This window comes from Strongylocentrotus purpuratus, unplaced genomic scaffold (genome assembly GCF_000002235.5).
Source record: "Strongylocentrotus purpuratus isolate Spur 01 unplaced genomic scaffold, Spur_5.0 spur5_scaffold_16, whole genome shotgun sequence".
Taxonomy (NCBI): Eukaryota; Metazoa; Echinodermata; class Echinoidea; order Camarodonta; family Strongylocentrotidae; genus Strongylocentrotus; species Strongylocentrotus purpuratus.
Window position 1 is genome coordinate 117,360 of NW_022145601.1, and position 52,714 is coordinate 170,073.

The 52,714-nt window shown below is 38.1% G+C and overlaps 1 protein-coding gene across 2 annotated transcripts; it reads left to right on the plus strand.

Moving 5' to 3' along the window:
• Positions 1 to 33,903: 33,903 nt before the first annotated feature.
• LOC100890439 (lysosomal amino acid transporter 1) lies at positions 33,904 to 45,449 on the plus strand. 2 transcript variants are annotated; one of them, XM_003729140.3, is made up of 11 exons: positions 33,904 to 34,038; positions 34,865 to 35,302; positions 36,203 to 36,329; positions 37,883 to 37,991; positions 38,572 to 38,774; positions 39,339 to 39,425; positions 40,313 to 40,455; positions 42,590 to 42,617; positions 43,462 to 43,680; positions 44,098 to 44,289; positions 44,704 to 45,449. In XM_003729140.3, exons 2-11 carry the CDS (start codon positions 35,022 to 35,024, stop codon positions 44,998 to 45,000), a joined length of 1,686 nt encoding a protein of 561 aa, XP_003729188.1. In that variant the 5' UTR covers positions 33,904 to 34,038; positions 34,865 to 35,021; the 3' UTR covers positions 45,001 to 45,449. The 2 variants fall into 2 exon arrangements, with proteins under 2 accessions (XP_003729188.1, XP_011663403.1); XM_011665101.2 differs by having other exon boundaries at positions 34,976 to 35,302.
• Positions 45,450 to 52,714: the final 7,265 nt, after the last annotated feature.

The following is a 52,714-nucleotide window of genomic DNA, read 5'->3' on the forward strand; positions in this document are numbered from 1 at the left end:
ATTTTGATATCTTTTCATCTCTAGAAGGATGGTGTATGATGTCTGTCTATCCAAACTATGTAATTGCAGATCATTTCATGAGATGTTAAGAACGAGACAAATGCCAATGGTCCCCCTTGCCATTTCATAGTTTTGCAACTGGCCCATTTTGATATCTTTTCATCTCTAGAAGGAGTGTAAGATCTCTGTATATCCAAACTATGTAATTGCAGATCATTTCATGAGATGTTAAGAACGACACAAATGCGAATGGTCCCCCCTTGCCATTTCATAGTTTTGCAACTGGCCCATTTTGATATCATTTCATCTCAAGAAGGAGTGTATGATCTCTGTCTATCCAAACTATGTAATTGCAGATCATTTCATGAGATGTTAAGAACGACACAAATGCCAATGGTCCCCCTTGCCATTTCATAGTTTTGCAACTGGCCCATTTTGATATCTTTTCATCTCTAGAAGGAGTGTAAGATCTCTGTATATCACAACTATGTAATTGCAGATCATTTCATGAGATGTTAAAAACAACACAAATGGCAAGGGTCCCCCTTGCTATTTCATAGTTTTGCAACTGGCCCATTTTGATATCATTTCATCTCTAGAAGAAGTGTATGATCTCTGTCTATCCAAACTATGTAATTGCAGATCATGTCATGAGATGTTAAAAACCACACAAATGGCAAGGGTCCCCCCTTTGCCATTTCATAGTTTTGCAACTGGCCCATTTTTATATCTTTTCATCTCTAGAAGGAGTGTAAGATCTCTGTATATCCAAACTATGTAATTGCAGATCATTTCATGAGATGTTAAGAACGACACAAATGCCAATGGTCCCGCCTGCCATTTCATAGTTTTGCAACTGGCCCATTTTGATATCATTTCATCTCTAGAAGGAGTGTATGATCTCTGTCTATCCAAACTATTTAATTGCAGATCATTTCATGCGATGTTAAGAACGACACAAATGCCAATGGTCCCGCCTGCCATTTCATAGTTTTGCAACTGGCCCATTTTGATATCATTTCATCTCTAGAAGGAGTGTATGATCTCTGTCTATCCAAACTATGTAATTGCAGATCATTTTATGAGATGTTAAGAACTACACAAATGCCAATGGTTCCCCCCCCCCCTTGCCACTTCAGGGTTTTGCAACTGGCCCATTTTGATATCTTTTATCTCTAGAAGGAGTGTATGATCTCTGTGTGGCTGCAGCGAGGTCGTTAACAAATCAAAGTCTAAACAAAGGCTTCTACGGGAATTCATAGCTTTAATCGGAGTATTCATTTCGTTCCGATTCGTTCCGTACCAGTACATTCCTTTCCGTTTCATTCCGTACCAGTATATTCCGTGAAAACTCTTTGCCTGACATAAAGACAAACTTATGACTGAAATCTCCTTCATGCTCTGGCAAAAAGGGGATTCTTGTACCTCAACACAACCATGTCTAGGTAGCCTTCTGGGTGTTTAATTTCAAGTGAATATCAATAGATGGCGCTATACTAGGCACCTTACCTGAGGAAGTGCTATTAAAAACATATGTGTATTCATGTCATGCATTAATAGTACAAAAAAACAAATGACTTGGGTGATAACTTAATTTCAAGTGCAACTGTCACAACACTCTGTCTATCTAACCTATGTAATTGCAGATCATTTCATGAGATGTTAAGAACGACACAAATGCCAATGGTCCCCCCTTGCCATTTCATAGTTTTGCAACTGGCCCATTTTGATATCTTTTCATCTCTAGAAGGAGTGTATGATCTCTGCCTATCCAAACTATGTAATTGCAGATCATGTCGTGAGATGTTAAGAACGACACAGAATGCAAGGGTCCCCCTTGCCATTTCATAGTTTTGCAACTGGCCCATTTTGATATCTTTTCATCTCTAGAAGGAGTGTATGATCTCTGTCTATCTAACCTATGTAATTGCAGATCATTTCATGAGATGTTAAGAACGACACAAATAGCAAGGGTCCCCCTTGCCATTTCATAGTTTTGCAACTGGCCCATTTTGATATCTTTTGATCTCTAGAAGGAGTGCATGATCTCTGTCGATCCAAACTATGTAATTGCAGATCATGTCATGAGATGTTAAAAACCACACAAATGGCAAGGGTCCCCCTCCCCCTTGCCATTTCATAGTTTTGCAACTGGCCCATTTTGATATCTTTTCATCTCTAGAAGGATGGTGTATGATGTCTGTCTATCCAAACTATGTAATTGCAGATCATTTCATGAGATGTTAAGAACGACACAAATGCCAATGGTCCCCCTTGCCATTTCATAGTTTTGCAACTGGCCCATTTTGATATCTTTTCATCTCTAGAAGGAGTGTAAGATCTCTGTATATCCAAACTATGTAATTGCAGATCATTTCATGAGATGTTAAGAACGACACAAATGCGAATGGTCCCCCCTTGCCATTTCATAGTTTTGCAACTGGCCCATTTTGATATCATTTCATCTCAAGAAGGAGTGTATGATCTCTGTCTATCCAAACTATGTAATTGCAGATCATTTCATGCGATGTTAAGAACGACACAAATGCCAATGGTCCCCCCTTGCCATTTCATAGTTTTGCAACTGGCCCATTTTCATATCTTTTCATCTCTAGAAGGAGTGTATGATCTCTGTGTGGCTGCAGCGAGGTCGTTAACAAATCAAAGTCTACACATAGGCTTCTACGGGAATTCATAGCTTTAATCGGAGTTTTCATTTCGTTCCGATTCGTTCCGTACCAGTACATTCCATTCCGTTTCATTCCGTACCAGTATATTCCGTGAAAACTCTTTGCCTGACATAATGACAAACTTATGACTGAAATCTCCTTCATGCTCTGGCAAAAGGGGGATTCTTGTACCTCAACACAACCATGTCTAGGTAGCCTTCTGGGTGTTTAATTTCAAGTGAATATCAATAGATGGCGCTATACTAGGCACCTTACCTGAGGAAGTATTATTAAAAACATATGTGTATTCATGTCATGCATCAATAGTACAAGAAACAAATGACTTGGGTGATAACTTAATTTCATGTGCAACTGTCACAACACTCTGTCTATCTAACCTATGTAATTGCAGATCATTTCATGAGATGTTAAGAACGACACAAATGCCAATGGTCCCCCCTTGCCATTTCATAGTTTTGCAACTGGCCCATTTTGATATCAGTTCATCTCTAGAAGGGGTGTATGATGTCTGTCTATCCAAACTATGTAATTGCAGATCATTTAATGAGATGTTAAAAACAACACAAATAGCAAGGGTCCCCCTTGCCATTTCATAGGTTTGCAACTGGCCCATTTTGATATCTTTTCATCTCTAGAAGGAATGCATGATCTCTGTCTATCCAAACTATGTAATTGCAGATCATGTCATGAGATGTTAAAAACCACACAAATGGCAAGGGTCCCCTCCTTGCCATTTCATAGTTTTGCAACTGGCCCATTTTGATATCATTTCATCTCAAGAAGGAGTGTATGATCTCTGTCTATCCAAACTATGTAATTGCAGATCATTTCATGCGATGTTAAGAACGACACAAATGCCAATGGTCCCCCCTTGCCATTTCATAGTTTTGCAACTGGCCCATTTTCATATCTTTTCATCTCTAGAAGGAGTGTATGATCTCTGTGTGGCTGCAGCGAGGTCGTTAACAAATCAAAGTCTACACATAGGCTTCTACGGGAATTCATAGCTTTAATCGGAGTATTCATTTCGTTCCGATTCGTTCCGTACCAGTACATTCCATTCCGTTTCATTCCGTACCAGTATATTCCGTGAAAACTCTTTGCCTGACATAATGACAAACTTATGACTGAAATCTCCTTCATGCTCTGGCAAAAGGGGGATTCTTGTACCTCAACACAACCATGTCTAGGTAGCCTTCTGGGTGTTTAATTTCAAGTGAATATCAATAGATGGCGCTATACTAAGCACCTTACCTGAGGAAGTATTATTAAAAACATATGTGTATTCATGTCATGCATCAATAGTACAAGAAACAAATGACTTGGGTGATAACTTAATTTCATGTGCAACTGTCACAACACTCTGTCTATCTAACCTATGTAATTGCAGATCATTTCATGAGATGTTAAGAACGACACAAATGCCAATGGTCCCCCCTTGCCATTTCATAGTTTTGCAACTGGCCCATTTTGATATCAATTCATCTCTAGAAGGGGTGTATGATGTCTGTCTATCCAAACTATGTAATTGCAGATCATTTAATGAGATGTTAAAAACAACACAAATAGCAAGGGTCCCCCTTGCCATTTCATAGTTTTGCAACTGGCCCATTTTGATATCTTTTCATCTCTAGAAGGAGTGCATGATCTCTGTCTATCCAAACTATGTAATTGCAGATCATGTCATGAGATGTTAAAAACCACACAAATGGCAAGGGTCCCCTCCTTGCCATTTCATAGTTTTGCAACTGGCCCATTTTGATATCATTTCATCTCAAGAAGGAGTGTATGATCTCTGTCTATCCAAACTATGTAATTGCAGATCATTTCATGCGATGTTAAGAACGACACAAATGCCAATGGTCCCCCCTTGCCATTTCATAGTTTTGCAACTGGCCCATTTTCATATCTTTTCATCTCTAGAAGGAGTGTATGATCTCTGTGTGGCTGCAGCGAGGTCGTTAACAAATCAAAGTCTACACATAGGCTTCTACGGGAATTTATAGCTTTAATCGGAGTATTCATTTCGTTCCGATTCGTTCCGTACCAGTACATTCCATTCCGTTTCATTCCGTACCAGTATATTCCGTGAAAACTCTTTGCCTGACATAATGACAAACTTATGACTGAAATCTCCTTCATGCTCTGGCAAAAGGGGGATTCTTGTACCTCAACACAACCATGTCTAGGTAGCCTTCTGGGTGTTTAATTTCAAGTGAATATCAATTGATGGCGCTATACTAGGAACCTTACCTGAGGAAGTATTATTAAAAACATATGTGTATTCATGTCATGCATCAATAGTACAAGAAACAAATGACTTGGGTGATAACTTAATTTCATGTGCAACTGTCACAACACTCTGTCTATCTAACCTATGTAATTGCAGATCATTTCATGAGATGTTAAGAACGACACAAATGCCAATGGTCCCCCCTTGCCATTTCATAGTTTTGCAACTGGCCCATTTTGATATCATTTCATCTCTAGAAGGGGTGTATGATGTCTGTCTATCCAAACTATGTAATTGCAGATCATGTCGTGAGATGTTAAGAACGACACAAATGGCAAGAATCCCCCCTTGCCATTTCATAGTTTTGCAACTGGCCCATTTTGATATCATTTCATCCTTAGAAGGAGTGTATGATCTCTGTCTATCTAACCTATGTAATTGCAGATCATTTCATGAGATGTTAAGAACGACACAAATGCCAATGGTCCCCCCTTGCCATTTCATAGTTTTGCAACTGGCCCATTTTGATATCATTTCATCTCTAGAAGGGGTGAATGATGTCTGTCTATCCAAACTATGTAATTGCAGATCATTTAATGAGATGTTAAAAACAACACAAATGGCAAGGGTCCCCCTTGCTATTTTATAGTTTTGCAACTGGCCCATTTTGATATCATTTCATCTCTAGAAGGAGTGTATGATCTCTGTCTATCCAGACTATGTAATTGCAGATCATTTCATGAGATGTTAAGAACGACATAAATAGCAAGGGTCCCCTTTGCCATTTCATAGTTTTGCAACTGGCCCATTTTGATATCTTTTCATCTCTAGAAGGGGTGTATGATGTCTGTCTATCCAAACTATGTAATTGCAGATCATTTAATGAGATGTTAAAAACAACACAAATGGCAAGGGTCCCCCTTGCTATTTCATAGTTTTGCAACTGGCCCATTTTGATATCATTTCATCTCTAGAAGGAGTGTATGATCTCTGTCTATCCAAACTATGTAATTGCAGATCATGTCATGAGATGTTAAAAACCACACAAATGGCAAGGGTCCCCCCTTTGCCATTTCATAGTTTTGCAACTGGCCCATTTTTATATCTTTTCATCTCTAGAAGGAGTGTAAGATCTCTGTATATCCAAACTATGTAATTGCAGATCATTTCATGAGATGTTAAGAACGACACAAATGCCAATGGTCCCGCCTGCCATTTCATAGTTTTGCAACTGGCCCATTTTGATATCATTTCATCTCTAGAAGGAGTGTATGATCTCTGTCTATCCAAACTATTTAATTGCAGATCATTTCATGCGATGTTAAGAACGACACAAATGCCAATGGTCCCGCCTGCCATTTCATAGTTTTGCAACTGGCCCATTTTGATATCATTTCATCTCTAGAAGGAGTGTATGATCTCTGTCTATCCAAACTATGTAATTGCAGATCATTTCATGCGATGTTAAGAACGACACAAATGCCAATGGTCCCCCCTTGCCATTTCATAGTTTTGCAACTGGCCCATTTTCATATCTTTTCATCTCTAGAAGGAGTGTATGATCTCTGTGTGGCTGCAGCGAGGTCGTTAACAAATCAAAGTCTACACATATGCTGCTACGGGAATTCATAACTTTAATCGGAGTATTCATTTCGTTCCGATTCGTTCCGTACCAGTACATTCCTTTCCGTTTTATTGCGTACCAGTATATTCCGTGAAAACTCTTTGCCTGACATAATGACAAACTTATAACTGAAATCTCCTTGATGCTCTGGCAAAAGGGGGATTCTTGTACCTCAACACAACCATGTCTAGGTAGCCTTCTGGGTGTTTATTTTCAAGTGAATATCAATAGATGGCGCTATACTAGGCACCTTACCTGAGGAAGTGCTATTAAAAACATATGTGTATTCATGTCATGCATCAATAGTACAACAAACAAATGACTTGGGTGATAATTTAATTTCATGTGCAACTGTCACAACACTCTGTCTATCTAACCTATGTAATTGCAGAGCATTTCATGAGATGTTAAGAACGACACAAATGCCAATGGTCCCCCCTTGCCATTTCATAGTTTTGCAACTGGCCCATTTTGATATCATTTCATCTCTAGAAGGGGTGAATGATGTCTGTCTATCCAAACTATGTAATTGCAGATCATTTAATGAGATGTTAAAAACAACACAAATGGCAAGGGTCCCCCTTGCTATTTTATAGTTTTGCAACTGGCCCATTTTGATATCATTTCATCTCTAGAAGGAGTGTATGATCTCTGTCTATCCAAACTATGTAATTGCAGATCATTTCATGAGATGTTAAGAACGACATAAATAGCAAGGGTCCCCTTTGCCATTTCATAGTTTTGCAACTGGCCCATTTTGATATCTTTTCATCTCTAGAAGGGGTGTATGATGTCTGTCTATCCAAACTATGTAATTGCAGATCATTTAATGAGATGTTAAAAACAACACAAATGGCAAGGGTCCCCCTTGCTATTTCATAGTTTTGCAACTGGCCCATTTTGATATCATTTCATCTCTAGAAGGAGTGTATGATCTCTGTCTATCCAAACTATGTAATTGCAGATCATGTCATGAGATGTTAAAAACCACACAAATGGCAAGGGTCCCCCCTTTGCCATTTCATAGTTTTGCAACTGGCCCATTTTTATATCTTTTCATCTCTAGAAGGAGTGTAAGATCTCTGTATATCCAAACTATGTAATTGCAGATCATTTCATGAGATGTTAAGAACGACACAAATGCCAATGGTCCCGCCTGCCATTTCATAGTTTTGCAACTGGCCCATTTTGATATCATTTCATCTCTAGAAGGAGTGTATGATCTCTGTCTATCCAAACTATTTAATTGCAGATCATTTCATGCGATGTTAAGAACGACACAAATGCCAATGGTCCCGCCTGCCATTTCATAGTTTTGCAACTGGCCCATTTTGATATCATTTCATCTCTAGAAGGAGTGTATGATCTCTGTCTATCCAAACTATGTAATTGCAGATCATTTCATGCGATGTTAAGAACGACACAAATGCCAATGGTCCCCCCTTGCCATTTCATAGTTTTGCAACTGGCCCATTTTCATATCTTTTCATCTCTAGAAGGAGTGTATGATCTCTGTGTGGCTGCAGCGAGGTCGTTAACAAATCAAAGTCTACACATAGGCTTCTACGGGAATTCATAGCTTTAATCGGAGTATTCATTTCGTTCCGATTCGTTCCGTACCAGTACATTCCATTCCGTTTCATTCCGTACCAGTATATTCCGTGAAAACTCTTTGCCTGACATAATGACAAACTTATGACTGAGATCTCCTTGATGCTCTTGCAAAAGGGGGATTCTTGTACCTCAACACAACCATGTCTATGTAGCCTTCTGGGTGTTTAATTTCAAGTGAATATCAATAGATGGCGCTATACTAGGCACCTTACCTGAGGAAGTGCTATTAAAAACATATGTGTATTCATCTCATGCATCAATAGTACAAGAAACAAATGACTTGGGTGATAACTTAATTTCATGTGCAACTGTCACAACACTCTGTCTATCTAACCTATGTAATTGCAGATCATTTCATGAGATATTAAGAACGACACAAATGCCAATGGTCCCCCTTGCCATTTCATAGTTTTGCAACTGGCCCATTTTGATATCATTTCATCTCTAGAAGGGGTGTATGATGTTTGTCTATCCAAACTATGTAATTGCAGATCATATAATGAGATGTTAAAAACAACACAAATGGCAAGGGTCCCCCCTTGCTATTTCATAGTTTTGCAACTGGCCCATTTTGATATCATTTCATCTCTAGAAGGAGTGATTGATCTCTGTCTATCCAAACTATGTAATTGCAGATCATGTCATGAGATGTTAAAAACCACACAAATGGCAAGGGTCCCCCCTTTGCCATTTCATAGTTTTGCAACTGGCCCATTTTTATATCTTTTCATCTCTAGAAGGAGTGTAAGATCTCTGTATATCCAAACTATGTAATTGCAGATCATTTCATGAGATGTTAAGAACGACACAAATGCCAATGGTCCCGCCTGCCATTTCATAGTTTTGCAACTGGCCCATTTTGATATCATTTCATCTCTAGAAGGAGTGTATGATCTCTGTCTATCCAAACTATTTAATTGCAGATCATTTCATGCGATGTTAAGAATGACACAAATGCCAATGGTCCCCCCTTGCCATTTCATAGTTTTGCAACTGGCCCATTTTCATATCTTTTCATCTCTAGAAGGAGTGTATGATCTCTGTGTGGCTGCAGCGAGGTCGTTAACAAATCAAAGTCTACACATTGGCTTCTACGGGAATTCATAGCTTTAATCGGAGTATTCATTTCGTTCCGATTCGTTCCGTACCAGTACATTCCATTCCGTTTCATTCCGTACCAGTATATTCCGTGAAAACTCTTTGCCTGACATATTGACAAACTTATGACTGAAATCTCCTTGATGCTCTGTCAAAAGGGGGATTCTTGTACCTCAACACAACCATGTCTAGGTAGCCTTCTGGGTGTTTAATTTCAAGTGAATTTGTCCCACCCTTAACATCTCCTGGAATGATCTGCGATTACATTGTTTGGATAGACAGAGATCTACACTCCTATATAGAGATGAAATGAGATCATTTCATGACATGTTAAGGGCGACACAGAATGCAAGGGTCCCCCCTTGCCATTTTGGGCGACTCAGAATGCAAGGATCCCCCCTTGCAATTTGTCCCGCCCTTAACATCTCATGGAATGATCTGCGATTACATTGTTTGGATAGACAGAGATCTACACTCCTATATAAAGATGAAAGAGATCATTTCATGACACGTTAAGGGCAACACAGAATGCAAGGGTCCCCCTTGCCATTTCATAGTTTTGCAACTGGCCCATTTTGATATCTTTTCATCTCTAGAAGGAGTGTATGATCTCTGTCTATCCAAACTATGTAATTGCAGATCATGTCATGAGATGTTAAAAACCACACAAATGGCAAGGGTCCCCCCTTGCCATTTCATAGTTTTGCAACTGGCCCATTTTGATATCATTTCATCTCTAGAAGGAGTGTATGATCTCTGTCTATCCAAACTATTTAATTGCAGATCATTTCATGAGATGTTAAGAACGACACAAATGTCAATGGTCCCCCCCCCTTGCCACTTCAGGGTTTTGCAACTGGCCCATTTTTGATATCTTTCATCTCTAGAAGGAGTGTATGATCTCTGTGTGGCTGCAGCGAGGTCGTTAATAAATCAAAGTCTAAACAAAGGCTTCTACGGGAATTCATAGCTTTAATCAGAGTATTCATTTCGTTCCGATTCGTTCCGTACCAGTACATTCCATTCCGTTTCATTCCGTACCAGTATATTCCGTGAAAACTCTTTGCCTGACATAATGACAAACTTATGACTGAAATCTCCTTGATGCTCTGGCAAAAGGGGGATTCTTGTACCTCAACACAACCATGTCTAGGTATCCTTCTGGGTGTTTAATTTCAAGTGAATATCAATAGATGGCGCTATACTAGGCACCTTACCTGAGGAAGTGCTATTAGAAACATATGTGTATTCATGTCATGCATCAATAGTACAAGAAACAAATGACTTGGGTGATAACTTAATTTCATGTGCAACTGTCACAACACTCTGTCTATCTAACCTATGTAATTGCAGATCATTTCATGAGATATTAAGAACGACACAAATGCCAATGGTCCCCCTTGCCATGTCATAGTTTTGCAACTGGCCCATTTTGATATCATTTCATCTCTAGAAGGGGTGTATGATGTTTGTCTATCCAAACTATGTAATTGCAGATCATATAATGAGATGTTAAAAACAACACAAATGGCAAGGGTCCCCCCTTGCTATTTCATAGTTTTGCAACTGGCCCATTTTGATATCATTTCATCTCTAGAAGGAGTGATTGATCTCTGTCTATCCAAACTATGTAATTCCAGATCATGTCATGAGATGTTAAAAACCACACAAATGGCAAGGGTCCCCCCTTTGCCATTTCATAGTTTTGCAACTGGCCCATTTTTATATCTTTTCATCTCTAGAAGGAGTGTAAGATCTCTGTATATTCAAACTATGTAATTGCAGATCATTTCATGAGATGTTAAGAACGACACAAATGCCAATGGTCCCGCCTGTCATTTCATAGTTTTGCAACTGGCCCATTTTGATATCATTTCATCTCTAGAAGGAGTGTATGATCTCTGTCTATCCAAACTATTTAATTGCAGATCATTTCATGCGATGTTAAGAACGACACAAATGCCAATGGTCCCCCTTGCCATTTCATAGTTTTGCAACTGGCCCATTTTCATATCTTTTCATCTCTAGAAGGAGTGTATGATCTCTGTGTGGCTGCAGCGAGGTCGTTAACATATCAAAGTCTACACATTGGCTTTTACGGGAATTCATAGCTTTAATCGGAGTATTCATTTCGTTCCGATTCGTTCCGTACCAGTACATTCCATTCCGTTTCATTCCGTACCAGTATATTCCGTGAAAACTCTTTGCCTGACATATTGACCAACTTATGACTGAAATCTCCTTGATGCTCTGGCAAAAGGGGGATTCTTGTACCTCAACACAACCATGTCTAGGTAGCCTTCTGGGTGTTTAATTTCAAGTGAATTTGTCCCACCCTTAACATCTCCTGGAATGATCTGCGATTACGTTGTTTGGATAGACAGAGATCTACACTCCTATATAGAGATGAAATGAGTTCATTTCATGACACGTTAAGGGCGACACAGAATGCAAGGGTCCCCCTTGCCATTTTGGGCGACTCAGAATGCAAGGCTCCCCCCTTGCAATTTGTCCCGCCCTTAACATCTCATGGAATGATCTGCGATTACATTGTTTGGATAGACAGAGATCTACACTCCTATATAAAGATGAAAGAGATCATTTCATGACACGTTAAGGGCGACACAGAATGCAAGGGTCCCCCTTGCCATTTCATAGTTTTGCAACTGGCCCATTTTGATATCTTTTCAGCTCTAGAAGGAGTGTATGATCTCTGTCTATCCAAACTATGTAATAATAATAATAATAATAATAATGTAACTTATATCGCGCCAAATCCACTCTATGGAGTGCTCAAGGCGCGTGTAAACAGGAAAAAAGATCAAGACTTGAAAAGAAATGTTTTGAGATGAGTTTTGAAAGAATCAGAGGATAAACATTTTTTGATGTCTTCAGGAAGGCCATTCCATAATTTAGGACTACAGTATGCAAAAGATCTTTCCCCCCACGTTTTGGTAATTTTGGGGGTTACAAGAAAATTGGAAGTGGATGAGCGTAGAGGTCTTGCAGGAGTGTAGTTTTGGATTAGAGAGATAAGGTATTGAGGAGCAGAGCCGTGAACGCAATGAAAGGTAAGCAACAAAATTTTGAAAACAATGCGATCTTTTACTGGGAGCCAGTGTAGCGACTGCAAAACTGGGGAAATGTGGGTACGCTTGGTGGTCAGAGAAACAATACGAGCTGCAGCGTTTTGAAGCTTCTGAAGCTTGGACACTAGATTCTGGGGTAGATTGATTAGGAGGGCATTGGCAAAATCAAGACGGGAGGAAATCAGAGCATGAACTAATTGCAGATCATGTCATGAGATGTTAAAAACCACACAAATGGCAAGGGTCCCCCCTTGCCATTTCATAGTTTTGCAACTGGCCCATTTTGATATCATTTCATCTCTAGAAGGAGTGTATGATCTCTGTCTATCCAAACTATTTAATTGCAGATCATTTCATGAGATGTTAAGAACGACACAAATGTCAATGGTCCCCCCCCCCCCCTTGCCACTTCAAGGTTTTGCAACTGGCCCATTTTTGATATCTTTCATCTCTAGAAGGAGTGTATGATCTCTGTGTGGCTGCAGCGAGGTCGTTAACAAATCAAAGTCTAAACAAAGGCTTCTACGGGAATTCATAGCTTTAATCAGAGTATTCATTTCGTTCCGATTCGTTCCGTACCAGTACATTCCATTCCGTTTCATTCCGTACCAGTATATTCCGTGAAAACTCTTTGCCTGACATAATGACAAACTTATGACTGAAATCTCCTTGATGCTCTGGCAAAAGGGGGATTCTTGTACCTCAACACAACCATGTCTAGGTATCCTTCTGGGTGTTTAATTTCAAGTGAATATCAATAGATGGCGCTATACTAGGCACCTTACCTGAGGAAGTGCTATTAGAAACATATGTGTATTCATGTCATGCATCAATAGTACAAGAAACAAATGACTTGGGTGATAACTTAATTTCATGTGCAACTGTCACAACACTCTGTCTATCTAACCTATGTAATTGCAGATCATTTCATGAGATATTAAGAACGACACAAATGCCAATGGTCCCCCTTGCCATTTCATAGTTTTGCAACTGGCCCATTTTGATATCATTTCATCTCTAGAAGGGGTGTATGATGTTTGTCTATCCAAACTATGTAATTGCAGATCATATAATGAGATGTTAAAAACAACACAAATGGCAAGGGTCCCCCCTTGCTATTTCATAGTTTTGCAACTGGCCCATTTTGATATCATTTCATCTCTAGAAGGAGTGATTGATCTCTGTCTATCCAAACTATGTAATTGCAGATCATGTCATGAGATGTTAAAAACCACACAAATGGCAAGGGTCCCCCCTTTGCCATTTCATAGTTTTGCAACTGGCCCATTTTTATATCTTTTCATCTCTAGAAGGAGTGTAAGATCTCTGTATATTCAAACTATGTAATTGCAGATCATTTCATGAGATGTTAAGAACGACACAAATGCCAATGGTCCCGCCTGTCATTTCATAGTTTTGCAACTGGCCCATTTTTATATCATTTCATCTCTAGAAGGAGTGTATGATCTCTGTCTATCCAAACTATTTAATTGCAGATCATTTCATGCGATGTTAAGAACGACACAAATGCCAATGGTCCCCCTTGCCATTTCATAGTTTTGCAACTGGCCCATTTTCATATCTTTTCATCTCTAGAAGGAGTGTATGATCTCTGTGTGGCTGCAGCGAGGTCGTTAACAAATCAAAGTCTACACATTGGCTTTTACGGGAATTCATAGCTTTAATCGGAGTATTCATTTCGTTCCGATTCGTTCCGTACCAGTACATTCCATTCCGTTTCATTCCGTACCAGTATATTCCGTGAAAACTCTTTGCCTGACATATTGACAAACTTATGACTGAAATCTCCTTGATGCTCTGGCAAAAGGGGGATTCTTGTACCTCAACACAACCATGTCTAGGTAGCCTTCTGGGTGTTTAATTTCAAGTGAATTTGTCCCACCCTTAACATCTCCTGGAATGATCTGCGATTACGTTGTTTGGATAGACAGAGATCTACACTCCTATATAGAGATGAAATGAGTTCATTTCATGACACGTTAAGGGCGACACAGAATGCAAGGGTCCCCCTTGCCATTTTGGGCGACTCAGAATGCAAGGCTCCCCCCTTGCAATTTGTCCCGCCCTTAACATCTCATGGAATGATCTGCGATTACATTGTTTGGATAGACAGAGATCTACACTCCTATATAAAGATGAAAGAGATCATTTCATGACACGTTAAGGGCGACACAGAATGCAAGGGTCCCCCTTGCCATTTCATAGTTTTGCAACTGGCCCATTTTGATATCTTTTCATCTCTAGAAGGAGTGTATGATCTCTGTCTATCCAAACTATGTAATAATAGTAATAATAATAATAATGTAACTTATATCGCGCCAAATCCACTCTATGGAGTGCTCAAGGCGCGTGTAAACAGGAAAAAATATCAAGACTTGAAAAGAAATGTTTTGAGATGAGTTTTGAAAGAATCAGAGGATAAACATTTTTTGATGTCTTCAGGAAGGCCGTTCCATAATTTAGGACTACAGTATGCAAAAGATCTTTCCCCCCACGTTTTGGTAATTTTGGGGGTTACAAGAAAATTGGAAGTGGATGAGCGTAGAGGTCTTGCAGGAGTGTAGTTTTGGATTAGAGAGATAAGGTATTGAGGAGCAGAGCCGTGAACGCAATGAAAGATACGCAACAAAATTTTGAAAACAATGCGATCTTTTACTGGGAGCCAGTGTAGCGACTGCAAAACTGGGGAAATGTGGGTACGCTTGGTGGTAAGAGAAACAATACGAGCTGCAGCGTTTTGAAGCTTCTGAAGCTTGGACACTAGATTCTGGGGTAGATTGATTAGGAGGGCATTGGCAAAATCAAGACGGGAGGAAATCAGAGCATGAACTAATTGCAGATCATGTCATGAGATGTTAAAAACCACACAAATGGCAAGGGTCCCCCCTTGCCATTTCATAGTTTTGCAACTGGCCCATTTTGATATCATTTCATCTCTAGAAGGAGTGTATGATCTCTGTCTATCCAAACTATTTAATTGCAGATCATTTCATGAGATGTTAAGAACGACACATATGTCAATGGTCCCCCCCCCCTTGCCACTTCAGGGTTTTGCAACTGGCCCATTTTTGATATCTTTCATCTCTAGAAGGAGTGTATGATCTCTGTGTGGCTGCAGCGAGGTCGTTAACAAATCAAAGTCTAAACAAAGGCTTCTACGGGAATTCATAGCTTTAATCAGAGTATTCATTTCGTTCCGATTCGTTCCGTACCAGTAGATTCAATTCCGTTTCATTCCGTACCAGTATATTCCGTGAAAACTCTTTGCCTGACATAATGACAAACTTATGACTGAAATCTCCTTCATGCTCTGGCAAAAGGGGGATTCTTGTACCTCAACACAACCATGTCTAGGTATCCTTCTGGGTGTTTAATTTCAAGTGAATATCAATAGATGGCGCTATACTAGGCACCTTACCTGAGGAAGTGCTATTAAAAACATATGTGTATTCATGTCATGCATCAATAGTACAAGAAACAAATGACTTGGGTGATAACTTAATTTCATGTGCAACTGTCACAACACTCTGTCTATCTAACCTATGTAATTGCAGATCATTTCATGAGATGTTAAGAACGACACAAATCCCAATGGTCCCCCCTTGCCATTTCATAGTTTTGCAACTGGCCCATTTTGATATCATTTCATCTCTAGAAGGGGTGTATGATGTTTGTCTATCCAAACTATGTAATTGCAGATCATTTAATGAGATGTTAAAAACAACACAAATGGCAAGGGTCCCCCCTTGCTATTTCATAGTTTTGCAACTGGCCCATTTTGATATCATTTCATCTCTAGAAGGAGTGATTGATCTCTGTCAATCCAAACTATGTAATTGCAGATCATGTCATGAGATGTTAAAAACCACACAAATGGCAAGGGTCCCCCCTTGCCATTTCATAGTTTTGCAACTGGCCCATTTTTATATCTTTTCATCTCTAGAAGGAGTGTAAGATCTCTGTATATCCAAACTATGTAATTGCAGATCATTTCATGAGATGTTAAGAACGACACAAATGCCAATGGTCCCGCCTGCCATTTCATAGTTTTGCAACTGGCCCATTTTCATATCTTTTCATCTCTAGAAGGAGTGTATGATCTCTGTGTGGCTGCAGCGACGTCGTTAACAAATCAAAGTCTACACATTGGCTTCTACGGGAATTCATAGCTTTAATCGGAGTATTCATTTCGTTCCGATTCGTTTCGTACCAGTACATTCCATTCCGTTTCATTCCGTACCAGTATATTCCGTGAAAACTCTTTGCCTGACATATTGACAAACTTATGACTGAAATCTCCTTGATGCTCTGGCAAAAGGGGGATTCTTGTACCTCAACACAACCATGTCTAGGTAGCCGTCTGGGTGTTTAATTTCAAGTGAATTTGTCCCACCCTTAACATCTCCTGGAATGATCTGCGATTACATTGTTTGGATAGACAGAGATCTACACTCCTATATAGAGATGAAATGAGATCATTTCATGACATGTTAAGGGCGACACAGAATGCAAGGGTCCCCCCTTGCCATTTTGGGCGACTCAGAATGCAAGGATCCCCCCTTGCAATTTGTCCCGCCCTTAACATCTCATGGAATGATCTGCGATTACATTGTTTGGATAGACAGAGATCTACACTCCTATATAGAGATGAAAGAGATCATTTCATGACACGTTAAGGGCGACACAGAATGCAAGGGTCCCCCTTGCCATTTCATAGTTTTGCAACTGGCCCATTTTGATATCTTTTCATCTCTAGAAGGAGTGTATGATCTCTGTCTATCCAAACTATGTAATTGCAGATCATGTCATGAGATGTTAAAAACCACACAAATGGCAAGGGTCCCCCCTTGCCATTTCATAGTTTTGCAACTGGCCCATTTTGATATCATTTCATCTCTAGAAGGAGTGTATGATCTCTGTCTATCCAAACTATTTAATTGCAGATCATTTCATGAGATGTTAAGAACGACACAAATGCCAATGGTCCCCCCCCCCCCCCCTTGCCACTTCAGGGTTTTGCAACTGGCCCATTTTTGATATCTTTCATCTCTAGAAAGAGTGTATGATCTCTGTGTGGCTGCAGCGAGGTCGTTAACAAATCAAAGTCTAAACAAAGGCTTCTACGGGAATTCATAGCTTTAATCGGAGTTTTCATTTCGTTCCGATTCGTTCCGTACCAGTACATTCCTTTCCGTTTCATTCCGTACCAGTATATTCCGTGAAAACTCTTTGCCTGACATAATGACAAACTTATGACTGAAATCTCCTTCATGCTCTGGCAAAAAGGGGATTCTTGTACCTCAACACAACCATGTCTAGGTAGCCTTCTGGGTGTTTAATTTCAAGTGAATATCAATAGATGGCGCTATACTAGGCACCTTACCTGAGGAAGTGCTATTAAAAACATATGTGTATTCATGTCATGCATCAATAGTACAAGAAACAAATGACTTGGGTGATAACTTAATTTCAAGTGCAACTGTCACAACACTCTGTCTATCTAACCTATGTAATTGCAGATCATTTCATGAGATGTTAAGAACGACACAAATGCCAATAGTCCCCCCTTGCCATTTCATAGTTTTGCAACTGGCCCATTTTGATATCTTTTCATCTCTAGAAGGAGTGTATGATCTCTGCCTATCCAAACTATGTAATTGCAGATCATGTCGTGAGATGTTAAGAACGACACAAATGGCAAGGGTCCCCCTTGCCATTTCATAGTTTTGCAACTAGCCCATTTTGATATCTTTTCATCTCTAGAAGGATGGTGTATGATGTCTGTCTATCCAAACTATGTAATTGCAGATCATTTCATGAGATGTTAAGAACGACACAAATGCCACTGGTCCCCCCTTGTCATTTCATAGTTTTGCAACTGGCCCATTTCGATATCATTTCATCTCTAGAAGGAGTGTATGATCTCTGTCTATCCAAACTATGTAATTGCAGATCATTTCATGAGATGTTAAGAACGACAGAAATGCCAATGGTCCCGCTTGCCATTTCATAGTTTTGCAACTGGCCCATTTTGATATCATTTCATCTCTAGAAGGAGTGTATGATCTCTGTCTATCCAAACTATTTAATTGCAGATCATTTCATGAGATCTTAAGAACGACACAAATGCCAATGGTCCCCCCCCCCCCCTTGCCATTTCATAGTTTTGCAACTGGCCCATTTTCATATCTTTTCATCTCTAGAAGGAGTGTATGATCTCTGCGTGGCTGCAGCGAGGTCGTTAACAAATCAAAGTCTACACATAGGCTTCTACGGGAATTCATAGCTTTAATCGGAGTATTCATTTCGTTCCGATTCGTTCCGTACCAGTACATTCCTTTCTGTTTCATTCCGTACCAGTATATTCCGTGAAAACTCTTTGCCTGACATAATGACAAACTTATGACTGAAATCTCCTTCATGCTCTGGCAAAAAGGGGATTCTTGTACCTCAACACAACCATGTCTAGGTATCCTTCTGGGTGTTTAATTTCAAGTGAATATCAATAGATGGCGCTATACTAGGCACCTTACCTGAGGAAGTGCTATTAAAAACATATGTGTTTTCATGTCATGCATCAATAGTACAAGAAACAAATGACTTGGGTGATAACTTAATTTCATGTGCAACTGTCACAACACTCTGTCTATCTAACCTATGTAATTGCAGATCATTTCATGAGATGTTTAAGAACGACACAAATGCCAATGGTCCCCCTTGCCATTTCATAGTTTTGCAACTGGCCCATTTTGATATCATTTCATCTCTAGAAGGGGTGTATGATGTTTGTCTATCCAAACTATGTAATTGCAGATCATGTCATGAGATATTAAAAACCACACAAATGGCATGGGTCCCCCCTTGCCATTTCATAGTTTTGCAACTGGCCCATTTTGATATCATTTCATCTCTAGAAGGAGTGTATGATCTCTGTCTATCCAAACTATTTAATTGCAGATCATTTCATGAGATGTTAAGAACGACACAAATGTCAATGGTCCCCCCCCCCTTGCCACTTCAGGGTTTTGCAACTGGCCCATTTTTTATATCTTTCATCTCTAGAAGGAGTGTATGATCTCTGTGTGGCTGCAGCGAGGTCGTTAACAAATCAAAGTCTAAACAAAGGCTTCTACGGGAATTCATAGCTTTAATCAGAGTATTCATTTCGTTCCGATTCGTTCCGTACCAGTACATTCCATTCCGTTTCATTCCGTACCAGTATATTCCGTGAAAACTCTTTGCCTGACATAATGACAAACTTATGACTGAAGTCTCCTTCATGCTCTGGCAAAAAGGGGATTCTTGTACCTCAACACAACCATGTCTAGGTAGCCTTCTGGGTGTTTAATTTCAAGTGAATAATAATAGATGGCGCTATACTAGGCACCTTACCTGAGGAAGTGCTATTAAAAACATATGTGTATTCATGTCATGCATCAATAGTACAAGAAACAAATGACTTGGGTGATAACTTAATTTCAAGTGCAACTGTCACAACACTCTGTCTATCTAACCTATGTAATTGCAGATCATTTCATGAGATGTTAAGAACGACAAAAATGCCAGTGGTTCCCCCTTGCCATTTCATAGTTTTGCAACTGGCCCATTTTGATATCATTTCATCTCTAGAAGGGGTGTATGATGTTTGTCTATCCAAACTATTTAATTGCAGATCATTTAATGAGATGTTAAAAACAACACAAATGGCAAGGGTCCCCCCTTGCCATTTCATAGTTTTGCAACTGGCCCATTTTTATATCTTTTCATCTCTAGAAGGAGTGTAAGATCTCTGTATATCCTAACTATGTAATTGCAGATCATTTCATGAGATGTTAAGAACGACACAAATGCCAATGGTCCCGCCTGCCATTTCATAGTTTTGCAACTGGCCCATTTTGATATCATTTCATCTCTAGAAGGAGTGTATGATCTCTGTCTATCCAAACTATTTAATTGCAGATCATTTCATGCGATGTTAAGAACGATACAAATGCCAATGGTCCCCCCTTGCCATTTCATAGTTTTGCAACTGGCCCATTTTGATATCATTTTATCTCTAGAAGGAGTGTATGATCTCTGTCGATCCAAACTATTTAATTGCAGATCATTTCATGAGATGTTAAGAACGACACAAATGTCAATGGTCCCCCCCCCCTTGCCACTTCAGGGTTTTGCAACTGGCCCATTTTTGATATCTTTCATCTCTAGAAGGAGTGTATGATCTCTGTGTGGCTGCAGCGAGGTCGTTAACAAATCAAAGTCTAAACAAAGGCTTCTACGGGAATTCATAGCTTTAATCAGAGTATTCATTTCGTTCCGATTCGTTCCGTACCAGTACATTCCATTCCGTTTCATTCCGTACCAGTATATTCCGTGAAAACTCTTTGCCTGACATAATGACAAACTTATGACTGAAATCTCCTTCATGCTCTGGCAAAAAGGGGATTCTTGTACCTCAACACAACCATGTCTAGGTAGCCTTCTGGGTGTTTAATTTCAAGTGAATAATAATAGATGGCGCTATACTAGGCACCTTACCTGAGGAAGTGCTATTAAAAACATATGTGTATTCATGTCATGCATCAATAGTACAAGAAACAAATGACTTGGGTGATAACTTAATTTCAAGTGCAACTGTCACAACACTCTGTCTATCTAACCTATGTAATTGCAGATCATTTCATGAGATGTTAAGAACGACAAAAATGCCAGTGGTTCCCCCTTGCCATTTCATAGTTTTGCAACTGGCCCATTTTGATATCATTTCATCTCTAGAAGGGGTGTATGATGTTTGTCTATCCAAACTATTTAATTGCAGATCATTTAATGAGATGTTAAAAACAACACAAATGGCAAGGGTCCCCCCTTGCTAATTCATAGTTTTGCAACTGGCCCATTTTGATATCATTTCATCTCTAGAAGGAGTGATTGATTTCTGTCTATCCAAACTATGTAATTGCAGATCATGTCATGAGATGTTAAAAACCACACAAATGGCAAGGGTCCCTCCTTGCCATTTCATAGTTTTGCAACTGGCCCATTTTTATATCTTTTCATCTCTAGAAGGAGTGTAAGATCTCTGTATATCCAAACTATGTAATTGCAGATCATTTCATGAGATGTTAAGAACGACACAAATGCCAATGGTCCCGCCTGCCATTTCATAGTTTTGCAACTGGCCCATTTTGATATCATTTCATCTCTAGAAGGAGTGTATGATCTCTGTCTATCCAAACTATTTAATTGCAGATCATTTCATGCGATGTTAAGAACGACACAATCGCCAATGGTCCCCCCTTGCCATTTCATAGTTTTGCAACTGGCCCATTTTGATATCATTTCATCTCTAGAAGGAGTGTATGATCTCTGTCTATCCAAACTATTTAATTGCAGATCATTTCATGAGATGTTAAGAACGACACAAATGTCAATGGTCCCCCCCCCCCTTGCCACTTCAGGGTTTTGCAACTGGCCCATTTTTGATATCTTTCATCTCTAGAAGGAGTGTATGATCTCTGTGTGGCTGCAGCGAGGTCGTTAACAAATCAAAGTCTAAACAAAGGCTTCTACGGGAATTCATAGCTTTAATCAGAGTATTCATTTCGTTCCGATTCGTTCCGTACCAGTACATTCCATTCCGTTTCATTCCGTACCAGTATATTCCGTGAAAACTCTTTGCCTGACATAATGACAAACTTATGACTGAAATCTCCTTGATGCTCATTTCATCTCTAGAAGGAGTGTATGGTCTCTGTCTATCCAAACGATGTAATTGCAGATCATTTCATGAGATCTTAAGAACGACACAAATGGCAAGGGTCCCCCCTTGCCATTTCATAGTTTTGCAACTGGCCCATTTTGATTTCTTTTCATCTCTAGAAGGAGTGTATGATCTCTGTCTATCCAAACTATGTAATTGCAGATCATGTCTCGAGATGTTAAAAACCACACAAATGGCAAGGGTCCCCCTTGCCATTTCATAGTTTTGCAACTGGCCCATTTTGATATCATTTCATCTCTAGAAGGAGTGTATGATCTCTGTCTATCCAAACTATGTAATTGCAGATCATTTCATGCGATGTTAAGAACGACACAAATGCCAATGGTCCCCCCTTGCCATTTCATAGTTTTGCAACTGGCCCATTTTCATATCTTTTCATCTCTAGAAGGAGTGTATGATCTCTGCGTGGCTGCAGCGAGGTCGTTAACAAATCAAAGTCTACACATAGGCTTCTACGGGAATTCATAGCTTTAATCGGAGTATTCATTTCGTTCCGATTCGTTCCGTACCAGTACATTCCTTTCCGTTTCATTCCGTACCAGTATATTCCGTGAAAACTCTTTGCCTGACATAATGACAAACTTATGACTGAAATCTCCTTCATGCTCTGGCAAAAAGGGGATTCTTGTACCTCAACACAACCATGTCTAGGTATCCTTCTGGGTGTTTAATTTCAAGTGAATATCAATAGATGGCGCTATACTAGGCACCTTACCTGAGGAAGTGCTATTAAAAACATATGTGTATTCATGTCATGCATCAATAGTACAAGAAACAAATGACTTGGGTGATAACTTAGTTTCATGTGCAACTGTCACAACACTCTGTCTATCTAACCTATGTAATTGCAGATCATTTCATGAGATGTTAAGAACGACACAAATGCCAATGGTCCCCCTTGCCATTTCATAGTTTTGCAACTGGCCCATTTTGATATCATTTCATCTCTAGAAGGGGTGTATGATGTTTGTCTATCCAAACTATGTAATTGCAGATCATGTCATGAGATGTTAAAAACCACACAAATGGCAAGGGTCCCCCCTTGCCATTTCATAGTTTTGCAACTGGCCCATTTTGATATCATTTCATCTCTAGAAGGAGTGTATGATCTCTGTCTATCCAAACTATTTAATTGCAGATCATTTCATGAGATGTTAAGAACGACACAAATGTCAATGGTCCCCCCCCCCCCCTTGCCACTTCAGGGTTTTGCAACTGGCCCATTTTTGATATCTTTCATCTCTAGAAGGAGTGTATGATCTCTGTGTGGCTGCAGCGAGGTCGTTAACAAATCAAAGTCTAAACAAAGGCTTCTACGGGAATTCATAGCTTTAATCAGAGTATTCATTTCGTTCCGATTCGTTCCGTACCAGTACATTCCATTCCGTTTCATTCCGTACCAGTATATTCCGTGAAAACTCTTTGCCTGACATAATGACAAACTTATGACTGAAGTCTCCTTCATGCTCTGGCAAAAAGGGGATTCTTGTACCTCAACACAACCATGTCTAGGTAGCCTTCTGGGTGTTTAATTTCAAGTGAATAATAATAGTTGGCGCTATACTAGGCACCTTACCTGAGGAAGTGCTATTAAAAACATATGTGTATTCATGTCATGCATCAATAGTACAAGAAACAAATGACTTGGGTGATAACTTAATTTCAAGTGCAACTGTCACAACACTCTGTCTATCTAACCTATGTAATTGCAGATCATTTCATGAGATGTTAAGAACGACAAAAATGCCAGTGGTTCCCCCTTGCCATTTCATAGTTTTGCAACTGGCCCATTTTGATATCATTTCATCTCTAGAAGGGGTGTATGATGTTTGTCTATCCAAACTATTTAATTGCAGATCATTTAATGAGATGTTAAAAACAACACAAATGGCAAGGGTCCCCCCTTGCTAATTCATAGTTTTGCAACTGGCCCATTTTGATATCATTTCATCTCTAGAAGGAGTGATTGATCTCTGTCTATCCAAACTATGTAATTGCAGATCATGTCATGAGATGTTAAAAACCACACAAATGGCAAGGGTCCCCCCTTGCCATTTCATAGTTTTGCAACTGGCCCATTTTTATATCTTTTCATCTCTAGAAGGAGTGTAAGATCTCTGTATATCCAAACTATGTAATTGCAGATCATTTCATGAGATGTTAAGAACGACACAAATGCCAATGGTCCCGCCTGCCATTTCATAGTTTTGCAACTGGCCCATTTTGATATCATTTCATCTCTAGAAGGAGTGTATGATCTCTGTCTATCCAAACTATGTAATTGCAGATCATTTCATGCGATGTTAAGAACGACACAAATGCCAATGGTCCCCCCTTGCCATTTCATAGTTTTGCAACTGGCCCATTTTCATATCTTTTCATCTCTAGAAGGAGTGTATGATCTCTGCGTGGCTGCAGCGAGGTCGTTAACAAATCAAAGTCTACACATAGGCTTCTACGGGAATTCATAGCTTTAATCGGAGTATTCATTTCGTTCCGATTCGTTCCGTACCAGTACATTCCTTTCCGTTTCATTCCGTACCAGTATATTCCGTGAAAACTCTTTGCCTGACATAATGACAAACTTATGACTGAAATCTCCTTCATGCTCTGGCAAAAAGGGGATTCTTGTACCTCAACACAACCATGTCTAGGTATCCTTCTGGGTGTTTAATTTCAAGTGAATATCAATAGATGGCGCTATACTAGGCACCTAACCTGAGGAAGTGCTATTAAAAACATATGTGTATTCATGTCATGCATCAATAGTACAAGAAACAAATGACTTGGATGATAACTTAATTTCATGTGCAACTGTCACAACACTCTGTCTATCTAACCTATGTAATTGCAGATCATTTCATGAGATGTTAAGAACGACACAAATGCCAATGGTCCCCCTTGCCATTTCATAGTTTTGCAACTGGCCCATTTTGATATCATTTCATCTCTAGAAGGGGTGTATGATGTTTGTCTATCCAAACTATGTAATTGCAGATCATTTAATGAGATGTTAAAAACAACACAAATGGCAAGGGTCCCCCCCCCCCCTGCCATTTCATAGTTTTGCAACTGGCCCATTTTTATATCTTTTCATCTCTAGAAGGAGTGTAAGATCTCTGTATATCCTAACTATGTAATTGCAGATCATTTCATGAGATGTTAAGAACGACACAAATGCCAATGGTCCCGCCTGCCATTTCATAGTTTTGCAACTGGCCCATTTTGATATCATTTCATCTCTAGAAGGAGTGTATGATCTCTGTCTATCCAAACTATTTAATTGCAGATCATTTCATGCGATGTTAAGAACGACACAAATGCCAATGGTCCCCCCTTGCCATTTCATAGTTTTGCAACTGGCCCATTTTGATATCATTTCATCTCTAGAAGGAGTGTATGATCTCTGTCTATCCAAACTATTTAATTGCAGATCATTTCATGAGATGTTAAGAACGACACAAATGTCAATGGTCCCCCCCCCCCCCTTGCCACTTCAGGGTTTTGCAACTGGCCCATTTTTGATATCTTTCATCTCTAGAAGGAGTGTATGATCTCTGTGTGGCTGCAGCGAGGTCGTTAACAAATCAAAGTCTAAACAAAGGCTTCTACGGGAATTCATAGCTTTAATCAGAGTATTCATTTCGTTCCGATTCGTTCCGTACCAGTACATTCCATTCCGTTTCATTCCGTACCAGTATATTCCGTGAAAACTCTTTGCCTGACATAATGACAAACTTATGACTGAAATCTCCTTCATGCTCTGGCAAAAAGGGGATTCTTGTACCTCAACACAACCATGTCTAGGTAGCCTTCTGGGTGTTTAATTTCAAGTGAATAATAATAGATGACGCTATACTAGGCACCTTACCTGAGGAAGTGCTATTAAAAACATATGTGTATTCATGTCATGCATCAATAGTACAAGAAACAAATGACTTGGATGATAACTTAATTTCAAGTGCAACTGTCACAACACTCTGTCTATCTAACCTATGTAATTGCAGATCATTTCATGAGATGTTAAGAACGACACAAATGCCAATGGTCCCCCTTGCCATTTCATAGTTTTGCAACTGGCCCATTTTGATATCATTTCATCTCTAGAAGGGGTGTATGATGTTTGTCTATCCAAACTATGTAATTGCAGATCATTTAATGAGATGTTAAAAACAACACAAATGGCAAGGGTCCCCCCCCCCCCCCCTGCCATTTCATAGTTTTGCAACTGGCCCATTTTTATATCTTTTCATCTCTAGAAGGAGTGTAAGATCTCTGTATATCCTAACTATGTAATTGCAGATCATTTCATGAGATGTTAAGAACGACACAAATGCCAATGGTCCCGCCTGCCATTTCATAGTTTTGCAACTGGCCCATTTTGATATCATTTCATCTCTAGAAGGAGTGTATGATCTCTGTCTATCCAAACTATTTAATTGCAGATCATTTCATGCGATGTTAAGAACGACACAAATGCCAATGGTCCCCCCTTGCCATTTCATAGTTTTGCAACTGGCCCATTTTGATATCATTTCATCTCTAGAAGGAGTGTATGATCTCTGTCTATCCAAACTATTTAATTGCAGATCATTTCATGAGATGTTAAGAACGACACAAATGTCAATGGTCCCCCCCCCCCCCTTGCCACTTCAGGGTTTTGCAACTGGCCCATTTTTGATATCTTTCATCTCTAGAAGGAGTGTATGATCTCTGTGTGGCTGCAGCGAGGTCGTTAACAAATCAAAGTCTAAACAAAGGCTTCTACGGGAATTCATAGCTTTAATCAGAGTATTCATTTCGTTCCGATTCGTTCCGTACCAGTACATTCCATTCCGTTTCATTCCGTACCAGTATATTCCGTGAAAACTCTTTGCCTGACATAATGACAAACTTATGACTGAAATCTCCTTCATGCTCTGGCAAAAAGGGGATTCTTGTACCTCAACACAACCATGTCTAGGTAGCCTTCTGGGTGTTTAATTTCAAGTGAATAATAATAGATGACGCTATACTAGGCACCTTACCTGAGGAAGTGCTATTAAAAACATATGTGTATTCATGTCATGCATCAATAGTACAAGAAACAAATGACTTGGGTGATAACTTAATTTCAAGTGCAACTGTCACAACACTCTGTCTATCTAACCTATGTAATTGCAGATCATTTCATGAGATGTTAAGAACGACAAAAATGCCAGTGGTTCCCCCTTGCCATTTCATAGTTTTGCAACTGGCCCATTTTGATATCATTTCATCTCTAGAAGGGGTGTATGATGTTTGTCTATCCAAACTATTTAATTGCAGATCATTTAATGAGATGTTAAAAACAACACAAATGGCAAGGGTCCCCCCTTGCTAATTCATAGTTTTGCAACTGGCCCATTTTGATATCATTTCATCTCTAGAAGGAGTGATTGATCTCTGTCTATCCAAACTATGTAATTGCAGATCATGTCATGAGATGTTAAAAACCACACAAATGGCAAGGGTCCCCCCTTGCCATTTCATAGTTTTGCAACTGGCCCATTTTTATATCTTTTCATCTCTAGAAGGAGTGTAAGATCTCTGTATACCCAAACTATGTAATTGCAGATCATTTCATGAGATGTTAAGAACGACACAAATGCCAATGGTCCCGCCTGCCATTTCATAGTTTTGCAACTGGCCCATTTTGATATCATTTCATCTCTAGAAGGAGTGTATGATCTCTGTCTATCCAAACTATGTAATTGCAGATCATTTCATGCGATGTTAAGAACGACACAAATGCCAATGGTCCCCCCTTGCCATTTCATAGTTTTGCAACTGGCCCATTTTCATATCTTTTCATCTCTAGAAGGAGTGTATGATCTCTGCGTGGCTGCAGCGAGGTCGTTAACAAATCAAAGTCTACACATAGGCTTCTACGGGAATTCATAGCTTTAATCGGAGTATTCATTTCGTTCCGATTCGTTCCGTACCAGTACATTCCTTTCCGTTTCATTCCGTACCAGTATATTCCGTGAAAACTCTTTGCCTGACATAATGACAAACTTATGACTGAAATCTCCTTCATGCTCTGGCAAAAAGGGGATTCTTGTACCTCAACACAACCATGTCTAGGTATCCTTCTGGGTGTTTAATTTCAAGTGAATATCAATAGATGGCGCTATACTAGGCACCTTACCTGAGGAAGTGCTATTAAAAACATATGTGTATTCATGTCATGCATCAATAGTACAAGAAACAAATGACTTGGGTGATAACTTAGTTTCATGTGCAACTGTCACAACACTCTGTCTATCTAACCTATGTAATTGCAGATCATTTCATGAGATGTTAAGAACGACACAAATGCCAATGGTCCCCCTTGCCATTTCATAGTTTTGCAACTGGCCCATTTTGATATCATTTCATCTCTAGAAGGGGTGTATGATGTTTGTCTATCCAAACTATGTAATTGCAGATCATGTCATGAGATGTTAAAAACCACACAAATGGCAAGGGTCCCCCCTTGCCATTTCATAGTTTTGCAACTGGCCCATTTTGATATCATTTCATCTCTAGAAGGAGTGTATGATCTCTGTCTATCCAAACTATTTAATTGCAGATCATTTCATGAGATGTTAAAAACCACACAAATGGCAAGGGTCCCCCCTTGCCATTTCATAGTTTTGCAACTGGCCCATTTTTATATCTTTTCATCTCTAGAAGGAGTGTAAGATCTCTGTATATCCAAACTATGTAATTGCAGATCATTTCATGAGATGTTAAGAACGACACAAATGCCAATGGTCCCGCCTGCCATTTCATAGTTTTGCAACTGGCCCATTTTGATATCATTTCATCTCTAGAAGGAGTGTATGATCTCTGTCTATCCAAACTATTTAATTGCAGATCATTTCATGCGATGTTAAGAACGACACAATCGCCAATGGTCCCCCCTTGCCATTTCATAGTTTTGCAACTGGCCCATTTTGATATCATTTCATCTCTAGAAGGAGTGTATGATCTCTGTCTATCCAAACTATTTAATTGCAGATCATTTCATGAGATGTTAAGAACGACACAAATGTCAATGGTCCCCCCCCCCCTTGCCACTTCAGGGTTTTGCAACTGGCCCATTTTTGATATCTTTCATCTCTAGAAGGAGTGTATGATCTCTGTGTGGCTGCAGCGAGGTCGTTAACAAATCAAAGTCTAAACAAAGGCTTCTACGGGAATTCATAGCTTTAATCAGAGTATTCATTTCGTTCCGATTCGTTCCGTACCAGTACATTCCATTCCGTTTCATTCCGTACCAGTATATTCCGTGAAAACTCTTTGCCTGACATAATGACAAACTTATGACTGAAATCTCCTTGATGCTCATTTCATCTCTAGAAGGAGTGTATGGTCTCTGTCTATCCAAACTATGTAATTGCAGATCATTTCATGAGATCTTAAGAACGACACAAATGGCAAGGGTCCCCCCTTGCCATTTCATAGTTTTGCAACTGGCCCATTTTGATTTCTTTTCATCTCTAGAAGGAGTGTATGATCTCTGTCTATCCAAACTATGTAATTGCAGATCATGTCTCGAGATGTTAAAAACCACACAAATGGCAAGGGTCCCCCTTGCCATTTCATAGTTTTGCAACTGGCCCATTTTGATATCATTTCATCTCTAGAAGGAGTGTAAGATCTCTGTATATCCAAACTATGTAATTGCAGATCATTTCATGCGATGTTAAGAACGACACAAATGCCAATGGTCCCCCTTGCCATTTCAGGGTTTTGCAATTGGCCCATTTTGATATCTTTTCATCTCTAGAAGGAGTGTATGATCTCTGTGTGGCTGCAGGGAGGTCGTTAACAAATCAAAGTCTAAACAAAGGCTTCTACGGGAATTCATAGCTTTAATCGGAGTATTCATTTCGTTCCGATTCGTTCCGTACCAGTACATTCCTTTCCGTTTCATTCCGTACCAGTATATTCCGTGAAATTTCTTTGCCTGACATAATGACAAACTTATGACTGAAATCTCCTTGATGCTCTGGCAAAAGGGGGATTCTCGTACCTCAACACAACCATGTCTAGGTAGCCTTCTGGGTGTTTAATTTCAAGTGAATTTGTCCCACCCTTAACATCTCCTGGAATGATCTGCGATTACATTGTTTGGATAGACAGAGATCTACACTCCTATATAGAGATGAAATGAGATCATTTCATGACATGTTAAGGGCGACACACAATGCAAGGGTCCCCCTTGCCATTTTGGGCGACTCAGAATGCAAGGCTCCCCCTTGCAATTTGTCCCGCCCTTAACATCTCATGGAATGATCTGCAATTACATTGTTTGGATAGACAGAGATCTACACTCCTATATAGAGGTGAAAGAGTTCATTTCATGACACGTTAAGGGCGACACAGAATGCAAGGGTCCCCCTTGCCATTTTGGGCGACTCAGAATGCAAGGCTCCCCCCTTGCAATTTGTCCCGCCCTTAACATCTCATGGAATGATCTGCGATTACATTGTTTGGATAGACAGAGATCTACACTCCTATATAGAGATGAAAGAGATCATTTCATGACACGTTAAGGGCGACACAGAATCCAAGGATCCCCCTTGCCATTTCATAGTTTTGCAACTGGCCCATTTTGATATCATTTCATCTCTAGAAGGAGTGTATGATCTCTGTCTATCCAAACTATGTAATATTGCAGATCATTTCATGCGATGTTAAGAACGACACAAATGCCAATGGTCCCCCTTGCCATTTCAGGGTTTTGCAATTGGCCCATTTTGATATCTTTTCATCTCTAGAAGGAGTGTATGATCTCTGTCTATCCAAACTATTTAATTGCAGATCATTTCATGAGATGTTAAGAACGACACCCCCCCCCCCCCCTGCCACTTCAGGGTTTTGCAACTGGCCCATTATGATATCTTTTCATCTCTAGAAGGAGTGTATGATCTCTGTGTGGCTGCAGCGAGGTCGTTAACAAATCAAAGTCTAAACAAAGGCTTCTACTGGAATTCATAGCTTTAATCGGAGTATTCATTTCGTTCCGATTCGTTCCGTACCAGTACATTCCATTCCGTTTCATTCCGTACCAGTATATTCCGTGAAAACTCTTTGCCTGACATAATGACAAACTCATGACTGAAATCTCCTTGATGCTCTGGCAAAAAGGGGATTCTTGTACCTCAACACAACCATGTCTAGGTAGCCTTCCGGGCGTTTAATTTCAAGTGAATCTGTCCCACCCTTAACATCTCCTGGAATGATCTGCGATTACATTGTTTGGTTAGACAGAGATCTACATGTATACTCCAATATAAAGATGAAAAGAGATCATTTCATGACATGTAAAGGGCGACACAGAATGCAAGGGTCCCCCCTTGCCATTTGGGCGACTCAGAATGCAAGGCTCCTCCCTTGCCATTTGGGCGACTCAGAATGCAAGGCTCCCCCTTGCAATTTGTCCCGCCCTTAACATCTCATGGAATGATCTGCTATTACATTGTTTGGATAGACAGAGATCAGTGCAGGAGTATACACGCCACATCTTAAGGCAAAATTCTACCCGATATCATACGTTTAAGCCTACGGAAGGAGCTCCATTCCTGAGGGAGATGGAGTGAATCTGAATTAACTTTTTGACGGTTTTTCAGGCATTAATATAGAACGCATTTCGTTTCCAGGCCGCCCCTTTGGTATCATCCAATCACTTTTATTCGTGGTTTTCTCTGGCTCTGGACTTTCTTCTATCAGTGCAGGAGTATACCCGCTACATCCTAAGGCAAAATTCTGCCCGATATCATACGTTTAAGCCTACGGAAGGAGCTCCATTCCTGAGGGAGATGGAGTGAATCTCATTTAACTCTATTGGGTGTTTTCATGCATTAAGATGGAGTGAATTTCGTTGCTTGTCGGCCCTTTTCGCATCCGTTTAGTTTCCATCTGGGTTGCTGAAGTATACCCCTTACAGTCTTAGGCAACTTCCTGCCCGATTTCACACATTAAAGCATGCGGGAAAAGCTCCATTCCTAAGGAAGATGGGGTGAATCTCATTTTACTCTATGGGGTGTTTTCATGCATTAAGATGGAGTGAATTTCGTTGCCTGTCCGCCCCTTTGGCATCCGTGTAATTTCCATCTGGGTTTTCTCTCGGTCTGGAAATTCTTCTATGCTTGCCGGGGTATACCCTCGACAGTCTAAGCCAACTCTCTGCCCGATTTCATTCGTTTAAGAATGCGGGAGGGGCTCCATTCCTAAGGAAGATGGGGTTAATCTCATTTTACTCTATGGGGTGTTTTCATGCATTAAGATGGAGTGAATTTCGTTGCCTGTCCGCCCTTTTCGCATCCGTTTAATTTCCTTCTGGGTTTCCTCTGGCCCTGGAAATTCTTCTATGCTTGCTGAAGTATACCCCTTACAGTCTTAGGAAACTTCCTGCCCGATTTCATACGTTAAAGCATGCGGGAAAAGCTCCATTCCTGAGGGAGATGGAGTGAATCTCATTTAACTCTATTGGGTGTTTTCATGCATTAAGATGGAGTGAATTTCGTTGCTTGTCGGCCCTTTTCGCATCCGTTTAGTTTCCATCTGGGTTGCTGAAGTATCCCCTTACAGTCTTAGGCAACTTCCTGCCCGATTTCACACATTAAAGCATGCGGGAAAAGCTCCATTCCTAAGGAAGATGGTGTGAATCTCATTTTACTCTATGGGGTGTTTTCATGCATTAAGATGGAGTGAATTTCGTTGCCTGTCCGCCCCTTTGGCATCCGTATTCTTTACATCGAGGTTTCCTCTCGGTCTGGAATTTCTTCTATGCTTGCTGGGGTATACCCTCTACAGTCTAAGCCAACTTTCTGCCCAAAATTATACGTTAAAGCATGCAGGAGGGTTCTATTCCTGAGGGAGATGAAGTGAATCTCAATTAACCTTTTAAGGGGTTTTTCAGGCATTAAAATGGAGCGAATTTAGTTTCCCGGTCGCCATTTTGGCATCCGTTTACTTTTCATCGGAGTTTTCTCCGATGAAAGCCTGCGGGAGGGGCTCCATTTTTTTAGAGTGAATCTTAACTAACATTTTTGGGGGTTTTCAGGCATTAAAATGGAGCGAATTTCGGCATCCGTTTTGGCATCCGTTTTTGGCATCTTTTGGCATCCGTTTTGTTTTCATAGTGTGTTTTTTTTCTGGCCCTGGACTAGTAGGGAAAAAATAAAATCTGACACATGGCTACGAGCCCATAAAATCCCATGCATGAACGCGCAGCTTAATATTTTCTCATGAATTGCCCCCCCCCCCCCCCCTCCCTATCCGCCGACTTGATCCGCTCCTGGTCAAAGCAGTATACACATAATTATGATACGAGGCGGGGAAGTGTCCTAACACCACTCCTCTCATATTCACGAAAAGCATCAACTCGTAGTCTTAGCCCCAATATAATTTCTGTGGTTTTTGTTTTCGTTGTTAAAGTCCGTATTTTCTGAACACAAACGTTTTATGAATGCAACACTTCACTTTTCACACATTCAAAGATTTTTCTTTTACCACGATCTCTCACGCGAACCATTTCATGCGTGAAATCTTCATTTTGATATCAATACTACATTCAAATGATGTTTGGAAATACAAAAGTCATAATCGACCGATCCAAACTTGATGTGATGAACGATAATAAAAAGAAAACGACCTTTGTACTTTACTTAAGCGAGCGAAGTTCAGTTTATAATACCAATCTAACGCGATAAAACCACACATACCAATGAAGCATTTATTATTGGCGTGTGTTATAATCGTTGAACCGAAATTGCATTCGAGAAGTTCATTTTGTGCATTACTTCATGGGCGATGGCGGAACCATAACGTACGTGATCTATAAACATCTGCAATGGTAGATTATATCTAAACAGGTGAGTAGGCGTTTCGTTATTCTGTTCTTCCAATCGTCATGTGCGCTGCAGGAATTTTGGGGGTAAAGAGTACCCATATATTTAAACTGAAACCATCTTAAACAACATTTTACATGCGATCCCTACACTTTACTTTATTTATGTATTGCAATAAATTTATTCATGCATAAAGGAAATAGATCATCAAACCTCGAGCTTTTATTTTGAACCGTAGTTTTAGGAATTGTTGTCTGATGGTAGGTTTTAAACGTTAACTGTCCTGTGGTAGCTGTCCTTGTATGTATTCCGGAAGGACGTTCAAGGGTACTTTGTCCAGCCATCGGTTTTACATTAAAGGTACTACATGGGTAAGCGTAATCAACATTCATAATTAACTGTTATTTCCTCATTACATTTCGTGAAATCATGATTAATAAATCTACAATTTCTAAAGACTTTAATGTCTTTACAACGTTCTAAAATTCGAGTGACAAAAGTAAAAAGTCATGCAAATAAAAATTACTAATGATAGGTAGCTTCATGAATAGGATTCTTTAAAGAAATTTTGCTGTAATTTCCAGTGTTTAAGGTCATGCTCTCGGCCAGCAAATCCGTTTATATCACCAAGATCTCAAACACTGGGAGTTACAGCAGATTCTTTCTAAACAGTTATTATTGTTATTATTATTTTGTTGTCATACGTTCGTGCTTGTCTACTGATATTTTTTGCCCCATTCTTTTTTTTCGGGGGGGGGGGGTTCATTTTATTTAAATTATTCTGCTTTGTTTTTTTCTTTCATGAAGAATGGAATATTATCTTGATAATTGGTGATGTCTTTGAATCCAGATTAAGCCTACTTTGGGGAGACCCTTCATGTAAAATGAACTCTTCAAATAAAAAGCTCTTTCGGATCGTCAACATACTCTTCAGCATAATATTTTTCTTGGACCCGTCCAGGGAATTTTTGAAGAGATAAAGACATTTCCAAGAGAAGTAACAAAGTATGAATGTCACTATGAACCACACTACATCCCAAGGAGTTGTAACAAATGCGTCGACCACCACCGTCACCATATATACGACATCGACGATGATGAATTCTACGATGACAAATGCAACGACGACGGCGATGACAACATGGTTAACGACCAACACTTCTGGTTGTCCAGAAGGGCTTACATGGATACGAGATCACTTTGGTGACTGTGTGGAGACGACCACTCAGTTATTCGCCTTTTCATGTGCAATGATTGGGGTCGCCCTTTGGATCATCGGTCACTTCTTGTAAGTAAAAATTACGACTTGATTTAATTCTAAAATCGTATATCAGATATGTTGTCGTGGGTTCATTTAGTTGCAAAAGTGAATACTGTTGTGATTTTCATTGCAGGATAAGTAATAATAATATTGTCATCAACCAGGAAATGGTCTGACACTGTCTTTTCAAGATCTTTGTCAGGTGTTTATTGCTGGTTTTGTTTTGTTTTTTCTATTTTCCTGACATGTGTTGATGCTCAACTAAAGTACGAAGGATGTTAAAATGTATTTTACTTGTACTTATCAATCTTTATTGATTGGTCTCAATATAGTATAATTTATGATCCGTGTAAATTGGGTCTAGCTTTACTTCGCATACTGTAATCATGTGGAGACCTCAATCCTTTTTCATCCATTTATTTCATTAAAAAACACATATGTGTTAGATATAAGGTTCTCTCTTGTTTAGCTAATATATACTAATTATGATAATAATCCATTCTTGTAAAGCGTATAATAACATTATAACGTCCCTATGCGTCTCCAAAGAGATACGGAAATTATTACCCTAGCTGACGCTCCAGCAGCCGTTATCAAGAGATATTTCATTCTTTAGATGAAATTGAATCAAAAAGCATCATACAAACCTCGAAGAACTGTACATTAAGATATCAATTTCTTTCGACGAGTCGAATACCAAACATCAAGACATTCATGAAAACATGTCTTTGTTGGTGTTGAACTGAATTTCAAAGTTATGAATTTAGACGTCACAACAGGTCCCAAATTTTAAAAAAAATCATTCATACCAAACATAAATATTTACACGGAATCATTATTATTTGGTTGACAATATCTTACGTAATGTATTCATTAAAATTCACTATAGTGATTTGCTCATTTTCATAATATCTTTACAACATTTAGCTTGTTAAAGTCTTATCGGTCTAATCCTGACTTTTCCTGCTATCATCTTGGCTTCATCTTCCTTGGTGGATTAGGATCGGTCTGCAGCTTAGTCGGGACAACACTTTGTGATCAACTTGGCACACAGGTACAAATAAATAGATACATTATGTTACATAATATTATAACAGCCTTTAAAAAACGAGTTCATATGTTACCCCTACCTAAGATTTCCCTGAACGAAGAGAAGTGCCTCTATTGCAAGATGAAAGCATACAACCGATTTATTGCGTATAGAATTTATTACAGAATCAAATACACCTGTTTTGTTGCTTTGTGAAAATATATAGACTTGTTTGGAGAAGTTCGTTATCTAGTACATTAAAATAGTTGTGCAATATGAGTTGCACAAAATAATTCTCAACTGGGGAAAAAGAAGAAGAAAATGCCAAGTACATTGAAAGCACTGTGCTCATAGAGCAGAGATATTGGTATATGGGACTATAACTCATATTACTACTATAACTACTACTACTACTACTACTACTACTACTACTAATACTACTACTACTATAACTACTACTACTACTACTACTACTACTACTACTACTACTACTACTATTACTACTACTACTACTACTGTTGCTACTACTACTACTACTACTGCTACTACTACTATTTCTAATACTACTACTACTACATACTACTACTACTACTGCTGTTGCTGTCATTACGTACTACTACTGTTGCTACTAGTACTACTACTACTACATACTACTACTACTACTACTACTACTACTACTACTACTACTACTTCGTAATAATACTCCTACTACTACTACTACTACTACTTCGTAATAATACTCCTACTACTACTCCTACTACTACTACTACTACTTCGTAATAATACTCCTACTACTACTACTACTACTACTTCTAATACTACTACTAATACTACTACTACTACTACTACTACTACTACTACTACTACTACTACTACTACTACTACTGTTGCTACTACGTACTACTACTACTACTACTACTACTACTACTACTACTACTACTACTACTGTTGCTACTACGTACTACTACTACTACTACTACTACTACTACTACTACTACTACTACTGTTGCTACTACGTACTACTACTACTACTACTACTACTATTTCTACTACTACTACTACTACTACTACTACTACTACTGCTGCTGCTGCTGTCATTACGTACTTCTACTGTTGCTACTAGTACTACTACTGCTACTACTTCTTATGCCACTACTACTACTACTACTACTACTATTACTTCTACTACTACTACTACTACTACTACTACTACTACTACTACTACTACTACTACTACTACTATTACTACTACTACTGCTACTACTACTACTACTACTACTGCTACTACTACTACTATTACTTCTACTACTACTACTACTACTACTACTACTACTACTACTATTTCTAGTATTACTGCTACTACTACTAGTAATGGTACTATTACAAATTCTTCAGGTGTTACATGTTCTTACCATAGTCAATACAGTGAGTCAGTGAGAGCTTTTATATGCTATGAAAAACCGGATGCAATGTTTTCCCACAATCAATCACTGCCTTACATCACTAATGTGATTCTCCTGAAGAAGTCATATCTTAGAGATGTTGTTTAAAAAAAACCACTCAATTTCAATTTTCAGATACTGACAGCGTGTTATCTGGTCTTAAGTGAATTTGTACTACTTGTACAGTGGATCTACTGGTGGAACAGAAACAGAAAGCTCAACAAACAAGGACTCTCATTCTATGGTAAATGAAAGAAACAACATAATTGATTTAATTCAGTTGTAGATTTGTCGTGTTTGTAATGGGGAGAATTGAGCTCTAAATAATGCCGCCGTTTGTGATAACATATTGATAAAGAATAGTCAGTTTACCATGAGGCAGAGTTCATTTGTCAATGCTTGCGATTGATTATTGAACGCAAGATTTAGACATATTCAGCTATATAACGGAGGGCTATATATGACCGTCATGAAAAGAGTTATCACATACAAGTTTGAGCTTAAACCCATTTGATAAACAGTGCAGTACAAATAATGTATTCATTTGATATGAATGTGAAATACAACCTTAAAGATCGGGATGAATCATAAATGTAGAAAAACTGTACCAGTTCAGCCAGAACACGGTGGTCTCAGGGCAGGCTAGAGATCATTCTTAGGCTATATACTAATGTAATTAAAAACGTTTCATTTTATTATTTCAGGCCTGCCTTTATACGATGGATAACCCACTTTGTTTGAAACCAGTAATGGTAATAGTAGAAGGAAATTATATAAACATGTAGAAGAGAATAAATTTCATGATTTTTTTTTTTTAATTTAAGTGTCTTCAGAGGGCTGGAAGTCACCTGATAGGACACGTGACGAAAACACGATGAATGGGGGCGGGAACCTTGTGCTCTGTTTGATCTGCCCACTTCTAATGACGGCGTGCTATTTGCCAATCAGATTCAGCAGTATGTCATTACCATGGCAAACGAGTTACGCAAGCCACACCCCAGGCCGAAAACTTCTTATGGTGTCGGATGTAAGTCCATGCTTAATAAGATTTAGAGCAATAATACCAAAACAAGACAATTATTTCATGACAATTGAAAGGCTGTTTTTAGAGCAATTCCTTATGTCTTCTTCCTAATTATGGTTTATATGTAATATACAATATTATATGCTATTCATGCTGCCAATTATTTAGTTATACATATTTAGTTAAGAATTTAGTTTCCAATTCGTGTTATTTTAATTTACAAGTACCTCGTTTCTGTATCCTTAATTTATATAAGTTTCTTTTTGTTTCATCGACAAATTAAAAAACTTCATGAAAAGGTAAAGTCGTACAAATATTGATGGAGACAAAGAAACGGGTACTAAAAGAAGGAGCGTGTTTAAAAGGCTCCTGTACAAGAAAGGCTTTATAATTCAACCGAAGCATTATAGTTCGTCTGTCCTAAGAGTAAAGGAAGAAACAAAGAAGAAGCTTCGGGTAGGATGTAGGTAGATACATCTATCCAAATCAATGATGATATAGGGTATGAAGGTTCTGATTGCTCAAAAGTTTTTGAAATGTATTATATTTTTAAGTTTTTCTTTTCAGTCTGCAACAGATAACTTCGGATATGCCATGGGATTTACAGCATTATTCCTCTATTCATCATGTAATATACCAACTATTGTCAATATCGTAAGTCCCATTTAAATTGTTTCTAAAGATCATTTGTTTCTAAATGGACTTTAATCCCATGTCTAGTGGTATTTGCTAAACGAACAATTAACCTTTGAACCTCTACTTGCAAATGCAATTTGAAGAAATCCATATGTTAATAGAATATATAAATGTGAATGCCATAGAATACGTATACACCATATCGGTAGAATGATACAAGCATGTTGATATTCGTTTTGTATAGTTTAAGTATCTATGATTTTTGTTCTTTCTCTCTCTCTCTCTCTCTCTCTCTCTTTCCCTCTCTCGAAATCAAACCCTGTGTTATAATTAAATTAAACCTTTTGAGACAGTCATTCTACATTTGTGGTTTAGCTCATAACTAGACCAGATGAATGATAGAAAAGCCATTTCTGCGCACACTGTGTTTACTTTTGATGCATGATCATATTATGTTTGACGCCTAGTATTATAAAAAAAAAAAGAAGAATAAGCTTATGGCAACACGTTGAGAGGTTCAAAATCTTCTTTTTCCGACCTAATTGGTAATGTCTCGAGTCTTTGAATGAGTTCATGACCATATATTCCTTTCAGATACATTACATTTTATTGCCAAAAATGTAGAAATTAAATGAAAAAATTATGTTCTTGCTGATTTGAAGAAAAAAATATAACTTGTGATTAATTTAACCCTTTAACACTTCTCTCCCTTTCTCATCCTCTCTTCTTGTCTTCCCTTCTCCTAATCTCTCTTTTTTTTATTGTTGCTATACTGAAGACGTACATTTTCTTTACTCAGAGATATATAATTATTATATGCTTGATCGCAGAGGCAGTTTCTTACTTCCACATTATATAATCGTTTTTCTGTTTTTTATTTTTCTTTCTTTTATTTTCTTTACTAGATGAGGCACAAGACGAGCTACACAGTGTCTATGTGGTATCACGGCCTTGTCATCGCAGCTAACGTGTTTTATTTCATCTCTATTATAGCTCATAATACAGATCCTGTCTTCCTCACCAACGCGCTTCCATGGTTATTAATAAGGTTTGGTCCCCATATCCATTCTGTATTTATAATGCACCCCATCTTTCTCTAATAACATATTGTCTACCATCTTTTCCCACTCCTTATTAAAGAGGTAATGTGTCGCATCTTTATACAGCCCTGTATTAATACGGTATTGTTTCTGCACATTATTTTCTCCACCCTCTCTCTCTTTCTTTCTTCGTCATACTTAATATCTTTCATTCCCTTTCTCTCTCGAACTCTCTTTTTTTTTTTTGCACATCCTCGTTTTTATTCTTCCCTGTTCTCTCTTCATTGATTCGTTTGTTTGGTTTTAATTACGTTCTTTCATTTATATAGTTCACGTTTACATAGCATAGAGAAATAGGCCTATGGTCGTGTCATCCTGCTGCTATTTGTTTTCAGATATTGTATTTGTTTGTGTTTGTCATTATGTTTAAGAGTAGTCTTATAATGAATCATGTAAATTGCTGCCTCAGTCAGTGTATGCATGTGTAAACCCTAACCCATAAACGGATCACTCTCGATCTGTTCTCTTTGCATATTGATTCAAAATGATTCAAATGAATACGTATATTACAACAAATATATATATACAATGAAACGAAACAAATATAAACAGCAATGGCACGAAAAAGAGGAACTAACTAAAAGCAGAGCTTATTGAAGTATAAGTTCCTCGCATATCAATAATAGTAATTAAAAAAATAATAATAATATTAATAATAATGATAATGATAATAATAATTATATTAGCTGTAATAATGATAATACTGTAATATGTCCATTTACATATCGCAGCTACTACCTGAATATAGTCTACTGTTCTTAATTCAAAATATCATATTATCACCCTGACCGTAGCCGAGCCGCCTTAACAAGGCGATAAAGCAGTCAAGGAATTGCTTCCTATCAGGTAGCCATTTACTTCACCTGACCGTAGCCGAGCCGCCTTAACAAGACGATAAAGCAGTCAAGGAATTGCTTCCTATCAGGTAGCCATTTACTTCACCTGACCGTAGCCGAGCCGCCTTAACAAGGCGATAAAGCAGTCAAGGAATTGCTTCCTATCAGGTAGCCATTTACTTCACCTGACCGTAGCCGAGCCGCCTTAACAAGACGATAAAGCAGTCAAGTAATTGCTTCCTATCAGGTAGCCATTTACTTCACCTGACCGTAGCCGAGCCGCCTTAACAAGACGATAAAGCAGTCAAGGAATTGCTTCCTATCAGGTAGCCATTTACTTCACCTGACCGTAGCCGAGCCGCCTTAACAAGGCGATAAAGCAGTCAAGGAATTGCTTCCTATCAGGTAGCCATTTACTTCACCTGACCATAGCCGAGCCGCCTTAACAAGACGATAAAGCAGTCAAGTAATTGCTTCCTATCAGGTAGCCATTTACTTCACCTGACCGTAGCCGAGCCGCCTTAACAAGACGATAAAGCAGTCAAGTAATTGCTTCCTATCAGGTAGCCATTTACTTCACCTGACCGTAGCCGAGCCGCCTTAACAAGGCGATAAAGCAGTCAAGGAATTGCTTCTTATCAGGTAGCCATTTACTTCACCTGACCATAGCCGAGCCGCCTTAACAAGGCGATAAAGCAGTCAAGGAATTGCTTCTTATCAGGTAGCCATTTACTTCACCTGACCGTAGCCGAGCCGCCTTAACAAGACGATAAAGCAGTCAAGGAATTGCTTCCTATCAGGTAGCCATTTACTTCACCTGACCGTAGCCGAGCCGCCTTAACAAGGCGATAAAGCAGTCAAGGAATTGCTTCTTATCAGGTAGCCATTTACTTCACCTGACCGTAGCCGAGCCGCCTTAACAAGGCGATAAAGCAGTCAAGGAATTGCTTCTTATCAGGTAGCCATTTACTTCACCTGACCATAGCCGAGCCGCCTTAACAAGGCGATAAAGCAGTCAAGGAATTGCTTCTTATCAGGTAGCCATTTACTTCACCTGACCGTAGCCGAGCCGCCTTAACAAGGCGATAAAGCAGTCAAGGAATTGCTTCCTATCAGGTATATTCACCTGGGTGGAAAAATGGCAATTGTAGATTAATATATTGCCAAAGGAAATTAGTGCTCAATATGATTGTATTATGCATACATGTTCACAATTATTTTTCTCTCACTACTTTTGTTTTTACAGCTTGTTTTTTATTTTCTTTAGTTCAATTGTATCCTTTTAATCATCATCGTGGCTTAGTTTTCTGTTTTATTTTGTTTTCATACTAAACACTTGTAACTTGTATTCTTAAGTTTACCATAAACTTAAGTACAGTAAATCTTACCACTTATTGCACTTAAACTAGTATTTCTTATATATAATTTTCACACATGATGTTTTAATGTAGGAGTTTGAGAACTTAAGGCAATTTTTTTTTTTAGGTACCACGCACCGTACAAAATAATGCCGTGTCTTTTTGTTTAAATATAACTACTAAATGATTTATCAATATCCAGGGCACATGAAACGAACCCTAGCCCCCCCCCCCCCCCGCCCCGCCCTCAATTTCCCCGGCAAATATAACTTACTTTAATGGGCTGGTGGTGTCTTCTTCATTTTTAACTATGGATTTTATTTTTTTAAATCCTTGATCAATCTTTAACGCAGTGCTGTGTCTTTACATCTGTTTAATTTTAATAATTTATCATTTTATTACCACTTATTAATTTACCGTTTTTAATATTCCTTTCCTTGTATTCATTTATTCATCATGATTCCATTGATTTTATGAAGTGCACAATGTACCTGTATAGACTGGCGAAGCATTATTTTGGTGTGTTTAATATAGGGTATATACGGGGCTGTACATGCTAATTAACTTCTTTTCTTTTCTTCATGTCATCATTTTCTTTTATTTGCCTTATCTTCCTTATTCTTCTTTAACGTTGCATCTGTTAACTGATAATCCTTCATTATTCATATGTATGCCCCTTTGAATTTAGCTTATTCCATGTATGTGAGATTTGTTACTATGAAGGAAAAATGTGGAACAATGACTTTAACTCGATCATCAGATTATATTTCTTGTGCTACGGAACCGAGGTATTGGATCTCACACCCGCCCAGTAGGTCGGCGGAGACCAGACGGTACGTTCCTCTTGTATCCCAGTGAAGAAAGTTTAAGCTCGGATCTCGATCGCGGAGGAACACTCCGTTTTACAGATGATACAGCCTCGGGAAAGCTACCTAGTATTCAGGAGGAACCACACCTTGAAAATACCGTACAGAAAGAAGTAAGAATTTCTCTTTGAAAAGATTTCCTTGTTGCTTATAATTATCACTATCGATGCGCTTCTCCTGTTTTGGTCTATACGAGGGCATGAAGCTATTGTTTAACAGCGAATTACAACAGTTATTCTTCTATAAGGCTGTGGAAATTTCAAATAGATCCCCAAGAAAAATACGATTAATTCATTTGAACAGTTTTTAATTACTACTGCTACTAAATCTGGTTTTCTGTTTTCTCTTTAATCTCTTCGTCTAGGTCTATGAGAAAGTTAATAGCCTGAATCTGATAGCTTTTTGAAGGGTTTTGATTATTTTAACGTCATGTTGATGCATTGTCCTAACAATCATGATCTCAATGACTGAGAATGAGCACAATTAGTTGCAATTGCCCTAGTTTAATCAAGCATAATATGTTCTTCTAGGCTGAAGGTCAGGCCGACTTTGAAGATGTGGAGCTCGATGATGATTACGACGCTGAGACAGCCAGCATCCATAGTCGTGCTAGTGATTTCATCATGGACGACGAGGAGGAGGTCTATGACCGTGATCAAGAGGAAAGACAGAGGATTGCGAAGCAGAGAAGGGCTGCCGACTTTGAAGATGACGGTTTAGAGGTACATAGATATACATCATAGAAATGTATACATGAACAAAGATGTCATATTAAACAATTGACTGGAAATGCAGTGGTTATGAGTTTGAGCCCCGGCACGGCAACACTGTTTTACATTTGCCCCTCCTCCACTCCTTCATGACTGACTGTTTTGTTTTCATGCCAGCACGCGGTGCCCATGTAGTAAGAGCACTCCCAGTGAAGTGGAAATGCTTCAAATAAGGACTGACCAGGGGTAAAGATATCTCAAATGATGAAGCAATGATCAATTAGAGAATGAAATGATCATGGGATGCTTGAATATGCAAAAGATTTTAGACTGAGCCTTTAGGGAAGGGATGAGATATTTGAATACTTCAAGACGATAACATATAGATACAACAGTTCATTTGATTTGTATTTCTTAATTTTACAGTGGGATTTCGATGACTTTCGACCAAAGTACACGGGAAGTGCGGGCAGTTTGGATGAAGACTTAGTGGGTAAGAGCCCGCCAAGCCACCTCCGCACTCTAGGTGCCCAGCATGATCACGGCAATCATATCGACGATGATGAGGAATGGGACGAAGATAAGGTGCTTGGTGAAATCGAGAGGGAATTAAAAATGGGCGATGACATCGATGGTGATACTATTTCGATGGAATACGATACGGCCGATGATGATGATCATTTTGATGACATGAAGTATTCATATACGTCACATTCTCAGTGAGAAAATAATTTCTCTACGGAATAATATGTTGTTGTATAGTCGTCAGATAAGCAGGAATTCCGATTGCGAGGTTAAATTAAAACATTGTCAATAAGCAGCGAGATATAAGGGGGATCGAAAGAGAGGGAGAGAAAAAAAAGTATTTTCAAAAGAAGAAAAATATATATATATATGTTGCATATATTTAAAATGATAAAACCGAAAGGCTATCGCTTTCACCAATTTTCGACAATTAACTTAACAAAGTACTACGCCGCCGCTAAACGTCCTCCTTTTGTTTTGTGGATTTGTTTTCTTCTCTCTCTCACTCACTCTCTCTCCTCTCCCTCTATTTCATTCCCTTTATTTCTCACTATAAGCTACCCATATAGGTGCTTCTTTCGACGAAAATTTACCGGGAGCACCAGTAAATTTTGATATTTAATTTTTCTCGAACGCAGAAGTGTTTCAGGGGCTAATTTTTCTAGTGCTTATAACACATCCACAGGGGCATCCAAATATATCAACATTCTAAAGAATCTCTATCCACCAAATTTTCAAAATTTCCCCAAACTTTGTATCACCTTAAGTGCTGGAAAGTATCGCTTGTCCATGTAAACTTAAATCTACCTTGATCAAGAATAATGATATACAGTGCGACCAAGAAAAAACGAAACCGAGAATTATCTATTTAAACAAAAAATCCTAACTTAATCACAATATTATAATTAATAAATGACACATATTTATAAAGCTTTAGTCCTCCTCTTTCATTTGATGCACCTCATATGCTGCATATTTCACGCATGAGTGATTAAAAGCATTTTGAAGGAAGGAAACCAAAAAAGTAGTTTGGCGGGCGGTATCTGAATTTCGAAGAAACATTCACATTTCTAGAAAGTTCAGTTTCTGCCCTTTTATATGACACCTCAATGAGGGAAAATGAGCAAGGAATAACAAAGTTCTGTTTGTTTATAGTGATGCTTGCATTCCATAATTTGATTTTAAAAGTTCGTTTTCACTGGTTGCCTGCCGTAGCAACAAGTAGAATTGACAAAAGACTTAACTCCGTCTCATTGACAATCAGCCATGCATGGAGTCTTTCGTCTATGTCTGATCGTCAACGAAACGGAGTTAAGTCTGTTGTCAATTCCGTTTGTTGCTACGGCAGCCAGCCACACTGTAAAAAAAAATTTGTTCATTGGTAATTTTTACGTATTTTTTCCATGTAGAATTTACTTGCAAACATTAGTTTTGCCACTTACGCACTAAATTTAAGTCTTGCTAATTCAAACTTTCAATTTAGTAGAACATACGTGGAATATTTAAGTGAAATCAAATACATAAGAACTTTAAGTAATTTCAGCTTGTATTAATTTAGTAATTTTAACTCAAAATCAGAAATTATACGTATTACTCAAACAATTTATGTTGATTATTCTTATCTTTTTAAAGTAAGGACCGATGCAGTGCGTAATAGAAATATTTACATAATTTATGAATATTCATTAAGACCAAATTAAACTCTTTTTTAAATAAAACAAATCTTTTTTGTGGTTGAATGAAAATTTAAGGACTTTAAAACATTTACTAATTCATTTAACATGGCTAAGCAAAGACAAGACAATTTTTAATTGTTACCCAGTTCAAAACAAATCAAAACTTGATATTAATTTCAGGAAATTGTTAACCAATTTTCCTTTTAAGATGCTACGATCAAGTATATATAAAATTTGGAGCCTTTCAATATGTGTCGAATTGGAGCGTATGTAATAGTTTGTGATGGTGGTATATATATACGGTTAAATCTTAAATAGAAGTAGTGTTAGTGATTAGTGGATGTTACTTGTTAGATTAGATGGGTACCAAATCGTGCAATATGTAATCCTATCATAGCTTTTTTTTTAATTATCTAAAATGATTACAATACTTAAATTATTTACGTTAATGTAACTCGATTTAACTGAGTAAAAATTATTCAGCAAAATAAGTAAATTCTACTTAAAGGTATAGTTGAGTATTGGTAATTTCCAAAGTGCCCCTCCAAAACAAATTTGGTTTATTTCAGTACCATATGAAAGATCATCGAAAAAAACATGGGAGATGATAATAATTCCAAATCAAATGCTCTAATTGTTGTGCAATTTGCTTTCAAAACATTATATAAAAGTGTTTGACGTCCGGACATCACTTTTGACTTTCGACGGTTTATTTTTTGAATTTGATGCCGTAGGTAATATTTACTTAATAAAAATAAGGCAATTCTTTTCCTCAATTTAATTGAGTTATTTCGACTATTATTTATTTACAGTGCAGTGAAAACGAAATCGTTTAATCAAGTTATGGAAATGCAAGCATCACTTTAAACCAACAGACCTGTTGTTATTCCCGGCTCATTTTTCCTGATTGAGGTGTCATATGAAAGAGCAGAAAATAAACTTTTTTGGGTCGCACTGTATTGTAAATAATAAGCAGTAACAGGAAACATAATGTATATATGAAATGTCTTGAATATTGTTGTTTACCAAAATATGAAGAAGAAAAAAAGCTTTTTAAACATCGTTTTATTCATCAATCATGTATATATTTCATAAAATGCTAACAAAAAACGGCTAAACAAATCATAGAAGAAATTGAGATTCCAAAATCATGATGAAAAATGCATTGTAAATTTGTTTGTTTTAAATAATTTGAAAAATAAAATAATACTTTTATACAAAAAATATATCAAACCGAAATGTGCTTGGTTAATAAAAGTGCGCTAAAATATAATAAATATACGCAGTGTCTGTCTTTTACCCCGTTTTGCATCGTATAAGTTTATGTTTTGTCTTTCTTTTTCAGAAGTAGTACCGATAATATGAACATTACATCAGGAATGTTTAAAGTATAGGCTTTTGCGGCCAATTTCGCTATTGTTGTCATTCAAATTCATGAACGTGCATTCAAATTCACATAGAGGTCGCTCGCAAGTGAATTCGAGCATTCAAATTCAAATTCAAAATCCGAGTAATCAATTTCATTTATCGGCACTCTTATTCATGTTAGGTGAAATCAAATTCACGAATGTGCGTACAGTTTCCTACTTCGGGCATTCAAATTAACGCGACGCTCACGATGAGCCTGTTTGGAGCATTCAATTTCATCTTTTGAAGATCAATGTCCTACTTCGTGCATTCGATTAAGTGTGATATTGAGATGAATTCCAAATAACAGGGAAAATTTGATTTCGTTAAGTTGATTACTTGGAATTATTGTTAATCACTGTTACACACTGAAATCTCCACAGTTTTGTTAATGACCTACCATGACCTAAGGCTTCCTCACCATCTGGGAGATGTGTGATGGCTTCTGCTTCATGACCTCAAGCCAGATCTTCCTATCTTGTGACGTTCTGGTCGCTTTTGTGAGGGATCCCAGACATCTAGTAGCACAATCAGCCTTTACACAATCAAGTCATTTCTTGGCTGGTCTAACCCGGGGTCTATCTGTTGCCTTTTGGTAATGCATTAATTGATTATCATATCGCTAATTACATGTATATATAAACATGAATATCACGTACTACACCTTTATTTCAATATATATGTATACATATCCTAAATAATTGGAAACATTTATATAGTTTTAGAACATTAAACTTGTGATTTGGAGGTGATGTCTGTTATAATCATAATACTGCTGAAATGCATTTCCCCTCAATTAAAAAAAAAATGCAATTATTTTAAAATGCATTTCCACAAACTTGAATTAAAAACTTTTCAATCAAATTGTTATTTTGTATGATGCATACATTATATCAGTTATGTGTTCGTGTTCCTCTCTCTCTCTCTCTCTAAACCTGTGGTTTTCTCTTCTCCCCTTTTTTCATTAACCAGCCCCCCCCCCCCCCCAAAAAAAAAAAAATATATATATATATATAGAGAGAGAGAGAGAGAGAGAGAGAGAGAGAGAGAGAGAGCGAGAGAATAGAGAGAGAGAGAGAGAGAGAGAGAGATATTTTTTTTTAAAGTATATATAATATTTGTTTTCCCTCTTTTCTGGACTCATTTATATATCCCCTACCACCCCCCCCCCCCCCTCCGGCTACCCCTAGCCATCCAGAAATCATTAATATGCCCCCCCCCCCTCCTATTGTAAGCTGAATATCAGTCACCTATTGATCCAAAGAACAAATACATTTCCTATAAAGATACACTTGGCTAATATAGGATTTCCAGCCAAATTCGCAAGTTTGTCATTCAAATTAATTTGTCTTGCGTTCAAATTCGACGGTTTTAGTGCAGTCAGGTATATCTCGGGTTTATATTCCCTTTTCTAGTTTTCAAATCTATGGAATTTTCGTTAGACTCTACGTATGTTTCATTCAAATTAATGAAAAATGTGCTTCTTTCGCTATTTGGTCATTCGTTTTGGCGCAACACGATTTTCTGACAACGCGACGGTGTACTTTTAGCATTCTAATTCATTCGTAGCATTCAAATTAGCACTTTGCACACTTAAATTGATGGTCAATATACATTTCTCGTTTATTACACACTTTTTATAGCTCATTCTTTTTCTTTCAAGATTGTTTTTCCATGTGTATTTCATCATATTTCATTTTCTTGCATTTATACACTTATCTGATATTCATCAGCATTTAAGTTTGATTGTTAAGAAGAAAAAAAACGACTTGCATCTACGGACCTGATGGTCTCAGTATATTTGTAAATGTTCATGTAAGGAAGTTGTTTGTCTTATGTTTCATCATAAATTTATCATAATTTCATCATAATTTCATGATGGAAGAAGGGTACAATATTGTGACTGGGGTAGGGACTAGAGTCAACAATTTGAACATGATTCATTATTTAGCCATGTCTTTAGCCATCGATCTGCTGGCGGGCAAGTAAACTATGAAACTCTTTAAGAAAAACAGAGGGGTGTGCTGGGTATAAGAGACGGTGTGAATTACTTTTGTAAAATTCTGAGTCTGTAGTAAAAAGGGGCGATTGAGGGTACCCCCACCTTTTCCGGGTATATGAACATGTCCGTGCAGAAATGCCATATCCCTTGATTTCGCCCCTTCTTTACTTTATGTCTGACTACACCCATCTGCATTGTCCTGAAACTGAATAAATGGAATAACAGCTTAGACCCTAATGGCAAATCATGCATTTTAACTGCATTATTTAAAAACTGTAAAAGTTTGTTGCAATTCTTCCTCCTAACATTCCTAACTTGAATAAAAAATATTACGAATACTAATGACAGGTGTTAATTTGAATGATAAAAATTACGCTCCGACAAGTGAATATTAATTTGAATGCTAGTTGAGCAGTTTCTAAATTAAATGACAGATCTATGAAACCCTTCGACCAAAATCCTAAATTAAATACAAAAACTGGAAAATGTAATGATAGTTGGCATGGCAAAGCCGATCTGACTAAATTAAATGCAAAATAAATGAATTCGAATGACAAACACGCGAATTTGGCCGGGAAATCCTATAAAACCACACAACATTAAACACGGATAACACCCCCTTCAAGAACAAGTATACTTGAACTTCACCTATCTTAAGATCAGCATACACAATTCCACAATACTCAGACATTATGTACACCCGAGTCCACCACAAAATAAACAAACGTTTCGAAATTTTCTTCTGTATCTTGGTATGTGCATTAATACATTTTGAACATGCCTCGAAAAGAGTGAAATTTGTACAGCCTTTGATAAGTTGAAAGGGAAAGAGGAACCGAATTTGAATGACCACTGAGGTACCGTAGCCGGGATTAAATGAATTGCAATACCCTTTGCACAAAATGTACGCTCTTTGTAAACATTTTAACGATCCGATTAAACAATTATTGATTGCACGGATAGTGAATTTGCGAGTGCGACTTGCACCGATTCGACTACTCGGAAAATGAACTTGAATGAAAAATTGTGAAATTGGCCGCAAAAACCTAATAGTATTTTTGTTTTAATCAGAAGCTCTCAATATGGATAGTAATGATCAATTTGAAAACTGGATCGATTCAGTACCACACACCTCAGAAATGTAGAGAGTCTCTACATTTCTAATAATCACTTAATAAACAACATGATGATACAGCATATTATACTACAACACTTTCCACTGATCGACTACGGGGTGGCCGTGCATGCCTTGTATCCTAAGAAAATGCGTCATATTATTATTATTATCATCATCGTCATCATCTTCAATATTATTATTATTAGTAGTAGTAGTAGTAGTAGTAGTAGTAGTAGTAGTAGTAGTAGTTATTGTAATAATAGTATTAATAGTAGTAGAAGTGTTTTGGTTTTGTTTAAGTTGTTTTTTTATTGCAAAAAAAAAGTGGTATATTCTTAATTCCCAAAACTATGTATCATTCGGTTTTTATTTACAAGATAATTTTGTTATATTACAGCGCTCTGGAATGGGAATAGTGTTTTAATGATGTTCTGTATTTCTGGAAGAAGAACAATTCTTTAGCAAGAATATACTTGAATAAAAATATAGTTTTGGTGGTTTTGTTTGCTTTGTGAGTACTTGGTAACACTGAATTTGTAGGGAAAAGAGAGAAGAATAGTTTGTGTATGGTGATCGTAAGTAGACGATTATAGAGGGAGAGAGAAAGAGAGAGAAAGAGAGAGAGATAGATACAGAGAGAAACAAAGTGAGGGAGAAGTGAAAAGATCGGGAACAGATGTTGATTACATTCCCTGTTATTCTAGAAGTTTACAACATGTGATCAAATCAACACCAATTTCATAACAGGTTTTCATTTAAGCTTTATGCAATTCGAACACTACTATCATTACTGGTACAGTTTATCTTCCCTTCAGTATCCCATCTTCTCGACAAACTTCACTTCGCATAATTATCAACCTAAGAAGTCCGTTAATGACGCCGTCGTAACACTGATTCAAGAAATCGCACAACATACCGATAAACTTAGATGCTATATATGCAAGAGTCATGTTCGCAATTTTTTCATCAGCATTTGATATTATGCAGACCCATATTCTCTTGTAGAAGTTAATTAGGATGAACGCACCACCTTCTTTAATTTTGTGGATAAAGGACTTTCTTACGGACAGGACTCAAAGACTTAAGTTGCAAGGGGTTTTATCTTATTCAATATATATCAATACCGGTGCCCCTAAAAGGATGTGTGCTTTATTAATTTATTTTATTTTGTGTAATAATGATTGCATGTCTGATAATAGGAAATGGAAAGTGTAGTCAAGAGGGCGAGTAAAATAACAGGAAATAGACGCAACCTGACAGAAGAATGCAAGGCACGAATCCTCCGAAGGCTAAACAGATCGTCGCAAATAAGAATCACAATCTAAATTATATATAATATAATTATATATAAAATATATGAATTATTACGGTCAGGAGGAGAATGCATGCGCTCATTGAAATGTCGGACAGGCCGATATTTGGGCTCATAATGTTCCATACTCCGTTCGTTTGTACAACCAATCTTTTATTTTTTGATGGTTCTTTTATGAATATAAACACAACGATATAGTTTCTCATATTAAATAAATATATATATTTTGTATTTTTACAATGTGTGACCAAAACAAATGTCCATGTATTCTTGTGAATTTAGATGAAGAATTGAATCGAATTGAATTGAATAACACAGCTATTCATGGACATCCAGTCACGGACAACTAATCCCTGTAGGACATTTATTCCTCGGGGTAGTTATCGAAGGGTAGTTGT

What these genes read in the sequence shown, in the direction of transcription:
- LOC100890439 (XM_003729140.3), top strand. Translation starts at nt 35,022, where the DNA reads ATGAATGTCACTATGAACCACACTACATCCCAAGGAGTTGTAACAAAT. An exon ending in ACAAGGACTCTCATTCTATG is followed by an intron (nt 37,992 to 38,571) that starts GTAAATGAAAGA and finishes TTTTAATTTAAG; the next exon opens with TGTCTTCAGAGGGCTGGAAG. An exon ending in TACCAACTATTGTCAATATC is followed by an intron (nt 39,426 to 40,312) that starts GTAAGTCCCATT and finishes TTTCTTTACTAG; the next exon opens with ATGAGGCACAAGACGAGCTA.